Source organism: Malaclemys terrapin, chromosome 10, assembly GCF_027887155.1.
Source record: "Malaclemys terrapin pileata isolate rMalTer1 chromosome 10, rMalTer1.hap1, whole genome shotgun sequence".
Classification (NCBI taxonomy): domain Eukaryota; kingdom Metazoa; phylum Chordata; order Testudines; family Emydidae; genus Malaclemys; species Malaclemys terrapin.
The window spans coordinates 19,103,320-19,163,420 of NC_071514.1; the positions used below are offsets into that span (position 1 = coordinate 19,103,320).

General features: G+C 42.0%; 2 protein-coding genes across 3 annotated transcripts; one reads left to right on the forward strand and one right to left on the reverse strand.

Annotated features, from left to right (window-relative positions):
• Nucleotides 1–581: 581 nt before the first annotated feature.
• Nucleotides 582–37,162, forward strand: USP8 (ubiquitin specific peptidase 8). Of its 2 annotated transcripts, XM_054041687.1 has the most exons (20): nucleotides 582–691; nucleotides 12,995–13,170; nucleotides 14,027–14,171; nucleotides 14,894–14,979; nucleotides 17,175–17,322; nucleotides 18,512–18,569; nucleotides 19,972–20,131; nucleotides 20,576–20,738; nucleotides 23,678–23,822; nucleotides 24,009–24,238; nucleotides 25,952–26,530; nucleotides 28,344–28,418; nucleotides 29,146–29,226; nucleotides 29,770–30,032; nucleotides 31,623–31,835; nucleotides 32,473–32,683; nucleotides 34,401–34,637; nucleotides 35,190–35,332; nucleotides 35,752–35,884; nucleotides 36,237–37,162. In XM_054041687.1, exons 2-20 carry the CDS (start codon nucleotides 13,067–13,069, stop codon nucleotides 36,420–36,422), a joined length of 3,360 nt encoding a protein of 1,119 aa, XP_053897662.1. In that variant the 5' UTR covers nucleotides 582–691; nucleotides 12,995–13,066; the 3' UTR covers nucleotides 36,423–37,162. The 2 variants fall into 2 exon arrangements, with proteins under 2 accessions (XP_053897662.1, XP_053897663.1); XM_054041688.1 differs by lacking the exon at nucleotides 28,344–28,418 and having other exon boundaries at nucleotides 583–691.
• A 3,009-nt stretch (nucleotides 37,163–40,171) lies between these two features.
• Nucleotides 40,172–57,433, reverse strand: USP50 (ubiquitin specific peptidase 50). Its single transcript, XM_054043121.1, has 8 exons — nucleotides 57,381–57,433; nucleotides 53,967–53,999; nucleotides 52,424–52,624; nucleotides 50,611–50,806; nucleotides 48,461–48,667; nucleotides 43,623–43,765; nucleotides 42,369–42,501; nucleotides 40,172–40,445 (listed from the first exon to the last, which is right to left on the reverse strand). Exons 1-8 carry the CDS (start codon nucleotides 57,431–57,433, stop codon nucleotides 40,254–40,256), a joined length of 1,158 nt encoding a protein of 385 aa, XP_053899096.1. The 3' UTR covers nucleotides 40,172–40,253.
• Nucleotides 57,434–60,101: the final 2,668 nt, after the last annotated feature.

Below are 60,101 nucleotides of genomic sequence, written 5' to 3' on the forward strand. Positions count from 1 at the left end.
GGCAATTCCCCCTGGAAGGGGGTTTGATTGCTGAAAAACCGGACATGTCCGGGAAAACCCGGACATATGGTAACCCTAACACTGCAAAATGACAAGGTTTGGACTTGAGTCACAGTTGGACTCGGGCTCTGATTTAGGGTCCTTAGTGCTTCCTAAGCCAAGTTGGACTGTGTGCGGACAGAAGGGGGCTTTGTGCTCAAATCTGAGCCATGGCCAGCTTAGTGTGTAGTGTAAACACACACCACTGAGTCCGGAATCCTGAGTCCTAGTGCTCAGTTCTGACCAGGCACCTTCCTACAGCTGCTACAAGGCCCGGAACAGTGGACTAGACTCGCTCTGACAGCCTGACTCGCTCCGCCACAGCCTGGCGCAGAGCCCAGGCCTCCTGACTCCTGCTCTCTCCAGATCAGCGCACGCTCCTTCCCACACGGCCTAGGGTCGCAGCCCAGGGTCCTGACGCCGGTACCGGGCTGGTTCACCTGCCCCTAGCTTAGCCCGGGAGTGTCTCCCCGCCCCAGGGGGCCGTGCCCCGGCTAGGCTGCCCGAGAGCGCCCGCCCTCGCAGGGGGAGTGGGAGGAGCCCACTCGAGTTCCGCCTCAGCAGTTATGGCCGCGTAGAGTCTCCGCAGCGGTAGTGCTCGGACATGGGCCTGCCCCGGGCCGGCAGCTTGAGGCAGCGAGTCTCCTCGGCGGTGAGTACGGACCCGGCCGCCCGCCTGCCTGGGCCTAGCGGCCGGGCTCGAGGGCAGAAAGCGAGTGAGGGGCCCGGATGGGAGACGGCCTCTTCCTCCGGCCGTAGAGCCGCTCGGGCCAAGGTGCGGGCTCGGCAGTGAGCGCTGCAGGGCTCCCTTCTCAGCAGCCTGGCTCGGGGGCAGCCCATCGCGTACCCCGACTCCTGAGGCGATCCGAGGGCGGGGGCTGCCCAGGCCGGGCTGTGCAGGACAGTCGGGCGGGCTGGTGAGGGACAGGGGCTCGGTGCGGGCGCACGGGGGACAGCGGGGCTGGTCTGGGACCAGGAGGAGAGAATGGCTGGCGGCCCTTCAGGACAGGAGGGGGGGAGGGGTATTGGTTAGCGCAGGGGACTGGGATCGAGGCCTGTTCCTGACAGACAGTAACTTGCTTGTGTGACCTTGTCACTTAATCCTCTTCAGCCTCAGTTTACCAGTAGGTAAAATGGAAATGGCTCTAGGCACCTGAGCAGGAGGCTTAATATTTGTAAAGCACTGTAAGAGCTTCAGGTGAAGAGTACTGTGGAAACAGGTTATGATTTTATTTTGATAGTTTAACAAGCATTATGAATGTTTTATGCTGGGTGAAGTATGCAGATTCATAGTTTGGGGAGCTGCCATGGTGTGGTATCTATTTTGAAAGGTTTGGGTGCCCACAGCTATATGAAAAGGAAACTCTGGTTAAAAAACAAAAATTAAAGTAGCCTTGTATTACCACTTTAGTAATTAAAAACCAAAACAGCTTACAATAAGTGGTAGAAAGTTAGATTTTATTGATTGATTGATTTATGGCACCTCACACAATTTGATAAATATACAAGTTAGCCAGTTTCACTTTCTGGTTCTCTTATTTTTACAGTAACTTGTTTGGATTGAATTACTTTTCACTGAACTTCCCCCCCCCCCCCCTTTTTTTTTTTTTTAAGTCACTAACTTTTTTAGTAGTTTGGTTTTGTAAACTATTGTTGTGTACACAAATCTAATTTTCTGGCCTGAACTACCTGACAACATGTATTCATCTAGTAGTCAACTAAAGGGCTTCCTCAAAAGTGCTAGAGTGCTTTTGAACAGTTGATAGACATGAGCCCTGATCCTGCAATCTGAAATCTTTTCATGCGGATCAGTGGGACTCTGCACTGAAGGACCATATACCCATGTGTAATTCCATTGGAATCAGTCTGTGTGTCTCAGATTGCATGACTGTCCCTAAAACTGTAAAACGTTAATCTTGAAAATTTTAGGAGTAGATTCACAAATCTAATTCTAACAAAACAAGATCAAATATTTGCATGCAGAATGTAGGTAGTAAACTTCTTTTAAAATTGGGAGAAACCTGACTCCCACTTACTGAATTCTTGGACATTAAATATGTATTAAAAGATTAATTCTTCACTACCTACCAGAACATAGTGTGCAATACTTGGCATGTCAATCTAGGTCAAAAAGACAGCACAGAGGGAGTCATGTTGCAAGTAGCATATTCCATTATTTCCACTGGTTATTCTAGTCACTGCTTACTCATATCCTCTGTAAATACAATCATGTTAATTAGCTATGTAAAAGATCTTTTACACGTAGGTTATTTAGTCTAGAGCTTGGCGTTGGGGTGGGAGGAGTCCAGTTGAGTTCCGCCTCAGCAACTATGGCCACGTAGAGTCTCCTCAGCGGTACTGTTCGGACATGGGCCTGCCCTGGGTCAGCAGCGAGGCAGTGAGTCCCCTCGGCGGTGAGTACAGACCCTATCCTCCTAACTCTGTCAGTGCAGCATAGCTTCTGGGGGTGTTATGCTATACTAGGGGAATCTTGGAGGAGCTAGTCAGTCTAGCAGATGTTCTGACATCTGCCAAATGGAGACCAAGGTCCTCCTTGGATGTTGAGCATCACTTCCTGTCTCATTGAAAGGAACTTTTGGGGAACTTCAGTGAGGTGAACCTTGCCCAGTTATGCTTTAAATATTTCCATTAGTAATACCCAAGCAAATTTTCCTGAGATTTTGAGGTGAAGGGCCTGATCATGGGATGTATGAAGTACCTGTATCACCCATTGACATCCATTCCTTGGATCTCAGTACCTCTTGGGATCAAGATCTAGATTAACAATCCTCAGGTGTGGAATTGGAGTACAATGTAATGCTCCATCTCCAAATTAATAAGTAAATAAAATAAAATGACTTGTTGAGAGCCATTTTTACTGAAAGTTCTAAAAATTCACAATCAACCTAAAGAAGTAAACAAAAAACCTAAAAGTGGATTCAAATATTGCACTGGCTCCTGAGTTGTCCTGCTTTTCTTTGTGGTTTTGCAATCTTACATTCCTTTCTTTAAAAAGAAAAAAAAGTGTCTACTTTGTGGATGTGTGAAAAACCGAGACAAATGATTCTAAGTCCTTTGGGTTGTGGAGGGGAGCAAGAGAATAAAGAGGCAGAAGAGGAAAGGCGCATGTACCCACCTTCATAAGAGCAGAGGGACTCCATGCACTCAGGTCTCTGCTATGTTGTGATCTAACAGCCATTCTGCCCAGCATGCTCTCCTCCCAACCTGGTGGGAAATTTCACTTAGCATTTAATATCTGTCTAAAAATGTAACATCTGTTTGAAAAATCAAGTAAAAATGCTTTTATTAGCAAATTGCTTTTGAACTGCACTGCCCACCACTAGGCGAATTGGCACTAGTACAGCAGAAATGGCCAAGACAGCAGAGCTTCTGGGGGTGTTGTGCTACAATAGGGGAATCTTGGAGGAGCTAGTCAGTCTAGCAGATGTTCTGACATTTGCCAAATGGAGACCAAGGTCCTCCTTGGATGTTGAGCATCACTTCCTGTCTCATTGAAAGGAACTTTTGGGGAACATCAGTGAGGTGAACTTTGTAGAGTTTCTAGAGGGTGTCTCAGCCATGCTTGGCCTTTACCATTAGAGCCAAGGATAGAATGTGACCTTTTAGTTTTAGTGGACTGGTTAAATCAAAATTTAGTTTCCTGGTCATAACAGATTAAATGCTATTTACAAAATGAAGTGAAAACAGTATTCTATGAAAATGTTTGTTTACAAAAAAGTCCCACGCATTTCTTTGTTAACTAGCCCCCTAGTTTTTGTAGTATTCAGATGCAGTAATATGGAAATTTGACAGCAGCTCAGGTAAATGTTTAAAAAAAGGGAGTGTTACTTGCATTAAATATTAAAATAAGATCAATACAGCTCCTGTATATATTATTATTTTGAATTCAGTTTTACTCTGCCCCTAAATTTTCAATATGCTGCAGTAACAACAACACAGAACTGCGTTGTCAAAGTTGAAAGAGGGAAGTTTTAGCAAGTAGAGGCCCAATCCTAAAAGAGATGTTCACATGTTTAACTTTACTACTGGGAATAATCCCTTTGAAATCATTGGGAACTACTCATGGTAGTAACAGTAGGCACATGTGTAAATCTTTGCAGGAGTGGGGCCTAAGTAGGCTCTTGGCACTTGGGATGACATTGGAGGGGGCTTAGGATAAACAAACACTAATTGGTTATCTTGTTAAGATGACAAGCAATTAAATAGTTAATATGGACATTTGTTTTTCTTCAGTATTAACACTTATAATGAGTAGAGTAGTTTACAGCTCTTAGATCTATTGTTTTATACTGTCTGTAGACTCAGGAAGACACTGATTTAAGTCTTGTCTACATTCAGACCGTTTTGCTGATTTAACTATATCAGCGTAGTTAAATCAGCAAAAGCCTTCTAGTGTTGATGCAGATTATTGGTATTAGAGTGCTTATACTGCTGTCACTTATACTTTTATCATATCTCTTTTGACAAATAAAAGTCACACCCCTTACAGACATAACTATGCCTGCAAAACTTTAGAGTGGTAGTAGTGTTGATGTAATATTCTTAGACTTCTATGAGACGTTTGACTTGGTACTGCATGACATTTTAAATAAAATTCTAGAATATAAAATTAACATAGCACACATTAAATGAATTAAAAACTGGCTAATTGATAGGTCTCACTGTAACTGTAAACAGGGAATAGTCATTGAGTGGGGTGTTTCCAGAGAGGTCCTGCAGGGATTTAACATTTTAATCAATACTCTGGAAGAAAACATAAAATCATCACTAATAAAGTATTCAAATGACACAACTTGGGGACGTGGTAAATAATGAAGAGGACTGGTGGTTGGTTCAGAGCAATTTGGATTGCTTGGTAAACTGGGTGCAAGCAAACAATATGTATTTTAACATGGCTAAATGTAAATGTATACATCTAGGAACAAAGAATGTAGGCCATACTTACAGGATGGTGGACTATCCCAGAAAGCAGTGATTCTGAAAAAGATTTGGGAGTTAAGGTGGATAATCAGTTGAACATGAGTTCACAGCGTGATGCTGTGGCCAAAAAAGGTGCTAATGCAATCCTGGGATGCATAAACGGGAATCTCGAGTAGGAGTAGAGAGGTTATTTTACATCTGTATTTGGCACTGGTGCGACCACTGCTGGAGTCCAGTTCTGGTGCCCACAATTTTAGAAGGATGTTGGTAAGTCAGAGGGTTCAGAAAAGAGCCACTGGAATAAGTAGAGAATTAGAGAATGTGTTTTATAGTGATAAACTAATAGGTTGAGCTCCTTGAGTCTAACAAAGAGAAGGTTAAGGGGTGACTTGACTACAGAATACAGTAAAAACTACGTTATCCGGCCCTGTACCAACTCCCTCCCAGAGCCTGCACTCCGCACCCCCTCCCATGCCCCAACCCCATGCCCTCAATCTCACTCCCTCTTAGTTAACTGGCATTTTTCACTTACCGGCACCCTCTAGTCCCCCAACATGTCAGATGAACAAAGCTTGTACTGTATAAGTATCTACGTAGGGAACAAATATTTAATAATGAGCTCTTCAATCTAGCAGAGAAAGGTATTACATGATCCTATGGCTGGAAGTTGAAGCTAGACAAATTCAGACTGATAATAAGACACACATTTTTAATGGGGAGTGTAATTAACACTGGAACAATTTAGCAAGGGTCATGGTGGATTCTCCATCACCAACAATTTTTAAATCAAGATTGGATGTTTTTCTGAAAGATATACTCTAGGAATTATTTTTGGGAAGCTTTATGGCCTGTGTCATATAGGTGGTCAGACTAGATAATCACAGTGGCCCCTTCTGGCCTTAGAGTCTATGCTGCTAATGTATACTGGCTCTTACACTCAGTTAAAAAAATTGTGTTTTTTTTGCAACTATAATATCTGGAAACAATTTTCTTAGTGAATGCTTAGACTCTGGAGATCAGTTATGCAGCAAGTGGTGTATTCTGCGGCAAACTGTCTTTAGACAGGGACCTATGTAATTCCACAAAGGAATTTTGTAATGGGTTATTCAGTTCTTCCCCTGTAGGCTATTAACGCAAATCTAGGATGGGTTGAAGCAGCAGCGTGGCACGAGTACCACTAGTGTTTTAATTGAAGTGGAGGTGGTGAGCTAGGAGTGATTGAGTGAAAGAGTGGGGAAGACACTGAGGGGAAATATTTTAAGAGTATGAGACTGAAGGAGAGAAAAATTTTAGGAGAGGAGGTAGCATGGCTTGTCATGTTTCCACTCCTGAATGCCAAGCTGAATGCTCTTGTAACTGATCATAAATCAATTTTTCCCTCTGAGGGGATAGTAGCACCTTACCTAGTAACAGTAGTTAGGTAAGACAAGCTTCCGTAGCCAGCCCAATGGAGGGAACGGAGCCAGTGAGACTTGTCAGCAGTCTGAATTAAATGGTTGACTTTGGGAGCACAGGGTGTGGTAGTGGTTCAGTTTGTCTAAAGAACTGCTGCCAGTCAAAGCACCAGAGGAATAAATTGCAAACTCTAAACTGTACTGACATATTCCTCATAGGTATGTAATCACAGGTGACTCTTTTGCAGGAGTGTCTTTCTTGTCACTTAGCTTTTTCTTGAACCAAAATAAAATTAGAATTCCTTTCTCCAGTAAAGAGCCAATGACTGTTTTTAATCCCTGAAAAGAAGTGTTAAATTTAGGGCTGTTAAGCGATTAAAACAATTAATCATGCAATTAATCGCACTGTTAAACAATAGAATACCATTTATTTAAATATTTTTGGATGTTTTCTACATTTTCAAATATATTGATTTCAATTACAACACAGAATACAAAGTGTACAGTGCTCACTTTATATTTTTGATTACAAGTATTTGCAGTGTAAAAAAAAGAAGAAATAGTATTTTTCAATTCACCTAATACAAGTACTGTAGTGCAATCTCTATCTTGTAAGTTGAACTTACAAATGTAGAATTATGTACAAAAAAAATTGCATTAAAAAATAAAACGTAAAATTTTAGATTCAGCAAGTCCACTGAATACTACTACTTGTTCAGCCAAACAAGTTTGTTTACATTTGCAGGAGATAATGCTACCCACTTCCTGTTTACAATGTCACCTGAAAGTGAGAACAGGCATTCACATGGCATTGTTGTAGCTGGCGTCACTAAATATTTACGTGCCAGATGCACTAAAGATTCATATGTCCCTTCATGCATCAGCCACCATTCCAGAGGACATGCCTCCATACTGATGATGGGTTCTGCTCAATAATAATCCAAAGCAGTGCGAACCGACACATGTTCATTTTCATTATCTGAGTCAGATGCCACCAGCAGAAGGTAGTGGTTTTCTTTTTTGGTGGTTCGAGTTCTGTAGTTTCTGCATCGGAGTGTTGCTCTTTTAAGACTTCTGAAAGCATGCGCCACATCTCGTCCCACTCAGATTTTGGAAGGCATTTCAGATTCTTAAACCTTGGGTCGAGTGCTGTGGCTATCTTTAGAAATCTCACATTAATACCTTCTTTGCATTTTGTCAAATCTGCAGTGAAAGTGTTCTTAAAATGAACAAGATGTGCTGGGTCATCATCTGAGACTGCTATGACATGAAATATGGCAGAATGCGGGTAAAACTGAGCAAGGGATGTACAATTCTCCCCCAAGGAGTTCAGTCACAAATTTAATTAACATTTTTTTAACAAGCGTCATCAGCATGGAAGCATGTCCCCTGGAATGGTGGCTGAAGCATGAAGGGGCATACAAATGTTTAGCATATCTGGCATGTAAATACCTTGCAATGCCAGCTACAAAAGTGCCATGCAAATACCTGTTCTCACTTTCTGGTGACATTGTAAATAAGAAGATGGCAGCATTATCTCCTGTAAATGTAAACAAACTTGTTTCTCTTAGTGATTGGCTGAACAAGAAGTAGGACTGAGTGGACTTGTAGGCTCTAAAGTTTTACATAGTTTTGTTTTTGAGTGCAGTTATGTAACAAAAAAATCTACATTTGTAAATTGTACTTTCACGATAGATTGCACTACAGTACTTGTATGAGGTGAATTGAAAAATACTATCTTTTGTAATACAAATATATCCTTTGATTTCAGTTATAACACAGAATACAATATATATGAAAATGTAGACAAATATTTAATAAATTTCAATTGTTTAACAATGTGATTAAAACGGCGATTAATTTTTGAGTTAGTCGCGTGAGTTAACTGCGAATAATCGACAGCCCTAGTTAAATTCTGTATTGTAAACCGCACCTGATATTTTTTTTTTATTTTTTTTTTATTTAAGTCAACAGATGCTAGGAAATCCAGAGCTCAGGTTGCTACTCTCTCCCTAATACACTTTTTGTGTATGGGCGTTGCAGGAAGACAATAATATCACACATTTTTCAGAGCCTACTGCGGTAACTAAATGCAACAGTGAGTTAAGGAGAGAAAGAATACTAACTTCGAATCTCTTTGGTTTTGTCTATATAATGACAAAGCCTAAACAGAACATTGTTAAGCAATCTTAGTATGGAGTACAAAACATTTGTTTCTTGTGAAATAGGCATATGACCTGTCAAGCATTGATTTTTCTTTGTGCTTTGACTTTATCTGAAATTGACATTTCTGTATTTGATTACAGCTTCAGTTTGCATAAAACTGTATTATGGCCAAATGTATGTGTGAACTCGCGTTGTCAATTGATGTTAATACCAATCTAACAATATTATCTCTGCTGCAAAAACTGTAGGAAGAGCACAAACATTTTTGTTTTTAAGAGTCTTATAAGTTGTTGCTGTTACTTGTGGCTTTTTTGTTTAAATAGGTCTTATTTCCAGCCCATCTCTACCCAAGAAGGCTATTGCTCCATTTGGAAATGTTCATTATTCCTCCATTTTGGAGTTGGTCTCCAGGAGCAACAAAGAAAAATAAAAACAAAATGAACCTTGGAACTGATTTAGGTCCGATAAAACTATAGCTCAGTGCTATTCAGCCCAACACAACAAAGTCAGTAACAAATTATGTCACCATAGCTTTTTCATGTCACCTTTAGCTCTTCGTCTGTTTTGGAGGTAGGGTGAAGAGAGTCAGTGACCCACTGTATAAGTGTCTCACCACTTCCGATGACTTTTATTCACCTCATTCAAACTCCTACTGCACTAGCAATGTAGATTCATGTTTATTTAGAATTCTGATTCTTAAGGAAAACACAAATTCATGGAGAAACTCAAGCCACGTTTTATAAAATAGTCTAGATTGGGAGTTTTCAAGCTTTCATAGTGGGCCACCCTCTTTCCCACTCAATTGCATGGACCACTTCCCTTCCCACTGGCAATCAAATAATATTTCTATATTAAGAAGAGCAATTTTAGAAAACGAAGGTATTTTAGCTTCTTTTAATATGCTTTAGCAGCTTAAAAAAAGGGGGGCCCCAGAGTCAGCACTCTGTGACTGGTCAGCTCTCTGGAGACCACCATAGAATAAGTCTTTGACCACCAGTAATCCACAGACTATAGTTTGGGAACCATTGATCTGGAAAATTATGAAGGTGCCAGTCACCGTTACATACTTAGGGTTGAGTATTGCACTTATTGCAAGATTAAGTTAGAAATTACAGTAGAAATCTTAGATGATTTATGAAATCCACAGTAAAGCCAAATGTTTATCATGATTATGTCTGATACCAAAAAGTGTAATAAGTAATCTGTTGATTTCTTTTCAAAAAGGAAAATTACAGTACTCCTACATCCTTTCCTTATTAATTTTATGTTTAGTGCAGTAGCATCTGGAGCACCAGTCTTAAACCAGTGCCCCATGTACAGATAGAATCAAAGCCATTAATTGTTTGGCAACTAATTTACTCTTAGAAACATCTTGAAAAAAAGATAAAGGGAGTGAAGAAACATTTCTGATAGGAAAAGAAAACTAAATCTAGCACTGTGGTGTACATGGCATGATCTTGAGGCTCATAACCATAGCAGAAGAATAGTAAAATCTGGGAAGACATTTGCTTCACTACTGAGAAATTGTACAAATGAATAAGTGGCTGGACTGCTACTCACCTTATTTTCTCATAAAAAACTCTTTAGAGTAATTGTGGACCAGATAGAACTCTATATTTATGTAGATTAGATCCCAAATAGAAATTCTAATGTCAATTATTGGAAGATTTTATTAACATCTTTCCCATTTTACAAATAATTGTCTATTTTCCATATTGTTGTTTTCTAGACTAAGGTTGTTTTCATACCAGTGTCAGAATTCACACTTAGTTATAATACTTGTAAGACAGTTTATAATACTCAATTACCTGCTACTGCTAAGAGTTTCAGAGAACATAAAAGTTATGTAACATATTGAACCTTGAAGGTATATTTAGAAAGGACTTAAAGCTTCAGGGAAATGAAGTCTTTATTTACAGTCTTTAGAAAAAAACAGAAGCCAGCTAAGGCTGTCCTCTGAAGATGGATTGAACAAGTAATGTGAAAATCGTATTAAAAAGAGAATGAAATCTTCTCACGTAACTGCAGCATTACCCAAAATTTGCTCCACCCTGTGCAGAAAAGGCTGTTACCTTGCAAGAAGTACTTTTGTGTGTGTGTGGTATCCAAACCTATCACATTCTTTCAAAGCAATATTTTAAAAGTATTGAATATCTCTGCATATGCCTTTTAGGGGAAGGTTCTTATTTCTGTATTTCACTTAAACTAAACATTTGATGGATTCTTAAATTTTGATGCCTTCAAATCAAAACTGGATGCCTTTGGGAAGTTATGCTTTAGCCAAACACAAATTATACTTAGTCAAACACAAATTGTTCAAAACAAGGGTAATTGGGTGAAGTTTTATAGCCTCTACAGGCTATAGACTAGGTGATTTAATGATCCTTTCTGGCTTTAAACCCTATGAATTTTTGTTGTCGTTAGTGAAATGTGCTCGTTTGAGAATCTGAAGGCATCTGAAGTATTCCATTTATCCACATCTGAGAATGAGGGGGTAGTTCATTCTCCTTTCCCATTCAATCTTAAGATCACTGCTAAGACTTACAATTGGGGCTTTTAATGTTGTTAGTTTTCTGATATAAGCATCTGACTACTAGGAAATGGGCTGAGACCATCAACTAATTTCACATAGGCCATGAAACAGCCAGATGTGGTAACTACCATAGAACTCTTTATATCACATGATCAGAACAATGAAGTAATTTCTGTTTATCACCAAGAGAAGTCAGGCTTTTAACGGACTTATTACTCAATTTTGATAGTAGCCATTCCTAAATTATGGCTGTAAGTTTGAAGAGATCAGTACCAAAGCTTCTTCCTGATGTCGTACCTTGAGGTGTTAAGGTACGTCCTTAACTATATTAAAGATGAATTTAAGCATTGCGTCAGATGACTGTCAGATTATCAAATCAGGAAATAAAAGCAAAAATGTGAAATTACCTCAAAATGATAATACTTAGCACAGAGCAATTTAGGAGATTTGTTTATTCCTTATACAGGGCTAACTAGTTTTTTTTTCTTGATAGTTAATTTTTATGCCCAGACCAGTATAAGGGCAAGTTTTTAAGATTGGGCGCTTCTGAACCAGTATTCTCTGTGGTTAAATTAGCAAGTCAAGTTCCCCCCTCCCCAGCCCCCTTCTTCTTTTTGAGTAAAGAAAAGATACTTTTTTTTTTTAAAAGGGTGTCGATCCGTATTTTCTCTTTCCATGAAAATTGAACAGTCTGATTTAATTCACAATAAAACAAATCATATTTACTGTAAAATACTAATACCGGATAAGGTGGACATGTGCAAGATGCCCAGCTGTTACGGTGATGGCTGCCTGGAGGAATCTTCCATATGAAAAACATAAAAGCAATTATGTCTAAGCTAGTTATTAATACCTAGAGAGGTGTGGCAAAGATGTTGCAAATTTATGGATTATTGCAGCTTGCCTTCTCTTGGGGTGAGCTCTCTCTGCTACCTGTGTATTACCAGTCACTTTTCTTGGGCAATGTCTGTGTGCAGAGGTCAGCCATAAGCAAGTCATAAATCAATTATCCTTTTAAGATTATGAATACATAAAAGGTCAATTTCTTTCTGATATACTTATTGGCTTTACATTAAAGTGAATCTTTGCAGGATAAAAGGTTTTTCTCCTCCTACATTTCAGAATTATTTTCTCTCTCCTCCTTTTGTGCCATGGAGACATTAGATTGCTCCCATTCCCAATTATTTTCCTAGAATTATATTTTAATAACTCCCCCCATCATTTTTTGAGGGATTTATTTATATTCATCCAAAAATTCAAATAAATCTGTCTGGCATTGGTAGCACATAAGACTAGTAACAGGACTCTGAGGCAATTAACATTTAAATGGTTATATCCTAAACTTCTATGGTAATGTTCCTCCTCTTCTGGAAGAGTATTAAAGCTCAGGGCAATACCAGACAAATTAACAAATCTCGTATTACAGATACAAAATGTAAAAGTATGATAGCTTCCTGCAGTACATGACAATTTGTTTTTTAAATTAAGAAAAAGCTTTTCTATGTAATTAGTAATTTGGTATTAATATTTTATTAGGTTACACTTAACACTATTAAAATAATATAGGTAAGTGTTAAAAAATAGCAGTGCCACAATTTCATCAATTCTTTCCAATTCTGTAATTGACAGATTAGGCATTACACTTCTGTTTCATAAAATCAAAGTATGCCCAATGATTCAATTAAGTTAAAAACTGTGCTTTTACATTTCATTAGGTTTTCTTTATTGCATAATTTCCAGAGAGTTCTATTACTAATAAGCTCTTCATTTGAAGTTGAGCAAATCTGTATGTTAAATGCAATAAATCTATATGATTAATTAGCTTAACTCCTTATGCTTCATGTTAAAAACCTATATTTTAAAAATCATTTGAAGACATTAACAGAATGTGTTCAATACTATCCTCTTTTTCTATTTTCAGAAAAACATCAATATTGGAGACATTTAAACAGCCATATTATCCTTGAAGGGACGTAAGTAACTATACATTAACATGCCTGCTGTGGCTTCTGTACCTAAGGAACTGTACCTCTGTACTTCACTGAAAGATCTTAACAAGAAAACAGAAATAAAAGCCGAGAAGACCAGTACAAAAAAGTATGTGAATTTCCTTGTTTAATTGGTTTTGTATTAATTGTTCAAATTCCACAGCTAAATAACAAGTGATGCAGTGTTTAATACTCTTATATACGGATGGTGATAATGTGGACCAGTTTTCTAAGTAAGCATTAACTCATTAAGTAGCAATGCTGCACTTCTGGCCAAATTCCAGCTCAGGTTGTGTACATAAATTCCCTCTTGAGTTTCAATTCAATAGCATAGCTTCCCTCAGTCATGTATAGTGTTGCTGTGGATTGTCAAACTAAATATGGAGAGATCATCCAAGAGATAATGTTTCAACAGTGAAGTGAACTGTGAAAGATTTTAAAGTGCATTAGGATTCTTCGAAACAACAAGCTATATTAATGCAAGTTATTAACATCAGTTGAAAAATTCAGCCATCACATGGGAATAGAAACAGCCTAACTTTGGAATTTGTAGACTGAATCTTCATGCACTTCATTGTATGTTTTCATAGGACTAGTGCTTTAAAAGAACCAATCCACTCTGCATTCTAGAGAGAAGTGGTTCTGAAAAGTCCCTCTGTAGATGGGTTCTTGTTTGAAATGTTTTAAACTGCCATTTAATTTATTACTGAGTAATTTCTTTTCAGTACTTTAATTAGCAAGCTAATAAACAATAGCAGAGAGAAATATAATTCAGGGGGGAAAAGGTAGCTGTGATTTATTTTAACTGTAAAGCTTGGATAGTGATGCCAAAGGGATGTTTAAACTACATGGGCACAGAATGTGAACATTTAAGTCAAGAATTCATTACAAAACGAACTGTTCTTTTGAAAACTAGGCCAACAATTGTGGGTTTTTTTAATCTACCCTTTCCCTCCAATTTCAAGTTATGTGCAGAGTGCCCTTAAGATCTTCAAGGCAGCGGAGGAATGCAGGTTGGACAGAGATGAAGAAAAGGCCTACGTCCTATATATGAAATATGTGACTGTATATAATCTTATTAAAAAAAGACCCGATTTCAAGCAACAACAGGTATATATCTTTCTGACTGCATTTTTTATATTGGTAGAAGTAACAGAAGTACTTCGAATCAGTTGAGCTTTATATCTGAAGATTTATGGGGCAGTTGAAAGAATTACATGTGTGCGCACTACTGAAACAGTAATTTCAGTAAAGGAATTATATTTATTTAAATAAACTTTTGTAGTTTGTGTTGGTAAGTGAGGCAGTCCATTATTGTAAGCCTCCTTTATTACTTTCTAGTACAGTACACTTTGCTAATTACATTGGCATATCATCTACTGGACATTAAATAGTATGAGCCCCTTTGCGGTCTTCCCTGTTAAAGTCCGTTTCTGGTACAAAACTAAATTGCGTATTATTTATTTCTTTAATTAAGATAACCTTAGTTAAAAAGTGGATAAAATGTTTTTTTACTCTCCCAACCTTGTGACCAGAGCTTGCCAACATTATAAAAATTAAATATTAACATACATATGAATATTTGCCTTGTTTATAAATAGTGTGGTATTTTTCTTAAAATATTTAAGAGCATCTCACTTTATTTACAGAGTAACTATGGCAATAATATAAAATTAGTTTTAGATTATTTTTCCCTTCAGTAGGTAAATTTTAGTGCGCTGTAAACTAGGTGCTAAATGTTGTTCTTGGTAGTGTCTGCAGAAGTATTCTATCCTGTATGCGCATTGGACAGTATTAACTGTATGCTGGGGTGGTGGTTCTTGTTGTTTTAGGATTACTTTCATTCTATACTGGGACCTACAAACATAAAAAAAGCTATTGAAGAAGCTGAAAGACTCTCAGAGAGTCTGAAACTGAGGTATGTGCAACATTTTTTACAAAGCAATATGTAAATATATCTGAAATTTGCACATCTGGTGCTGTAGTTTTGCCTTTGTTTAGACATTGTTTGCAGTAGTTGCTGATACCTGTAATCCAGAAAGATTAAACTTTCCGATTGAGCCTTTTATTCAAACTGGATTTCATTTGCCATCATTCATCCCAGTCACTTCAAACCCATGTGCTTGGATCTACCTTCAGTGTCTCTTTAACTTTTAAGTTTCTCTCTAACTTAATACCATCAACAAATGTCAGCTGTTGTTTTTCCATTAATGTATACACAAATCAGAGGCTCCAATGAAAACCTCTAGATAATTGCTGTTAGTCACTCTATTAAAAGTCCTTCCCTAGTATTCTTTCCTGTCACGTGATCATATTAAGGCCAAGTGGATGCCACAAGCAGTTTTCCAGTATAGATATACCAGTATATTATACTGGGAAAGTGCTCCTAGTGTGGATGCAGTTTTTAGCAGGAAAACTGCACTTTTGCTCAAAGGCAGTGTTTTTGAAAGCTGCTTTTTTGGTAGCTTATGGATTGTCTCAAAGGAACAACGTTTGGGGGTTGCTACAGTGACTAAATTATTTCAAGTGTATTGTGCAAATATGTACTTGAGCAATTCAAATATGTATTGACATGTTTAAAGATAACTTAAAAAGAAAAAGATGGCTCCCATACGGTCACAGAAGCTACTTCACAATAAGTATATGAACCAATTTACTTTACTATTTTTCTGGCATAATTTTTTTTCTAGAGAGTAGTTAATTACCAAATTTAAAACTCTGGGAGGTTCTGGTAGTAAAACACCATTTGCCTTGAAGTAAGAGAATCCCAATATGGATAATCCAATTTGCACATCATAGAAGCAGTAGAAAAATTTGACTTAATTCACTTTGTAAGAATTGTATTCATATTTTGAAGTGGTGGCTAGACATTCAGGATTGCTGAGATTCAATAAAGCACTTAAACACATGCTTAAGTCTCACTTGAAGTTAAGGGGGCTGAAGCGTGTGCTTATGTGCTGCCTCAAATAGGGATGCTTCCTGAATCAGTGCTTGTGTCACTAACTAGAAAGTTACATAGAAACATCAGATTCCAAACTTGCAGCCTCATCCCTATGGAATGTCCATTATACTGATAGTGAACCAGGATGTGACAAGTACATTTCACATCAGTGATGTAGTTTACTAATTGAATGTCCCTGATTTGACTTGGGACAGTTCAGTGGTTGAATTGATGACTTTCAAGAAGTCCTAATTAGCTAACATCTCATTAAGGTAAATGGTCATTCATATGACCACTTCTTTACAATATTAGAGCTATCTTTACAATGAGAGGTAAAAAAACTTCATATTTAAAAAAATAGGTTAGGCCAAATGTCAAAAAACAAAAACAAAAAAAAACCAGGCACCTAAATAACTGACCTGTTTGTTTTTTTTTTCAGAAGTCCTGAGTACCCAGTAACTCTTACTGATTTTATTGGAACTCCAGTGTTTGAATTCTTTAGTGATGGCTACTGGGTGCTCAAAACTGTTGGAAAAAAATCAGTCCATTTATTTAGGTACCTGATGCACATAATTAGTTGTGATTTTCTGATGCAATCAGTCTTAAAAATATACTGAATAAAGACTAGGCTGAAGACTTATCTGGCTGAGAAAATAGAGAAAACTATAGGCTCAGTTATTCTTACAGTAATTAGCTATTAGTGATACTGTTACTTATTAGATGCCAGACTAGATTTTCTTAGCAAAAATGTGCCCAGGGAGAATGACTAATACATTTGGGTGTCAACATTACTTAAATCTTATATGTAAATCTTTACATGTAGTTCTGCATTTGTACAAATGCAGAAGAGGGTGGGAAATTTAACATTTTCGGTGATGCCAGAACAGAAGTATTTTACATAAACAGCTGAGGTTGAGGGAAAGAAATTGTAAGCCTCGAGAAGGGCAGAGGACATCAGTTGGTCCCAAAAAACAAGGTTAGTTATGAAATGCAAGAAGCACAGAGAGGAATACTATCAAGCAGCTACTGAGGAAAATAGGAAGAATTTGGGAAGTCAGGAATTAAGTGTTGTGAGACCTCAACATTTAAATGTTTGGGGGCGGAGGGGAATTGCACAAAGTTACTGAAGCACAGGTTAAAAACGTTTTTGAAAATGGACTTTTTCCTACTAGATATGAGGAAGCTGAAGTTCGGAAAAAGCTTGAAGAAAGAGAGAGACAAGAAGAGCAGCAGAAAAAGCAAGAAGTAAAAGATGATGGAAAGGCTTTAGCCAAACACACTTCAGAAAATGCAGTAGATTCCAAAGGAAAAAACCAAAGGGTAATGGAGGGGAATATTTACAGACATGATAGTAAATCTGTAAATGCATGATGTTTAAATGAGCTCTTCATTAAATCAACTCTTAATATGAGGCCACTTATTTTATTGAAGAAACTGAGTTAACTAGTAACATTGCACCCATGATTAGATTGTTTACCTTGTAGAAAGTTAAACATTATCATTTAAAGATAACCATTTTAAGTTTACTTCTACCATTTTTGGTAAGAGGCTTTATATTTTTATGGCATAATATGAAACTTTTGAAAGATATGAATTTTTATTAAACATAATTTTGTCATAGACCTTTGTGGATATATTTGATACCTGCGGAACCCCACAAAACTCTTAAAGCTCAACAGAATAGACCTCAATTCTTCCGTAAAGCTCAATTTTTTTCCTTAAATTAAAAATTGTTGTTCATTAGTGTATAACACTTGTGCCTTCATATACTTTGAAGTTTAGTGGTAACAAAATTGAGCAAGTTCAAGTGAAAGCTGTGTTCCGTCCTTTAAGTCCTCTTAAAGGCAGGCTACTGGCTCTCCACCTGGCTGATGATGACACCATCAAATGGCTGGGCACATTGCGCATGTGCAGAGAGAGAGTCAGTCCTCTTATGTCTGGATAAATGCATGAGTGGACATTGTTTCTGCTGCTCTGTCTAGATATTACAAGCTTTCATGATGAATTCCTTTGCTTTATCATTTTACGTCCGATTGTTATTTAAACACAGTGAATGGAATTGTATCCCTAGCTTTGTGCGTGGAAATGATCCTCCATGCTGCAGATCTTATGCTTCTTGTTTGAGAGGGTGCTGGCAATCTATGGACAAATTTCAGTTGGGCCTGGAATCGGTGATTCGAGTGGGCAAAAGTAGTGTCCCAGGGAGTCATGCATCATTTCTCTCCCCTGCCTTCTTCCCCCAAAAATCACCCAGCAGCAACTCCACCTAACAAGCATTGCGCTCCTAGGCTGTGTTACATCTTCCACAGCTCCCCTCTGTTATGGGCAACTGCCCTCCTATCTTCTTTCTTGGGACTTCTGGACATCTGACAGCAGATTTTTGTAGAGATTTCCCTCTAGTGGGTCCCTTCCTGTTGTATTCATGTTTTGCGAGTCAGGGTCACTTACTGAACTTGTTACTTTATATTAGAAAATAAAAACAGCAACTTAACACTTTTTTACAATACAGATCAATGGTGAGAAGAAGGGTTCAGTGGAAAGAAAAGATCAAGTTGACAGATTGAGTGGTAAGTGATGCAATGTTTCACAGAAAAAGTCTTCATTGTTTAACAGGAAAAAAAGCTTCATACAATTTAGTTAAACAGTGAGTAACTAACCATTGGAACAATTTACATAGAGGCATCATGGATTTTCCATCATTGGCCATTTTTAAATTGTGATTGGATATTTTTCTAAAACATCGTCTCCAGAAATTATTTTTGGGAAGTTTTATGGCCTGTTTTATGCAGACTAGACAAGAGGTTCTCAAACTGGGGGAATTTCTTTGGGAGGAGGTGGGGGGCGGCCTGAGAAACGTTAAGAGAGCAGCGGCTACTGTCCGAGTACCCAGCTCTGAAGGCAGCGCCACCGCCACAGCAGAGAAGTAAGGGTGGCATGGTATAGTATTACCACTCTTACTTCTGTGCTGCTGGCAGCAGCGCTGCCTTCCGAGCCGGCCAGCAGCCGCCACTCTCCACTTTTCCTTCATAGCTGGGTGGCCATAGATGTACTTGTGTAGCAGAAGCAAGGAGAGAGGGACATAAACAACCACAGACACAAGAAGGAGGGCACGGTCTAATAGGTTTGAGAACCACTGGACTAGATGGATTCTCTGATAGCTTCCTTCACTTCCCCCCCGTTATGATTTCCTCTCTTTAAAATCAAAATTAGTGCACCATCTTAATTTAGCATTGTACTTGTTAATTATGACACTTTAGTATATCAGTTGAGCCTTCCCAGTCTGCTTTTTTGTTAAAATTACATTTGAGACTGAGGTTTTTTATGACGACTTTGCTCACTTCCCCATGACTTTCATAAAAGTTGTCCTCAATTTATGTGTCATCAGGTGATTTGGTAGTGGTTGCTTTTAGGAATTACTGAATTTTAATCATTACACAATATTTCAAATGTAAACTGAACTAACCGTGGCATGGTCAAACAGGACCAAAAAAAAAAGTCACCAGCTACAACTGGTATGAAATATTCAAGGCATATTTCTCAGAGACTTTTGTAAGAAAATTTTGATTTAAATAAAGGACCCTTTTCCCCAGGCTCCATTTCTACACTGTACAAATGTGAAATTCTTCTCCTGAATTCTCCTTCAACCTATAAACCAGAGCAGACTAGTGTGACAATACTGATCATTTTAAGCTGATGGTTTTTAAATATTGTATAAAATCAAAGAACAGCTACTGACTGTTACAGTGAAAGCCAAGAGCTGTAGATATTCATATCAGATGTCCCACCTTCATGATTTTGTGGGCAGAATTTCACATGGGAGATGAGCCTTAATGTTCAAATTCAGTTTTTCCTGAAACTATATTATTCCGTGGTCTTATTTATTTGCAAACAAGAGTCTTGACCTTTCCCATGAGATATTACCACAAATGATTTCTGTTTCTCTTTGTAATATATTTTTGCATATAATAGTTCCTGTATCTCAAGGAGCAATCACTGCTGAGAAACTGTTTCCAATGATGATGGACAAAAACATCGAATTGCTCATAATGGATGCTCGAAGCTTGAAAGATTATCAGGAATCCTGTATTCCAAATTCCATCAGTGTTCCAGAAGAGGCTATCAGTCCTGGGTATGGAATAACCTTTGTGTGGTAGAATCTTGTGACTATGCACTGATATTAATGAACTCTAACCATTTGGTGGAAGAGAAATATATTTTATTATATATATATATATTTATATATTCTCTGGTTTACTTACTATATTCCATTTTAGACTGACTGAAAACCATTTCCTTATACAAGAGTTATGAACAACTTGTTAAAGTGAAGTAAGGTTGTGCTTTCAGTTGCAGAAAGTAACTAGCATGAGTGAATGAATGAGTTGTGAACATTTGGCCAGTTTAAGCTTCTAGGTGCACTAATATCAGAACAGATCTAGGTTCATTGTTTCTTTTGATATATGTATTGCATATAATCGTACCTTTATCATCTATATACAATCTAAAAAATGTTTTTAGGCATTCTTGGACAAAATGTCATGTTTGTACTCAAACACATTTTCCTATATTCCAGAGTCACTGCTAATTGGATTGAAGCTAAACTCCCAGATAGTTCTAAAGATCCATGGAAGAAGAGGGGACATGTTGATTATGTTGTACTGCTTGACTGGTTTAGTTCTGCAAGAGACTTGCAGCTAGGAACAACTCTTCGGAGCCTGAAAGATGCACTTTTTAAGGTACACAAGTTTGGCATTTTATTTGTCTAACTTTATTATCCTGGTTGATGAGAAGTGGTTTTTTAAGTAACTGTAATTCTAAAATGCAGGAAAAACAGATAAAACATTCTTAGCATCTCTTCCTATGGTTTTCAACGAGACTGTGTGGTTTTGATACCACAAATGTGTGTCTCACATTTTTCGCTTGCTTCCTCTTTCTGGTTGAAGACAACATAGCTAACTGTGTGGGGAGGGTAAGTGTAATAAATGTTGTGAACTATCTCTTTAAAAATTCTTATCTGCCTGACCTACAGATCATTTGGGGAAGTGGCTATCCTTGTATTAGTACATGGGTGGGCAAACCTTTTGGCCCAAGGGCCACATCTGGGAATAGAAATTGTATGGCAGGACATGAATGCTCACAAAATTGGGGTTGGGGTACAGGAGGGGGTGAGGGCTCTGGTTGGGGGTGTGGGCTGGATTGGGGTTGGGGATTGAGGTGCAGGAGGGTGCTCTGGGCTGGGATTGAGGGGTTCAGAGGGTGGGAGAAGGATAAGGGATGGGGCAGGGGGTTGGGGCGCGGGGGAGGCTCAGGGGTGCAGGCTCCAGATGGCGCTTACCTCAAGTGGCTCCCAGAAGCAGCAGCATGTCCCCTCTCCAGCTCCTATGCAGAGGCGCGGCCAGGCAGCTCTGCGCACTGCCCCGTCCACGGGCACCGCCCCCACAGATCCCATTGGCTGCGGTTCCCAGCCAATAGGAGCTGCAGGGGCAGCGTGCAGAGCAGAGCCCCCTCGCTGCCTCTACGTGTAGGAGCCGGAGTGGTGACATGCCACTGCTTCCGGGAGCCACGTGGAGCGGCCCCCGACCCTGCATCCCAACTGGAGTGCCAGAGCACCGAAGTGGGGCAAGCCCCAGACCCTGCTCCCCAGCAGGAGCTTGAGGGCTGAATTAAAACGGCTGGCGGGCCAGATTCGGCCCCCGGGCCGTAGTTTGCTCACCCCTGTATTAGTATGTCAAGGACATGTTCAGTCAGTCTCTCTCCTCTCTCTTGCTAACTCGTAATACATCATTCTTTGGAGCTCTGGGAAGTGGTCCACTACCAAATGTCTAATGAGGCAATCCGTGGCTGCCAAAGTGGAAGCAAATCTCTGTGAGCCAGAAGCCTCCAAGATTGGAGGAGTTGGGAGAAAGTGAGAAGCCCCCCCATCAACACTCTTGGCCATCTTCTCTGGTTCTATTTACTGGGGGAGCACAGATTAGATTGGCTTGAGTTTCAGCTACAGTAAGAGTTTAGAAATTGAACAGTTCTATTTTAAAATGGTTCAATGGTGAAAGATAAACTTGATAGAATTTACATACTACAATTTTAAGTGTTTCCCCTCTCTGCTTTCTTGAAATAGATTGCGATTGTAAAAGGACTCTTGTGCACACAACACTTTCTGTCACCTAAAGCTGCTCAGTTAGAAGGACTGAGAATTAGTGCCGGCATAGCTTGTTTTCTATATGTATTGCTACACACGTTTTGTGAACCCCACAAAGCTCTCTGGTCATACTAGTGAGCTCAGGACAGAATGGCAGGCTCAAGTCTGAAATTCTGGGCTTTTGTTTTGTTGATGGCAGATTTTTAAAATGTTAAAGCTGATACACCTATTCACAGAACAAAGTTAACCCATGAGGCATTAGCAAGCATATGCTTACTATAAATGGTATACTTTCAGAATTCAAGGGTTGCTGCTAATACTAGTAAGTATTTATATTATGATGGTGCCTAAAGGCTCCAGTTGGGATTAGAGCCCCGTTGTGCTGGGTGCTGTACAAAGATAGGAGAGAGAATCTTTTCCCTAAAGGGTTTGTGTTAGGGGGCTTATTCCTTCACCCTCTCACTTCCCTGGTCCTTCTCGCATGAACAGGGAGCAACAATACCCAAGTCCAAAGGCACAAACAATTCGATGTTTATTGGGGTGAACTTCCAGCAAGCATGATTCCAGTTTCCTTCCTCAGTGTCCCCCTTCCCAACTCTGACACCACAGAGCCATCCCTGTTCCCATTCCCCCCTTAGCAAAACATAATTTCAATTTCCCCACCCCTAGCCCCCATTCCCCCCCTTATTTCCTGACTGACTGCAGACTATATAGTAAAACTTAAGTTCTGCTTATCTATACCTTAACCAATTATTTGACTAAAATTTAACTAACCAATTCAAACATACTGTAACATGGTTATTTAACCAATTATATTCCACCACCTTAATTGGTTTACACCCAACAAAATTAATTATACAGCAGACAAACAATTACAGAACCAGACCGAGACCATGCAAATAAACATACAAAACAATACAGAAGTGAGGATTTTACAACTACATCTATAAGACATAAGGGTTTTACAACTGCATCTATACAGACACAAGGGTTTTCCAGCTGTGTCTATTAATAAGTAAGTTCTTACCAGACAGAAAACTATCAAACTAAATTTCCTTTTACATGTTCTAGGCTTTTCCCTTTATCTGGAGGTGATAAATCGGATCACCTCCCTAACAGCCCCAGATTCCAAACTAGCCACATTAAAATAAGGCAATGTGAGGATGTGACCGTTCACTTATGGCTGCCTCTGCTGCTTAGCCAAAGACCTTACTTAGCCTAAGAACAGAGCCTCAGACTGTCCCTTACACATGCAAAGAGTAATTTTGATTCTTTCTTACCTCTATAACTAGCTAAGTGATAAAAATACACCTAAATTCTTAAAATATAAGCCTTTGCAGACAGGCCTGAATATCTATATCCTAACAGTTTGCAATCTAAATAATAATGATTTTACTGATTTATTGTTCAGATTGACAAATCACTTGTCTGCTAAAATGTAACAGCCAGGCATGTAAGTTTTTTCAGCATAATTTGAGTTGTAATTTAAAGGCTCTGTTGCTACATTCAGAATGTCTGTCTCATTTTAACTTTTTCCAGTGGGAAAGTAAAACTATACTGCGGAGTGAGCCTTTAGTCTTAGAAGGAGGTTATGAGACCTGGCTTCTTTGCTATCCCCAACACACAACAAATGCTAAAGTAACTCCACCCCCACGTGGCAAGAGTGAAGCTGTGTCTGTCTCTTGTAAGTATAAGGAAGACATTTTAAATACATTTAAAAGAATAAATAAGCAATCTAAGATTATATACAGTAATTTAAATATATATTAAATTTAAGTCTGCTCCTGCTTTTGCTTTAGATTAGGATGCTAATTACATACATAATCTGTTTTTGTTTTTAAAAAAGCACTATATATTTCTGTGGTTTCAGTGGATTTTACTTATCCCTCTCTGGAAGAGCCAGCTCCTCCTCCACCACCTGTTGTCCACATAAAGCCCACTCCAGTAGAAGTGACTGAGAATGATGAAATGGGAAGTAATCAAGAGGGGAGGACAGGATCACATAACACACCAACTCCAAGTGCACCAGTTGCTGCTACCCCTCAAACTGATGGTTCACATGTAGTCCACCCAGTATATGCGGTGATAAATATCCCACAGGTAAGATATGTTCTTTCTTGTTTAAGCTTTTATTTAAAAGAAAACTTCTATGTAGCTCTGTATTGTCCATGTTAATTATATTTTATTAAAAAGAGACCTGTAAATGGGAAAAGTCTAGTTTTACTGTTTCCTCAGAGCTTTCTGCATTTGATTGAGCATTGTTGACTTAATACAATTAAATTCCCAATTACTCTGATCAAATAGCATGTGGTGAACTTTAGCATTTTGGTTCACATCAGGGCATGGCTTACCTCTTAGTTATCTCAAACCTCAGTTTCCCAGTTGCCATGCCTCTGGAGTCTGTCTTCCCAGGCTATTAAGGTGCCTTAGTAGTCTGAAGCAAGAATGTTCCCCATATGGACAATCAAAAATAAAAAGCACTGATTTGCTCGTCTCACTGCAGGGGGCTCACAAGGTTCTTCGCTTTCCTGTTGCCACAACCCTTTCTCCTGGTTCTGTACTTTCTCCTCTTTTGGCAGGAGCTTACAGCAGTCCTGTTCCCCCTTCATCACAGGAGCATTAGCTTCTTTCTCCTGGCACTGTAGTTGAGGCATAAGGGGAAACTGGGTCTTCCCTCTAATTTAGACTTCAACCCAGGAACCCTAAACCATGAAATGGCTCTCACTTTTTCTTTTCCCTAGGCTACTTTGCTCATAGCCTCAAGGGTCCTCCCTAGGCAGCCATGAAAAGACTCCTCAGACACTCTGTTCTTCCTTTAGTCTCTCCCTGGTCTGAGCCACATGCAGCTCTTAAATATCTGCTCCCCCACTCAGTCACATGCTCTGTCACATGGTCAGAAGAAAGGGAAAAATATGCCCAAGTCAGAGCTGGGGCTTAACCACCTTAAAGGTCCAGCTCACCTTGTGACAATTTGAGAACTAGCGTTGAGTTCTAATAATAATCAGTTTTAACCCTACTTACCTTCAAAGTGCTGTACAAACTGTTGATACTCACCTAATATCCTAGTTTTATTAATGGGTAAACTGAAACACGCACGGTGTGTGATTTGCCTGAGGCTACTCAAGACTCTTAACACTGAGTTCTCAGTTCTAGTCCTGTTCCCCAACTACTAAACAACATTGCCTTCTGGTTTCTGGTGGAATATGCAGGTCAAGAAGAATTATGCAAAACCATTTAAAAATCAAATGGATGATCAAACAAAATGGATGACACAACAGTCTGCTTGCTTCCATCATGTTTGTTTTATCTGGCAGAAGTAGACTTTTTTTAAGTTGTCTTTCAGTATTGCCCTTTCACATATCTTTCCTTAAACAATTTTTTTTTTTTACATTGAAGAAACATTATTATTTTGATTTCTATTCAGGGCTTTCTACTGAAAGCTTCATTATTATAAATCTATAGCATAGCAGCCAAGATGTACTCCTCACTTTTAACAAATCTAAGGTGGGTTCCCCCACCCTTGAAAATGTCTCCTTCAGCCCTCAAGGAATGTTAATAAAGACCAGGAGTAACTGAAGTCTGCACAGAACTTTGATGGAACATCTTTCACTAATAGGTTCCATAAATGGAAGTTTTGAAAAGCAAGATGGCTAAAACAATGTGGTAGGCTTTACTCGTACAAGTCCAAAGGCAGTTTAGTTAAAGAAGGTAGTGTTGCTAGAGGATCCTAGTTCTATGTGATATTAGGGACTGTAACAAATGTTTCTAGTTGACATTTTATTCTCATTTTATACTTTGTTTTTATTATTTCAGATTGATCGTACTAAAAAGCCTTCAGCAAAATTTCTTGATGATGATAATAGTCCAAAATCTGAAGGTACAACTCTTGACAAACATCCAGTTCAGAATGGAAGAATGATTCCAGATCGTTCCACAAAGCCACCGTTTGAAGCAAAGACCATGCTGCCAGAAGAAGAGAAAAGCCGCATACACGCAGAAACAGCTTCCATGTTGGAGAAGAGCAAACGGGAAAAAGAATTGCGGGAAAGACAACAAGAGAAACAAAGAGAGATTCTCAAATTGGAGAAGCAGAAACAGGAAGAAAAGGAGCACCGAGAAAAGCTACAGCAAGCAAAAGAAGAGAGAGAAAGGAGACAGGAGGAAGATCAGGCAATTAGGGAACAAAAGGAAAAGGAAGAACAAGAGAGAGCATGCAAAGAAGTATTAGAAGCAAAAAGACAAAATAAAACTGAACATGAAAACACTGCTGCAAAAAAACCTGAGCTTGATAAAGTATCCGCGGAAGAAAGAGAAAAGGGGACTCGAACACCAGAAATGCAGAGGCGTGCGTTAGGAGATACATCTGTGACAGGGGTGTCAGTCTCAAGCAAGGTTAGTAAACGAGCAGTTCAACAGCCACAAAATGAAAATAGAGTTATCATTTGGCACAGTTTTGTCAGTGTGTATCAGATTGCTTACATTGGGAAAATGCCAGTGCTGAGGGATTTAACTGCAAGTAACTGGGTTTTGTTTGGGACCTGACATTTTTAATTTAAAACTAGAGGAAAAACGCAAAACAAACCCCAAAGGGGCAGATCCTCATTCCCACTTTGTGCTATTTGAGCAACATAAAATGGCCAGATTCTGCCCAGAGCTGGGCAGCAGGGAATGCCCTTTGGGGCTGGGGAAATCCCTGCTGATATAGAGCCAATAGAACTGACTCATGTTCTGTCTATCCTTTCATCCCCAGCATAGGCGGCATTTCAGAGGCATGGTGGCACTCTACTCTCTTATACCAATCCTCTATTTACTGCTGTAACTTGTGCTGGGGAAGGACAGAATCACAGCCATAATTGGTTCCCAAATGCCCCAGGTTAGACAGAACTCTTGCAGGGGCGGATAAAGGTCATAGTATTGTTAACAAGTGTGGGAAGGACAAGTAGTCTACTACTCCCATCCAGTGTTCTGTTTGAGAGCAGGGCTCCCCACTCCCTCTTCTGGCATCATATCGCCTTCCTTTATCCCACTAAAGCCTAAGAAAAGTGAACAAGATCAGTCACATTTACCCTCCTGTGGTCATAAAATAGAATCAGCTAATCGGAAGATCTGAAGGAATAGGTTGGGCTTCACCGCAGGTTAATAGCCACATTTACAGCTTGAAAATGCACCATAAAAAGATGTTGAAATTTTCTCTAATCTTCAGATTAGGGGGGAGTGGAATTCATGCCTAACATCAGTGATATGAATGCAAAGGAAGTCTTTAATCACTCAGAAGCTCCATAAACTCAGATGAACAAATCTAGTGTCTTTTAATTTTGACATACATTTTGCGCAGCTCTAATAACAGTGGGATGTTAGAAGTAAACATTTCTACTTTTATATAGAAATATAAAACCCCCTACTTTTAAACTTTCTATATCATATTAAATGTAAGCAATTAGTCCATCAGATCCCTTTTTGTTTATCCTTTTTTTTCTTTATCAATATTGTGAAGGTGTGCTTGCAGCTCCATAATTAGACTTGCGCCATGGTTTTGTCTTAGATGGGACAAGAAGCAATGGGCTTAAATTGCAACAAGGGATGTTTAGGTTAGACATTAGGAAAAACTTCTTAATTGTCAGGGTAGTTCAGCAATGGAACAGATTGCCTGGGGAGGTTGTGGGATCTCCGTCACTGGAGGTTTTTTAAGAACAGGTTAGACAAACACCTGTCAGGAATGGTCTAGTTCATTGATCGGCAACCTTTGGCAGGCAGCCCGTTAGGGAAAGCTGCTGGCGGGCCGGGCCGGTTTGTTTACCTGCAGTGTCCGCAGGTTCGGCCGATCGCAGCTCCCACTGGCCGCTGTTTGCCGTCCCAGGCCAATGGGGGCTGCGGAAAGCAGCGCAGGCCGAGGGATGTGCTGGCCGCTGACCTATTGAGGTTCTGTCCAGTCCTACATTTCTATGATTCTCTATTTCATGCTTTGTATGGAATATATCATAATTATATGACAGGAGTGAATGTGGGGGTTCCAGGGTGCTGATTTGAGGTACAGAGTGCCACAGTATGTATCTGTTGTAGTCACTGAAACAAACTGAGGTTTACCCTTCAATCTTTTGCTATAGTGTAATTTAGGGAACACTTCCTATAGCGAAATGCCACTCACTCACTGACACTCAGTAATTCCATATGAAAATTGAAAGTCTCTTTTCAAAATCTTTTACAGCACACTGGGGTTAAAGGTCAACCAGAAAGTGGAGCTCAAAGAGAGGATACTGAACAAGATACTGAAAGACTTAAAGTAAATACAGAGTGTTGTATGTAGCTGAAAGAAACCCAGAGCAGATGTCATTGTTGTAATTTTATCTCATGTTAAATTCCACCTCATTTATTTTTAAGATCTTCTCTTTAGGAGGAATCTGTGCTGTGTTCTGCAGCTGTTTGTGTTACTTTACATACATTTTTCATTTTTTCCTGTAAAAAGCAAAACATATTTAACACTTTCAAGTGAAAGTACTTTTTATTTCCTATGGGATTAACAAGTGTTTCATGACTTATTTTGTTATCACACTGTTTTCCTTTTTTTCCTTTTTGTGGTGGAGTTTTTTTTTTGTTTGTTTGTTTTTTCGGGGGTTTTTGGGGGGAGTGGGAGAGTCATTCATAAATATTTAGTGAGAACACACAAACACACAGATACCTAAAGTGATTTTGATAATAAAGGAATTGGAGAATCAAATTGTTTTATATGGGCAATTAGATGGATTTGCATTATTTTGGTGTGTGACAATTAATGTCATTCATTTGGATCAATTAATGCTAAATAATAGAAACATATTATCAGTTTTCTGCCTTAGACAAAAAAAAAAATCCAAATTTCTACTTAGAACACTAGTGGTTCTTATTGAATTGTTCTATGTGTAACCTTTTAGCTACATGGAGAATTTACAGAATACTAAAGACAAACTAGACATGCTGCTCTGCATAACAATAACTTCATGTGCCTTTATATTTTAATTGTATTGTATTAGTCCCAGCGGGAGCCGTTGATGAGAGCACGAAGTGAGGAAATGGGGAGGATAGTACCAGGATTGCCTGCAGGCTGGGCAAAGGTAATTATAATTTCCAAAAATCTAGACACCCCAGGGCCGCCCAGAGGATTCAGGGGGCCTGGGGCAAAGCAATTTCGGGGGCCCCTTCCATAAAAAAAAGTTGCAATACCATAGAATACTATATTCTCGTGTGGGGCCCGGGGCAAATTGTCCCACTTGTTTCCTCCCTCCCTCCCCCCGGGCGGCCCTGAGTCACCCACCTGAATGTGGTAATGGCTTTTATTTGCACATTCATTATAAAATAGTTTTGGGTTGACTCCCCCCCCGCCCCCCCTTTTAAATTTCTACGTGATTGTTCTTATTTTCTAAACTTTAAGATTATTGTTAATGAAATGAGTGGAGCTTTGTCAGCAATATTTAATGCATCCTTTGGGAAGAATGATGCTATTCACTAGATATTGAGATCAAGTCACATTACTGTAGTCTGCAATCTCTTCATATTAGAATTATTCTGGCCAGTAGTTTTAGTAGTTTAATATATTAATCAACTAGTCTATTGAGGGATTTTACTCCGTTTTTAAACTTTAATTTTTATCACCCAAGTTTCTGGATCCAATCACTGGAACATTTCGTTATTACCACTCGCCAACAAATACTGTTCAGCTGTATCCCCCGGAAATGGCTCCTTCATCCACCCTTCCATCCACTCCACCAACTCATAAAGCCAAGCCACAGGTGACTGCTGAACGGGACAGAGAACACTCCAAATTGAAGCGATCCTACTCTTCACCAGACATAACCCAAGCCATTCAGGAAGAAGAGAAGAAAAAAATTCCTGTAACTCCTGCAATCAGTCGTGAAAATAAGTATGTCTGATAAATTAAGTCAAAACATCACAGCTAGTACAATATTATAGGGTCTCGAGTTTGCCCACCTGAATTCTATTAACTCTTTCCCATTGGTTTGCATGGAATGTTTCTGATAGATTGAAACTACATAGCTGCAGAGCTCAAAGCAGAACACCGTATACAGTGATCCCCATTGCATTGTGATTTCTCCTTGTTTACCAACAATAACATATAGAGATTTTAGACACCATTATGTGGGGAGCGTTGGTAAATGCTGACTTTTAAATGGCAGCCGTTTGTCTGCGTGCTGTCAGGCCTTAGGCTGCTGTTTATTGTGAAATGGGAAGATTTTCCATTTCTAAATTATAGTAGGTTTAATGCCTTGACCCAACCGTTTGGAAACATTGATCTAGTCTATACCTGTGCATCACTGCAGGCCAGTATTTATAAATTGCTAGAGAATCTCCCATGATTCCCTTGTCTAGTCTTGAATACCTTAAATGATGGCATTTTATGGCTTCCTCAGGGAGGATATTTTATTTCTTAGTGAGGAGGGTGGGTCTGTTGATATTCTATGTGCTTTGAGCATACAGATCTGCATCTCTGGCCAAGGACTGGTATCTCTTCAGAGCTAGTCAGTACCATGTGGTTGGAGAAGTCTGTTTAATGATATGAGGCACACTGTTTAACTCAGGGGTGGCCAAACTTTTTGGGCCGAGGGCCACATCTGGGTGAGGAAATTGTATGGAGGGCCGGGGTGGGGGGTTGGGGTGTGGGAGGGGGTGCAATGTGCAGGAAGGGGCTCAGGGCAAGGGATTAGGGCAGAGGAGGGGTGTGGGGTATATGAGGGGGCTCAGGGAAGGGGGTTGGGGTACAGGAGGGGTGTGGACTGCGGGAAGGGACTCAGGGTAGGGGGTTGGGGTGCAGGAGGTGTGTGGGGTGCGGCAGGGGGCTCAGGGCAGGGAGTTGGGGCGCAGGAGGGCTTCGGGCTCCAGCCCGGCGCCGCTTAGCTAAAGCGGCACCGGAATGGCAGCGGTGCTCACCGGGGCCAAGGCAGGCTCCCTACATGCCTGCCCTGCCCTGCCCTGTCCCGGCCCCGCACCGCTCCAGGAAGCACTGCGGCCCCTGGGGGAGGGCGGGTGGAGGGCTTAGCATGCGCTGCCCTTGCCGTGCTTCCAGGTACCTCCCCCAAAGCTCCCCTTGGCAGCGGTTCCCCGTTCCCGGCCAATGGGCGCTGCGGGGGCGGTGCCTGGAGGCAAACGCAATGCACGGAGCCCTCCCCCAGCCCGGGGGCCGCAGGGACGTGGTGCCAGCCACTTTTGAGAGCAGCGTGGCGCCCACAGCGCCACGGGGGGCAATCCCGCAGGCCGGATCCAAAGCCCTGAGGGGCCGGATCCGGCCTGTGGGCCATAGTTTGCCCACCCCTGGTTTAACTGCAAGGGCTAAAACTCACTGGCTTCTCAGAGCTCCCAATTTATTCTGACCTACAATATGAGGGAAGGATAGGGTGCCCGCATGACAGAACAGAGCATTATGATAGGCCATAAGGCAAGCGTAGTAATAAGAATAGAAAACTCCAGTTTGCTAACAACAGTTTCTTCCTTACAGACCAGTATGTTACACTAAAGCTGAAATCTCAAGGCTCTCTGCACCACAGATTCGTAATCTTAACCCTGTGTTTGGGGGATCGGGACCAGCTCTCACGGGGCTTCGTAATTTAGGGAACACTTGCTATATGAACTCTATATTACAGTGTCTCTGCAATGCACCACTTCTGGCTGATTATTTCAATAGAAATTTGTATCAGGATGACATTAACAGGTAATAAATATTCTTCTTCTATCTTGGATTATTTTAATTAATCCATGACCGAATTCCAAATGTGTATTTACCACTGTTACTATTTTTCATTCAAAACATAGAAAATGGGGCCATTATATTTTTAAAGTCTCAGTCATATTAAAAGTAACAAATGTTATAAATTTGTGAGGGTTTTTCAAACATTTGGATATGTGAGTATGCGCTTTGCCAGGAACTTTCTATTGCACCCACCATCTCGGTGCCTGGGTGTATTGCAGATATTAAAAAGAGCAAGTCTTGCTAACAGTTGGTACAAATCAGAGAAATGGAAAATCACTGCATCTACCTCCAATGAACCCTCTGGCTGTGAGCAGCAAAATGTCAAAGTAAATAAAAGTTTTAACTGCTTCAGGCTGGTGTACTTAAACTGTATCACATAAGCCTTTCAGTAAGACCCCAGTCCAGCAAACATTTGTCTGTGTGCATGTAAAGTTAAACATATGCATGAGGGTTTGCAGGATCAAGACATAAGTGATTGTCTAATCTTGGGAAAATTTACTTCATCTTCACACAATCTTGGATTAAAAAAAGGAAATTAATATTTAGTCCTGTTTTAATGGCTTAATATAATATTTAGTATTTCTATTTAACTGTGTAGGTTAAATCTCTTGGGGCATAAAGGCGAAGTGGCAGAAGAGTTTGGCATCATAATGAAAGCATTGTGGACAGGACAATACCGATATATCAGTCCAAAAGATTTTAAAATTACAATTGGGAAGATCAATGACCAGTTTTCAGGATACAGTCAGCAAGACTCCCAAGAATTGCTCCTGTTCTTAATGGACGGACTGCATGAAGACCTAAATAAAGTAAGTAATCCCCTGCTAATAAATCACACATCTCAGTCAGATTGTAGAACGGAAATATAAAATGTTTAGTGGCAGAAGTTTTGTGCTATTATGAAGATGGAAATAAGTAGTACACCTCTACCTCGATATAACACGACCCGATATAACACAAATTCGGATATAACACGGTAAAGCAGTCCTCCGTGGGATCAAAGCAAGTTCGATATAATGCGGTTTCACCTATAACGCAGTAAGATTTTTTGGCTCCCTTTATATCGAGGTAGAGGTGTACAATGTAAGGACTCGATTGAAAAATTTCTATGTTTGCAATTGCATACCTGCTTTATGCACACAGGGCTCAAATTCTCTGCTGTGCTGAGTTTACACTTGACTCGGGTGGTTGGGTGTTTTGTTTTGTTTTTTTTCAAAGCCGCCTTTCCCATCCCCTGATCTTGGGCTGCCCGAGCTGTATCCAGACAGTGTGTGCCCTGCCCCGGGCCCACCTCCTGTATAGAGAAGATGGGACAGGTGGTGTAGAGTCAGCTACGCTAGCTTTGCACTACCAAGAACTTCCTTGTATCAGGGGAATCCTGAGCTGCCCTGTTAGGGGTAGCTTTTTGGCTACCTTCGGACAAAGTAGCTGGAGGAGGAGCCAAGAATTGAGAGGTTAAATGAGTAATTAGACACACGAATGGCCATTTAGATACAAGTGGCAATTTGCACATTGTTACCCAGGGGTAGCATGAGCCCATTTTAATTTTAAGAAGAGTGTTTCCATGATTTAAAAATGGTGATCTCTCCAAGAGCCTTATTTGATTAAAGTGAAGTCCTTTCTCACACTTAAAAAGGATATTGTTTAAGATAATTATGGATCTTTTTTTTTATACTTTTTCCTTACACTTGTTTTTTCCTGAGTTAAATGTATAATAAAGCCAGCAATACAGTAGTATGTATTCAGATGTTTCTTCAGTCTGTCTTTTTTACTTATTTTTACAACCTATTTTATGGCCCATTAGGAAGTAAGTAAATTGCAGCATAATACCTGTTCCTTTGTGTGTCTAGTGATGTTTATACATTCTCCATATCATGATCATAAGTTAAACTACTTTACCTCATCTTATTATTTTAAATGAATATCCCTGTTTTCAGAATTTTTTTGTTGCATTTAAATCTGTCTCCCACACCCGACCCCACCCACGCAGATATTGGAGGCATAGGTTACCAGAAAGGGAGACATTTTCATGCAATAATTATTGGCTTTTGGGGGAAAATGATGATTTGTTGCTCCTAATTGGATTCCATCACAGTTGATATTCACAATGGGGATGGTATAAATCTTTTTAAAGTAGATAAACCAGAATGTTTCAAATATATTATCTGTACGGCAAATTATTTGTGCAAGAAGCCTTCAGTAAACTCCTGAAATACAGGTTAACTATCTAAATCAACTTCCATTTTATGCACTTGTGCTAATATTGAAGCATGTGCTGCCATTGGTTATGGGGTGTTCTACAGGTGGCAGTAAAATGAAGGGTGAAATCCCAACAATAAGTGTTTATCCTGGTGCTAAAGAGAACAATACAGAAATATGACCAGATACCAATTATATATAGCTTGTTGGCATGCTTAAAAATTTTTGCATAGTCTATAAAACCTTATCATACAGCTTCCCATCTTTGTACTTACATATAAAGTGATGCTATATGGTGATAAGATATTTTAATTTTATAATATCCAGGCTGACAATCGGAAGAGGTATAAGGAAGAAAATAATGATCATCTTGATGACTTCAAAGCAGCAGAACTAGCCTGGCACAAACACAAGCAGCTCAATGAATCTATTATTGTGGCACTTTTTCAAGGCCAGTTCAAATCTACAGTGCAATGTCTTACGTGTCACAAAAAGTCCCGAACGTTTGAGGCTTTCATGTATTTGTCATTGCCACTTGCATCCACTAGTAAATGTACACTACAGGTAAGATAGTAATAGAGAGGGAATGTGTGCTTTTACTGCAATAAAATAATTACGCTTTAGGTTTCTTGTATGGTGCTACTTCTGCTTCAACCTTTTTGGTTGGGGTATGTCACTCTAGCCAGTGTAACTTGCTCTAGGATGAACCATGGTATATATGGTTGTCTTTTTCTTTCAATTTTTTTTATTTGGGGAGGATTTTAAAAAAATCAATTTTACGTCTATGACTACACTGACAGATGTAGGTGCCTTTTGTGCTACTGTAGTTTAAACAGCTTTTTTGAAGTAACTAAACTCTTGATTGCAGGTCATAGTAGGATACTTGCTTTTTTTATTATTATTAACAAAGCAGTAGCTACATTTAGAAACATAACTACTACCTATGTGGAGTAAAAGTTATTTTTGTGAATAGATTCATGAACTAAAGTTTCCTAATTATTCTTATGAAACATGATGCACATGTAGCTCCTGTACAATAGCAGACAGGTATTTGAGCTACATCTTTATTTTTATATACACCAGGCTTTTAAGTGTGTTTTCTATGTTTTGTCCTAGGAATGCCTTAGATTATTCTCCAAAGAGGAGAAACTTACAGATAACAACAGATTTTACTGTAGCCATTGCAAAACACGAAGGGATTCTTTGAAAAAATTAGAGATTTGGAAATTGCCACCCGTTCTTCTGGTGCACTTGAAACGGTAAGACAATAAGTTGTGAACATGTATCTATAAATGCAGTTAACTTGGCCTTAATGGAGACTTTAGGGGTAGTAAAGCCACAGACTTTTTAAAAATACAGAATGTTATACAGACAACCTGAGCCTATGGATACCAATAATTTACATCTAGTTTTCATCTGCTTCCTATTTTCTTAGGCCCCCATTCTGGAAACGCTCATATGAGTTGTCACATGTGTGTGTAACTTTACCTACTGAACTCAATGGAAGTATGTGCAGTATTGCAGCCTTAAATTGTAAGGTATCCCTGACACTCTGCTTAGCTGTGAAACTTACTGTTTAGTCTTATTTAGCTCAGACCCCAGTTAAAATTAGTGAGTAAGAAACAATTATAAACATGGAATCAATTTGGGACATCTCTTGAACCATTGCTCTCTCTAGATTCTCCTATGATGGAAGGTGGAAGCAAAAGCTACAAACATCTGTAGATTTCCCTTTGGAAAGTCTTGACCTGTCACAGTATGTTATTGGGCCAAAGAGTAATTTGAAGAGATACAACCTATTTTCAGTATCGGTAAGTAACCACAGCCAACTTTAAAACTTAGCGGTAAATCCATCTTGTTTAAAAAACGTTTATCTGTATGTCCAGTATTACAAGGTCACTTTGAGTCACGTGGGTTTCTATGCCTCCTGCCTGGATACAAATTAAACTGTAGAAAAAAGGAAGGAGAGCGAGTCTGATATTTACTGCAATGGGATTTCATGTTGGTCAAGGTATGGCATTCAAGTTTATTATTCTAGCTAAGGGCAGAAGTGGTAGCAAAGCACAGATTGGTTAAATCGTGAATCAGGCTATAAGAAAGGCTCTTGCCAAAAAGTAGTAGTATTGTTTTAATCTCTCTCCACCTTTTTTTTTCTCCCCCCAGAATCATTATGGAGGGTTGGATGGAGGGCACTACACCGCTTATTGCAGAAATGCTACAAAACAGCGCTGGTATAAGTTTGATGATCATGAAGTATCTGAGATCTCGGGATCCTCTGTGAAGTCCTCAGCTGCATATATTCTCTTTTACACTTCGATTGAACTGCGAGGAGCAGATATAGCCACATAAAGTGTTTTGAGTGAAGAAAATTGGTTCTTTATAAATGCACAACACAGGTATTGAAATGCATATTAATATGCAAAACCGTGACAAATATATAGCCACTTAATAAGGTTGCAGCAGCTTCTCTGCAACAGGGTCTTTCTGGTCAGTGCTATTGCTTAAGTCAGAAGACTGATTGATAATGCTTTTGGTAATAGCAACTTCTATGAAACCATAACAACAAGCATACTTAAGTTATAGCTTATTTCAGAATTATATTTTTAGTCTGCTCCAAAATTAAATTCTAGCTTTATTAGCAAGTAAATGTCCTAAAAAATCCCACCGCGTATCTTGATTTGTTTTCTTTTCTATCACTGTTATGGCCTTTTCACATTTCTAACCTTACGTTTGATTCTACTGTGAATACTCTAGAATGATGGAAACAGTTAGGAATGTAAGTGTACATATTGATTGCATACTTGCACATCAGAGCTATGTATATAATAAAATGTGGTCCTTTTGTGAAAATCTCTAGAACTCAGAGGATTGCTTTTATTTGCCAGTTCTAAATAACTGCAATACTTTAATTCTTATAGGTATAGAAAAAGCAGAGCTGTATTTTTGTTAGCCTTTGTGAATATTTCTGCATTTAAAATTACTTCTAAAGAAATGAGATTCTTTAATTTTTTAATACAAGATTTCATGTACACATGCATTAAGAATATTAACAAAGAAATTATTTAAAATACACTAACCTATTAAATGTTTGTTCGGGGGATTTGTTTTTTCTTGGACATCTACGAAATTTGATTATCAGTGGCAACATTTTGTACTCTTCCACGGAGTCCAGGCGCTCCACCTGGAAGGACAACCATCTGCTCAGAGTGAATTAGTTTAGGAGCCATTTTTGGTTCAATTCTACACATTTCCATTATCTGGCAACAGTTCATAGTTTCCACTCCTGATTTGCATTGGTCCTTGGAAGTGAGTCCTCTGTAGTGAGCTTTTAATCAATATATGTCACTCTGGTTTGTTTAAGAGCAGGTTTGACTCTTGTCCAAAAGTTAGGGATCGGTAGCACTTGAACTATCCCAGAAGCTAACACAGCAGCATAGTACTAGGGAATACCACTCTCTTAAAGTAACTTACCTGTTGATGGGGTTGTAAACACTTCCAAAGAGTACGGGATAAACTGGTGCCCTGGTCAACATTGCCACCATTTTTACTGAGAAAGGCAATGACTTAAGGCTGTTGGAGAGCAAACAGTTGAGTGAACCAGGGAAACACAATTTTACAGATGCTAAACTACTGTCTACACTGTGTTTGGCAAGCTGAACTCTGCATTCCACAGGTGCATACGTGAGGTTAGTCATGAAAAAATGTTAAGGCAATGTTAACGTTCAATCAAGCACGCAAAACCCAGGCAATACAGAATTAAGGTTGAAAACTGACTTAATTGCGCCTTCAGCCTTGATACAACTTCATAACGTATCCATGTTAAACCTGCATAAGATATCACAAAGGGTTCTTTTACTGAATCCAGCCTAGGAGACCTTCAGCCAGCATTAGCAAGGAGTGATTGCCCTAAGGAAAGGCAGTTAATGTTTTTCATGTTTACTCCAGCCAGGCTAATTAAGCTTTAATTGCTTGTTTCTCCTGTTTGATGCTGTTCTGACTTTGACAGGGCACAAGCACACACATGGCATGAGCACAATCTATCCTGCCCTAGTGCTGAGAGTGCCTCCAAGTACTTAACTTTGCAACATTTAAAGAATAAATCCTCCTCCTAAGCTCTTAGCAGAATAAGCAAAGACTTTGAGGCAAACCGGGACCAAGAGCAGAGAGAAGGGCTTTGTCAGATGCTACTCTAGTCATGCTTCTGCATCTCACTTGACACAAAGAGGATGCTGGATGCCACCCTGTCACAGGCACTACTGTGCTCTTTAATTTTGTACAATGCTGAGATATTACACTGATGATGGGCTGTGTGGACTCCATATCTCCTGCTGCAACTTCAGTTATTCCAGCACCATGAAATACCCTTCATTTCATGCCTTCCCACCCGCTCCAGCCGATCTTTCCACCTCGCAAGGTACAAGCATTAATGGAATATGAATTCAGTGAAAATTACCTCTGATTCCCTCTATATGAAATAGTGAGAATGCTAGGGGACCATGGCAATCTGTACCCCAAAAAAGCAGCTATGCTATTGTGGGACTTCCAGGCAAAGTTGTATTGTGTTTAATGGCACATTCTCAATAACAGATGCCTCTGTCAAACACACATCTTGCTCCCATTGTATTAGTCTGCAAGTGTTGGTATTTCACTTGACATGACCACAGGGAGACTGAAATCTTCTATATCATGACAATGTCTGCCATATTTAACTTCTGTGCTATTAAACCTCTCAATAAGCATATTAATAGTAATAATAATAATAAATATTCAAAGGGTCATAGTCAGACTTCATCATTTACAACCAGTGATGAATTGGGAAGTTCAGAGCACTGCGACCATCTAAATCTCTCTAGCCACAGCTCCAGAAAGACAACACAGCATGTGTTCACGTGTGGCAGGCTTCCTTCACACCTACAGCGGCTAGAAACAATTTTAAAACAAAGTTAAAATTTTGCACAAATCGGGGAGAGGGAGGCATATAGACCATGGATTCTGTGCCCCAACATTAACCACTGAGCCATTGGAATTGTCCAGCAAATGTACCAGTTAGCTGGAATTAGGTTATTTCAACATTTTTAGTTTGAATGTAGACTTGGAACACTTCATGCTGTTTTCCGGTCGGGGAAGCATGGAGACAGCAATAATAATCCTAGGCAAGAGGCCGTAGTAAAAACATTCTTGTCCGTTCGATGCGTGGTTTAGGCACTGGCTTCTGTGGGGTTATTTTTATTATTTTCCTTTTGATAAAGTGCAACTAGCTATATAAAAAAAGAATCTGTACCATCCCAGTACAACTCAGGTGCTTCTCCCCAGCCATCTGCTGCATTCATGCTTTTTATGCAGGACCCAGAGAGAAAAAAAAAAGCAGTCGGCGAGGGAGAGGGAAATAGCTTTTTCTTGGAGTGAGCCCACCTTGGAGTTCTGGTGCTCTGTGCCACTAATGGACAATTTTATGCTGCATAGGGGAAGGGACTAGGGAGTGAAGCAGCAGGGGACAAGTGAGGCCATGTGTGGACTCTTGTTCCTACAAACACAACTACAAAGAGGAAGTAGGGCGGGGGGTAGAGCAACGAGTGTCGGACGGGTGAGGCTATGTGAACTCTTTACTCAAGGGAGCCCCCTGTCTTTAAACATGGTCATTAATATCAGCACTGTCAACTGGCTGCTGTTTTTGCCCATAGGCTTTCATACTGAACCTGCTCCTAATGCTACGGGGTGGGCGGAGGATATATTTGGGAAACTGGGGCACCTGGAGAGTAGAGAAGAGGGAGGGGAGAGCTTAGCTGGAGGAAGCTATCATGTATTTGATTTGTCCATATAGATTGAAGGGTCTCTAAGCAAGCTCCGTATCTCCCCTATGTTTAGAATGCGTGCTGCCGTAGTGCAAACCAAAATAATAATAATGATGCTAAGAATATTAGTGAGAGGCTTTATAGAAATAACTTAATAGAGGGAAGTGATGGGCTTTGTAGAGGGACACTCCGCCGCTTATTACACTGAAAGTTGTGCTGCGGAAGTCAACGTTCAGATTTCTCCCTTGAAATCAATTCCTAAGCATAATCAGAAAGATCTCAATAGACAGTCAAGCAATGCAGATGCACTAGTTTAATGGCAAAACAGGACTTAGCTACCATGGTCAGTGAATTCTAATCATGGGACTGTTCTCACAGAGACGTTTTCCTAGTACTTATGGGGTTTGGTAGGTACAGAGAAGGCTTTACAGCTGTAGAATAGGAGATAAGCTGCAGCAGACTGCACGGAGGCTTGTGGAATCTCGCTGACCTGTGCGTCATCGAAGCTGTACCAGTTCTGGGAGAGCGTGTGCTTGCAGAATGCCGTATAATGGCCACCATCCAGATAACCAAAATGGTTCTACAACAACAAAGTTGAGAGGGAGAGAGATCACTTTCAATTTTAGCAAAGACTCAAAGCCAGGAATCTGGTGATCATTTTAATTTGCACTCAGCTATGATCATGATGGGGAAAAATAAGATTCCAGTTTCCCTTTACCCCAAAGAAACACTTGAAATAGGTAGAGCTCTGCAGCAGGAAGAGCAAGTAAATGCTGTCTGGACAATAATTACATTTTTTTTCATGTCGGGGGATCAAACTTACAGCCCAGCTAGCAGCTCTGACCTGGCAATCCATCTCCCAGCAAAACTCACATTGACCAGGCCCAGAAACTGCACCTTGTTTACCCACACTCAACAGCTGGAAGCACTTTCAATCAGAGTGAGGAAAAGAAAAAGGATCCTTGAATGAAGGGCATTTACTAAACAGCCTGCATCAAGTGTTGGACAAAAACGTGCAATTAGTTTGAAGGGATCACTGACCTGTTCTCTCTTTCAATGTTTGCCCTGTATTTATTTCATTAGCTTGACACAGGGTCTATCTACACAGGAATTGGCACGCTGAGGGGCACTGCATAATAATACAATAGTACCATGCCCGAGTAATAAAATAGGTTTGATATCACTGTACAAGTAGTACTAAATTGTGTTAATCATTGTACAGACCTGTAACACAATTATACACCAGTAACAGTTAAAGAACAAAAACAACGAGGAGTCCTTGTGGCACCTTAGAGGCTTTTGTGGGCTTGTTTTTGCCGATACAGACTAACATGGATACCACTCTGAAACCAGTTAAAGAGCAATTTGGCTCCATATACATCAGGGGTGGGCAAACTTTTTGGGACGAGGGCCACATCTGGGTGGGGAAATTGTATGCAGGGCCAGGGGGTTGGGGTGCAGGAGGGAGTGTGGTGTGCAGGAAGGGGCTCAGGGCAAGGGATTGGGTGGAGGAGGGGTGCGGAGTGTATGAGGGGGCTCAGGGAAGGGGGTTGGGGTGCAGGAGGGGGCTCCGATCAGGAGTGCAGACTGCGGGAGGGGGCTCAGGGCAGGGGTTGGAGTGCAGGAGGGGTGCGAGGTGCAGACTGCGGGAGGGGGCTTAGGGCAGGGAGTTGGGGGGCAGGGTGCAGGAGGCATTCGGGCTCCGGGGTGGCAGTGGCACACACCAGGACCAGGACAGGCTCCCTGCATGCCTGCCCTGGCCCCGCACCGCTCCAGGAAGCGCTGCGGCCCCTGGGAAAGTTGGGGGCGGAGGGCTCTGCATGTGCTGCCCTTGCCACGCCTCCAGGTACCTCCCCCAAAGCTCCCATTGCCCAGGGTTCCCCATTCCCGGCCAATGGGTGCTGTGGGGGGGAGGGTAGTGCCTGGAGGCAAAGGCAACGCACGTGGAGCCCTCTGCCCCCTGCCCGAGGGCCACTTCTGAGAACGGCACCAGGCCCGCAGCGCCACGGGAGGCAATCCCGTGGGCCGGATCCAAAGCCCTGACGGCCCGGATCCGGCCCGCAGTTTGCCCACCCCGATCTACACAGACAAAACCAAGCCAGGTTATAACAAGGTTGGGGACTAGCATGTTACATTCCATGATGCCCTGATACTCAAATTGTATCTGTGTACAGGCCTGTAACTATAATTCAATCCTGACAGCCAGATAATTTTCAGTCGCGGTACCCTGCTATCTTCCACTAGCCAATGAAAAATGTGTTAATTTTAGCAGTAATGGGTTAGTTGAGGAGGCATCTCCTAACTCTGAAATGCCAGCTGTGTATAAGTCAGTGATGGTTGTATCTGTACCATTTTTTTTTTTTTTTCCTGTTCTGTAAACTTTGGGTGCTGAGGCAGAGATGACTGTTGCCTGCTTAGGACCAAGATCAATCACTGATTTAATTCAAACAAACATTCATAGTATTACCAATAAAGCTAGGCTATAACTTTGCATCCAACTTACCACCACAGCACACAAGTTGTATTTTGGATTCTTCCGAAAGAGTGGATAAATATAAGGCGAAAGATCCAAGTTGCTTAGTGGATAGTAGATGTTAGTCCCCAGTTTCCTTTTGTAGCTGCCTTGATAGTCAAACCTGAAAATAAAACATTTTGAGACAGTATTTTCCACTACAAATGCTTTCAGTTATTGTAATGCTGCATTTGCTTACCTTCACATGGGCCTGCACAGTTCTTTGAAACGGAAAGTGCTCTCTTAACGCTAAGTATTATTGTAAATTACTGCCCCGAACAAAGATTAAATAAACAGACTGCAAGAGACATTTTGCAGTAAGAACAAGCAGGTCCTTGCTTTGTGTTGGGAGTGAAAGGAAGGCCCCAATGAGTGCACGGTCAATCTGTCACAAGATGCATGCTCAACAGGGGGCGCTAAATCCCTCTTTAGCACTAAAGCTGATTCTGGCCATCGCAGCACTAACCATGCCAGATAATACTAGCTGAGGAGCTAGTGAGAAGAACGGAAGGAGTAAGATGGATACATGGAAGGAGTAGGAAACGATCACTTTTAAAAAAGAATTGATACATGATCAAATTTAACAAGAAGTGCTGGGCACTGAAGTAAGCCAACTGTGAAGTTGTAGTGCCTACTTGCAGATTCCTGGATTTCCTCACCCGCTTCCACTGTTGAGGGCAAAATGGCTACAGAACACATCATTTTAAAATCTTGGGCTCAAATGCAATTGTAGATCTCTCAGCTTTGTAAAGGGATGGGTAGAGGAATAATGCCCTGTCTGCATTGTTGATGTGGCAGAACACTATTCTCTGTTTTTGTCCATCACAGTCGTTAGTAGCTCTGTAAGTAGCTAACAGGACTAGCATCATCTGTACTGTAAAATTCCATTTATTAGTGTGATCCACTTTTACAACAAACACCCTTCTTTCTTAATTTATTCCACAATTCTATCACTTTCCCCTCTATGACCAACCCCTCCCCTTTCAGAATTGCCTCTATTGCAGAGGGAGAAGCGGTACAAAAATGCACTGAGAGTGCAAATTGATGGCTTGGATAAAGTAACACATTCTCTGGGTTGATCAGGAGTCTGACTCACATGCTTTTCCTGTTTTGTAACTATCCAGGTACTGTATGTGCAAAAAAACTACGTGCACTGATTTTCCTTTGCCTCTGAATGCAAGTGACAGTCCTACATCCCATGTAAATCAGAGGAGACGTAGCTGTCCTACCAGATGCAGGCTGTACCTCTTTAAGTGAAAAATAACCATCTTTGGCGCCTTGCCTATGTTGGCCTTTACTGCAGCATCTTGCTTAGTTCCACAGAAGGAGCAGTGAATTTGATTGTTCCATGTCAGTGTGTCTTGTTGAAAGAAACATTCAAGACAGTCCTGTGAAAGGAAAACATGTTTGGTAAAACAAACACCATACCTCTGTGTAGAGAGGTGAATTTCTGACCACTAAGCTGGTTTAGGGAGGGTGTCTCAATAAGCCTGTGTACGGAAGTCAACTTGTGCAAGTCAACTTGTGCAGTGTTGTTTGTACACCACAGAGGAAACTGTGCCACATGATTCAGTGAGGTTGTGACATGATGAGTGTACAGGGCCATAACTAGGGCGGGGCAAGCGGGACAGCCGCCCATGAAGCAGAGCCACCAAGGGTGCAAAAATGGGGTGGCCCACAGGATCGGGCCCAGCAGCATCCGGTCGGAGCCCAGGGCCCCCTCTCCCCGTAGGACTGCAGGCCCAGTGACCCCTGACGGAGCAGGCTCCCAGCACTAGGCCCCTGGTGGGGCAGGTGCTGAGTGCTGATTGGCTCCCACTGAGCATGCTCATTGCTCAGTAACATCTGCTGAAGCTGCTGCCCTCACTGGGGATTTAAAAGGTTAAAGGGGGCAAATTGGGGGGGGCAGTGGGCAGGCTCTGAGCAAGGGGTGGAAACTGACTGTGCGGGGAAGGGGGTCAAACAGCTGGAGGCAGGGGCAGGAGAGGGACCAAGGAGCCAGGGGTGAGGCACTGCCAGATGGCGGTAGAGGGCAAAGCCCCAGCACAGAGAGGGGCAGAAAGGGTAACAGTTATCCTAATGGGATGAGCCACCTGCCCTGTTTGCAAAAATATTGGTGGGGAGGGGGAGGGGACAGCAAAGGGACTTCCATGCTTAGGAGGAAGTGTTCAGAGAGGAAAATGAAGAAGTCCTGGGCTGCTTGTAATTTACAGTTGGGGGACGCAACAGTAGAAACAAAGAAAGTTAACATTGCCCAAGTAAAACAGGCCTTTTTAGTCAACACTCAGTAGGGGTAAAACACGCCCTGCTCCCGCCTTTAGCTGTTTTTCTGCTACTGTGACTGACCCTGACTTGTTGCTGCCCAGCCTGATTCAGACTTTATTACAGAGAACAGAATAAGGGGCCTCCCTCTGATCCACTTGTCACAATGCTCCATTCCCTGGCCAGCAATTGCACTCACACATCGGGGAATTGACACCTTCAGGGCAGACTGGCCCAGGATGCTGAACAGACCTTGGCTCTTTCTTTTAAAAGGCCTCTAATTTGGGGCTAGGGACAATTTTCAGTTGCCCAGACAGGTAAAAACACAGGCCATTTACGGTACAGAGGAAGAGACCAATAGGGAAATGTGCATTGGGTGCAGATCTGGAGTGGGGCTGCTGGTGAGATATGCACTGGCAAAGAAACATGTCAGCTGTGACCTGTGCTTGTAGCATTCTGGACTGTGACCCAGCTAGTCTGTTCTTGACTCCCTTCTCTACGAGACCAGGGCCATCACTTCGCTGTATGTCCATCTAGCCACCATAACCATGGCATTGGCATTGTCTCACACTAAAGCACAGCGTAATCTGATTTCAGAGTCACCACAGCCCTACTTTATTCTGTCTCCACACTTAGGCCTTGTCTACACCGCAAAGTTTTGTTGGCAAAAGGCAGCTTGTGGAGGCCTAAACACTGCAATGCCACTTTCGGCAACAAAACTCCACTGTTTTGCCGACAAAATAAAACCACCTCTATGAGAGGTGTAGAGCGTTTTGAGGCAAAGTTAAAGAGACAAAGCATCAGTGTAAATGCTGCCGTTCGTTATATCAACAGAACTGGCCTCCCCCAGTATCCCACAATGCCCACCGTGACCACTCTGCTCATTGTTTTGAACTCAGCTGCCCTGCAGGCATGCGTCCCCTCCCTTTTCAGAGCTCCGGGAAGCTTTGACATTTTGCAGGCTGGAGAGCTCACAGAGTTGCTGAGGAGGCTGTGGGAGAACTGGGAGGGAATCACAGAACCATTAATGTGGAATGCAGGTAGGCAGAGCGGGCTGCTGCTGCACGGGCGGGTTAGGGGGTGGAGATACTGCGTAAGCTGCTGTCTGAATTTAAAGAGACAGCATGCCGTGCCGATGCACACTTCCCCAACATACATTCTGTCTCTCTCACATATACACCACCCCCAAAGCCTCTCACACACTTCTGCAACACAGTCTCTCCCCCCACCCCACACACACCCTCTGTCACACACTCTCCCCGTCCCCTGCACACACACATTGCAGTTGAAAAGTGGCTGGCAATCTACTAGGACAAGGGTGGGGCAAACTACGGCCCAAGGGCTGCATCCAGCCCTCCAGACATTTTAAATCAACCCTCGAGCTCCTGCTGGGGAGCGGGCTCCGGGGCTTGCCCCGTTCCGGCTCTCCAGCCAGGGAGCGGGGTTGGGGGCTTGCCCTGCTCCCAGAAGCAGTGGCATGTCCCACCTCTGGCTCCTACACGTAGGGGCAGCCAAGGGGCTCCGCACACTGCCTCCGCCCCAAGCGCTGCCCCCGCAGCTCCCATTGGCCGGGAACGAAGGCCAATGGGAGCTGCCGGGGCGACCCCTGTGGACAGGGCAGGATGCAGAGATGCCTGGCCTGCCTCCGCGTAGCAGCCGGAGGGGGACATGCCGCTGCTTCTGGGAGCTGCTTGGGGTAAGCGTCACCCAGAGCCTTCACCCCTGACCCCTTCCCACATCCCAACCCCCTGCCCCACCCCTGATCCCCCTCCTGCCCTCTGAACCTGCACACCCAGCTGGAACCCTCACCCCCTCCCACACCCCAACCCCCAATTTCGTGAGCATTCATGGCCCACCATACAATTTCCATACCTAGATGTGGCCCTTGGGCCAAAAAGTTTGCCCTCCCCTGTACTAGGATGCCCCTGGAACGATGCACTTGAGAAACTGCATCATGGGATGTTGTACCTGCCCCATGAGGCATTGCAAACCTTTCCCAAAGCATCCTGCAGCCAGTTGCACAGTGGGATAACTACCCACAGTGCACTGCTCTCTGTGTCGATGCAAGAGCTGCTAGTGCGGATGCGCTCTGCCAACACAAGGAACATAGTGTGGACATGCACCAGCAGTTTATTTAAAGCGTCTTAATTAAACATTTGTCAACAAAACTCTGCAGTGTAGTAGACAAAGCCCTACGTGTGCGTTCCCTCACCTGGCCAGAAGTCAAATGTCATACAACCACAGAGTTAGAAGGGACCACAAGGGTCATCTAGTCTAATCCCCTGCCAAGATGCAGGATGTGTCATGCCTCTTATGAACTATGACAGCATAGCTTCCCCAACTAAGGCTGGGTCTACACTACCTGCCTGAATCGGCGGGTAGAAATCGATCCCTGAATCGACGCTCTTACTCCACCAGCAGAGGTGGGAGTAAGCGCCGTCGACGGGAAGCCGCAGAGGTCGATTTTGCCGCTGTCCCTACAGCGGGGTAAGTCGGCTGCGATACGTCAAATTCAGCTACGCTATTCGCGTAGCTGAATTTGCGTATCTTAAATCGACCCCCCCCATAGTGTAGATGTAGCCTGAATGATACTTCCCACACTGGCCTTATACAAACAAGCCATGCTGCTATCATCCTTCACCTTTAAAGGGGATAATCACCATTTGCTTGGCAGGATTCAGCGGGAGAAATGATCAGGTATAAGCCAATCATAATATTATACCAGGAAGCAATAATCAATACTCTTAGAAAAATACAATCACAATGCAAAAGGTAAAAGACAGAAATCTTACAAACCCCCACCCATCCTCCATAGCTGTTTTCCTTATATAAAGGCCAGAAAAAGGATGGCTTCTGCTTATACAGAGTCAGATGCTATCGTGGTAATTCAATCGCTAGATAATCCACCTCCATGGTAAATTCATTCTTTGTTTACTTTTGAGTCCCTTTTATTCTCCATTGAGAGAGGTGGCTGTTTATTCTAGCCACAGTCTCACTGTGGAATGGAAAACCATCAGTATCACTTTTTTTTTTATATATAAACAGAAATGCAATTTTATGTCTTTCTGAATATGTTTTATGCCATTAAGTCATTGCAGTATCCATATTTAAGGTACAGTTATTTTCAGTCCATTTTATTTTCAGTATCTATCGAGTTTACTTCTTAAAGGTTGTATAGAAGGATACTACAGAGATGTTAAAGACTTGTGTGAAAATTAATGTGGCACCTAAAAGAATCAGGCAGTAGCTTTTATTGTCTACGTATTGATAATAAATGCATTATCATTACTCTACAATATCCTAACTCATATCATCTAAAAAAACCAGTAGGGGGCATAAATATGCTAGGGTGCCAAAATGCCTTGCTACAGCTCTTAGACTACAAAGCAGCTAAAATTTAATGTGTTTTTCTCTAAGGAAGCATTTTGATAAGTGAGAATTTGAAAGAAAATGCCTCACAGTTGCTTTCTATACAATACAAAATAAAATAGCCATGTCTCTGGCCATCCCTCACTCCACAGCAATCCAGGGGCATTTCCAAACAACACAAGCTACACTATTAACAGCCAAAAGGACAATGTAAGTCTGATCTAGCATCTCCTCTAGCCCTAGGGCCAAATTCTCTACTGAATAGTCTCTAAGGTGCCACAAGTACTCCTGTTCTTCTTTTTACTGAAAAGAATGTAACCCTTTTAGATGATGCCCTGGAACTGGCGGGCGTTGGGAACGTATTTCCGTAAGATGGTCTATTAACATAAACCTTCCACCACTATACTGAACAGAGACTACCAAAAGCTGGGAGGGGCTCTTAGAAACCCTACCTGTAGAGAGCAGGCACTCTCAGAAGGAATGGGAAGAGAGAGAACTGTAAAGACCTCGTTCTTATCGGTGGTGGTCTGACATGCCAGGCATGTAATGTCATAACTGAGCTGCCCCTCAAATAGCTGGGTGATGATTGATGTTTCACTGCCAGTTCCCCTATCTTCCCTAGAAGTGGATGTGTTCCCATAGCATCTCCTTTTGCATGACTGTAAGGAGAAAAATAAAACAAAAACTAACAAACTACTGACACCAACCCTTACAAAAACATTCTAAACATGCTTTGTACCGGTTGCCAAGGAAGCACAGGTGGCAGTAAAAACATATTATTTATAATAATCCATTATTTATTCTGCTTCTTTATAAGACATTGCATTCCATATTTATAAGTAGGGCCCTAGTTGAATAGTGATTCATGAATAAAAGCATCACCGTCGAGTTCACTCTGACTCATGGGGAGAGATTAGTTAAATTGTGAGAATTCCATTAACAAATTCCAATGTTTTCAAGAGTTTTAGCATGAAGTTGTCTGAAAAGCCAAACCAGAAGTTTATTAGTCATATGTTTAAAAAAATCTTCAGTCATTCACACAGGAAGCAGAAGCTAGATCAGTCACACAAACACAAATAATGAAAGTTGAGGTCAACAGTTTGGGAAGAGCTTATCAACAGAAAATTATTCTTCAGAACTTCTAGCAAATACTTACAGATGAGAAAATACCTTCCTGGAATGAGGACTGGTTTGTAAAGGATGAGCTAATCAAGAAAGGGGGAATATTTGTAATGAATACTATTTGAAATGTATGGTTCAACCAGCTCCATTTATCAGCACCTCCAGCCATCAGCCCATCGCCGTTTGAAGCCTTTATTAGACCAAGTCGTAAGCAAGTGCTTAACATTGTACACTGAGTAGCTCCACTGACATCAATAGGGCTACTCATGATGCGTAGAGTTGAGCAAATGCCTAAGTCTTTGCAGGGTCAAGGCCTTGTTAAGATCTCTTTAGCTACAGCCATGCATTGTTTTCTTTTGTAAAAATTTCTAACACTTCCCCGGTCTCATGTGCCAAACACCCTGCCCCTCTCTCTTCCTTCCAATAGTGCTTCCCTGGGAGGCATATTCTTTTATTTTCTCTGCATGAAGGAACCACTCTCTATTTGCTTCTCACAATAGGGTCCAGCATGGAGCACTCCCTTGTTCCACCACCTTCAGGATTCTCAACCCCAGAGCAAACAATGAAGGTGCCAATTCTAAACTGGAGCTCTAGGGCTGAGCTAACTGAACTCACCCCCCTGCCCGAGCCTCACATAGCAGGGATCGAATCCTGAGACTGTCAAAGTTTTCCTGAACTGCAGTAACACTTGACGTCGCCATGGACTTTCTAGCTTCTAACTTGCTGTCCGAGCTAAGTAATCACAGTGCTGAGATGTCTAACCTGGAATTGTAAATGGGGCAAGAAAAATCATCTGATTTCCCCTCTACGATCATTCTAAAGCAGAGCTTTGGTACACAGATAACTTCTGTGAGAGCACTTGGTGCATTTACAAATCAGACTGCCTGGCAATTGGCTACATAAGTTAGCATTTTGTATTAATGATGATTTAAAATGATGTATAGAACCCTGTTACTATGCAGCACTTTATATATCCACAGTAAGCCATGCCCCCTATCGCAAAGGGCACAGAACCAAAGGGAGATGAGAAACCACTGGACAGTGCTCAGAGCAGATGGGTTGGAGGGACTTATTGCTGGTAGGAAGGATTTGAAGGAAGAGAGAAGCAGAGGTGGATCTGGGCAGACAAGATTCTTGGCACAGGGAGGAAGCATGATAGGGAAGAGTATAGAAATTAGAGGGTGAGAAGGAGGAAATGACAGCAGAGGTGTAGATGGGGGATTAGGTAGGGCCTTGGTGATGTAGATACGGAGCTTGAATGGGATGTGGTAACAGGAAGCTAATGAAGGGGTTAAAGGTTGCACTGTGTAATAGTTGGAGAAAATGGAGAGGATGATGATTTTACAGCATCATTTTGTACAGTATGGAGGGAGAAAAGAGACAATTATTGTATTACATGCTATGCAGTAATGAACTGCAGAGAGGAGACAGATGTGCACTGACACTTCGCAGCCCCAGAAGACCATAGCTGCAGTCTTACCTTCTTAAGCGCCTCATGTAATTCGTTCAGTACGTATATCAGAAACTCCTGGGCATCCTGCTGAGTCTTCTTGGTAAAAGCCGGGCATAAGTCGCCGATGACTGAACGAAACACCTCTGGTGAGATGCACTCAAACTCTCCCAGCCACATATCGGCCATCAAATAGGCAAAGGCAGTAGCAACCTCACCGTTTTCCCTGAAGTAGCATAAAAGGGGCTTTAGTTGGAGTACAAAGATGTGGTGGCGGTGCTTAAAATGTGAACACAAAAGCCAAGCTGAATGGGCAGAAGAAACATTGTGAGGAGGCCATAACCACAGTGCAGACTCTGTTTGTTGAAGGGTCACACTCACAATAGGCTATTTCAGTCTGTAGTCTAGGAGTACTCTTGGATTCCTCGCTGATGCGAAGCTCTCACTTAGCAGCATCCACGAGTAATTCTTTCTATCATCTGGTTCACTAGGAGACTCCATCCTTTGCTGGCGAATGACCTAACCTCAGTTATTCATGCCTTGGTCCCTTCTCAGTTGGACTACAGCAATGCCACATACCTGGGCATGAAATCTTCAGCACTCAGGAAACTCCGGTTAGTACAGAACGCTGCAGCCAGTCTCCTCATTAACACTTCAGACCTGCCCTCAGCTCTCTACACTGGTTTTCCATAGAATAGCAAATCAAAGACAAGGTCTCGATCCTTATCTTTGCAGTGCTCCATGGCCTGGCCCCAGGATATCTGAAAGATGGTCTTAAGCTCTGGGACCAAGACCCTGGTCAACAACTTCACTCTTTTGGCACGACAGAACTCTCCACGGGAAGGGACAGCTCATTTGTGCTGGAGACCGAACTTTCTCAGGGGCCAGTCTAAGACTGTGGAACAAACTCCCCCAGGAACTAAGAATTATTATAAACCTCACCACCTTCCAAAGCTCCAAGTGTAAGTTGCATTGCTTTGACCGCAGTAGCACGTATATTCATACCAAACTAACCAACCAAAACTAACTGCCTCCAATAAATACATAAGTAAATAAATAAACAGAATGCAATGCACTGCACATGCTTCACCCCAGTGGAGGGGATGAGAGAACAAATGGGTGACACGTTAGTCACATTGCTTATTGCACCACAGAAAGGCACTCAGCCCCTACAATGAGTGTGGTATAAAAGCCCACATAGGACAGAAAAGAGGGAATTCAGAGAGAAGCCAGAAGGTGAACATTGGCTAGGAAAGTATCAAGGGGTAGCCGTGTTGTTTTTGTAGATACAGACTAACAAGGAGTCTGGTGGCACCTTAAAGACTAACAGATTTATTTGGGCATAAGCTTTTGTGGGTAAACACCTCACTTCTTCAGATGCATAGTGCTGAAGACTATGCATCTGAAGAAGTGAGGTTTTTACCCACGAAAGCTTATGCCCAAATAAATCTGTTAGTCTTTAAGGTGCCACCAGACTCCTTGTTGTATTGGCTAGGAAAAGCAAGTTAGGCAGAGGCAGAGATGGTGTGTGGGGCCTGGGAAGTCAGAGCAAAGTGTGCTGCTTTTGGGGTTTCCTTGTCCAGAAGAGTATTTCTGTGCTTTCTAATGCCAGGCTCCAATTGAAACTTCATTTCTTTTGGAAAAACTTCAAATATTGAGACAGAAAAATACATCCCAAATATTTTGCTTGTAAGCGGCTTGGCACCTGCACAGTCTTTTTGTTCTGTGTTTGTACAGCGCCTGGCACAATGGGGTCCTGGTCCATGACTGGGACTCCTATGAGCTACTGCAATACAAATAATGAATAGTAATAAGAAAACAGAGAGCAAATAAATCAACTTACTTGTGTAGGGCAGTTACATACTTCCCTGAGAGAAAATACTCCACCAATGGGGATATACTGCAGAGGCACTGCAAAACTGCATTCATGTAGCAAGTGTTCCCCAAGTTACGCAGGCCAGTGAGGCCTTGGTACAGTTGGCTTGTCTCATTGTTGGATTCCTCACTAGAATCCTTTGAATGCTCCAGGTGCACAGTTTCAGAGCTGCATTTCCAACAAGAACAAAATCCAAAATTGTATTTTTGTCACCTAAAATGCAACAGTCTCTTTATTATCACATTCAAATCAGCCTTATCTCAAAGAAAGCCATTTCCTGCTGTGTCAAGGTCTCTTTTGCAAGAATACTCAGTCATAGTCATAACTGTGGTTTATTTATTGAATCTAATAATAGCACCATACGTCCACTGATCACACGCAAAATAAAACTGGCAAATTCAGAGCAAGTCGAGTAGTTGCTACCAAATGTATTGGACAGATCAGCACTGAACATTGTGCATATTGTTATATCTGCAAAATTAACACAAGTTGGGGATCAAGGCTATGCCTAAGTTGTCTCTGTCTTCTTGGAAGGTTAAATTGGGATGTTAGTGACCCAACATCAGCTTGAAAGGGATTCAGATAATTCGTTTGCAATTATGTTTTACTTGCCATTACTCTCAACCTTGCACACCCTCTACTCCTGGAGCTCCCACTGACTTTACTAGGAGTTTGCAGGAGACTTGAAGGATCAAGCTCACTGTTTGTAGCACCCTGCTAGAATTTTGGAAATACATTTTTTCATATCAATTTTTCCCTTCTGCTTTGGCAGGTGGATAGACATTTCCCCATGTGATTCCCATGAAGCTTGGCATTGGGCATTTTAGGGTTTGTTTTTTGTTGTTTTATTTTTTTGGTTACTTCTTTGTTGGGGCACCAGTGTTACTAATGACAAGTCCTATTGGATGAGGGATCAATCACCCGCTGGACAGTACTGACTGCACCTTTCAGGATTGGGCATAGAGGGTGGCAGCAGGGCCTGCCTCTACCATCTATCTGCTCCACATCTCTCCCACCAGGTCATCCTATCCCCTGCCTTCCACATTCAGTGCCCAGGGTCATGTTTCTTCCTGCCTCTGATTACTTGTCTCTATCCCTGTTCCCTGCCCAGTTTCACATGTGTCTCTAGTCTCTGAGCACAACTAGCACTGTGAGTTGGGTTGGATATGGCTGATCAGGGCTAGCGGGTAGTAACTTGAGTGGAGAGAGCAAACCCATCTTTAATGAGGGATGTGCTGACAGGGACCTAACAACATCCAGGGCAGCTCAATGTTGGTGGAACAGGACTACAGTTATTTCCATTTCAACCCAGCTAGACACACATGGCACTTGTGTCAGTTCAGCAGAGGTGGGGAAGTCCAGCCCTCCTCCTCAGCCAAATGCCAGTGGGATGCCGCAGCCAAACCTTATTTCCGTCCCTTCCCACACAGTCAAAATGGAGGACTCATTCGCTAGAACACTCAGTCAGTTCACACAAAAGGTAGAATAGAAGCACTCAGACATTACCAACCTGGGAGGGCGTGTGGGTCGCGATAGGAAGTGCCTAGATCGGATGTAAGGAAACACAGGTCAGCATCAAATACTTGCAGGTGTCAAATCCTGTAAAAATGTAGGGACCATGTTTGGCCTGCTCTATAATTGAGGAGAGGAGATGCTGGAGAATCACATTAGAGCCAAGAATGTCTGATTTGAGGGGTACTTCCACAGAAGAGAAAAACGTGGCCCATCTGCTTTCAGAGAGAAATTGAGGCCCTTCTGGTTAAAGTCCTAGATTCTAAGGCCAGTAGGGACCAGTGTGTTAATCTAGTCTGGCTTCCTATATCACACAGGCCATTGAGCTTCCCCAGAATAATTCCTACAGCAGATCTTTTGGAAACACATCCAATCTTGATTGAAAACTCACCAGTGGTGGAGAATCTACCACAATCCTTCGCAATAAAACCAACAGCAAGCGCAGCAACTGGTGTTGAGAATGCAGCAGATGAAGGAGACTAAGATGGTGACTAGGGTTGCCAACTTTCTAATAGTACAGAACCGAACACCCCTGACCCTTCCCCACCCCTGAGGCCCCGCCCCTACCCCACTCCTTCTACGAGGCTCCGCCCCCATTCGCTCCATCCCTCCTCCCTCCGTCGCTCACTCTCCCCCACCCTCATTCACTTTCACCGGGCTGAAGCAGGGGTTGGGTTTTGAGAGGGGAGGGAGGGCTCTCATTGGGGGTGTGGGCTCTGGGGTGAGGCCAGGGATGAGAGGTTTGGGGTGTGGGAAAGGGCTCTGTGCTGGGACGGGAGATTGGAGTGCGGGGGACGGGGTATGGGCTCTGGGCTGGGGGTGCAGACTCCAGATGGGGCCAGAAATTAGGGGTTCAGAGTGTGGGAGAGGGATACGGGCTGGGGCACAGGGTTGGGGTGTAGGGTGGTGAGGGCGAGGGCTGGGGGTACAGGCTCTGGGTGGTTCCCAGGGATGAATGGTTTGGGGTGCAGGAGGGGCCTCAGGCCGGGGCCAAGGGGTTCAGAGTGCAGGAGGGGTTGCGAGCTCTGGGGTGGGGCCAGGGATGAGGGGTTTGGGGTATAGGAGCAGGCTCAGGGCTGGGATAGGGGGTTGGAGTGGGGGGGTTGTGGGGTGCAGTCTCCGGGAGGGAGTTGCAGTGCAGGAGGGGACTCCAGGCTGGAGCAGGAGGTTGGGGTGTGTGTGTGGGGGGGGTGAGGGCTTCGGGGTAGGGCCGGGGATGAGGGGTTTGGGGTGCAGGTGGGGGCTGGGGCAGGAGGTATTGGGGGGTGCAGGCTCCAGGAGGGAGTTTGGGTGCAGGAGAGGACTCTAGGCTGGGGCAGGGTTTCAGGGTCCCGGCAGTGCTTACTGCGGCACCCAGGAAGGGGTCGCCAGGTCCCTACAGTGCAGCCCAGAGGCACATTGGCGGCCAGTGAGGCTCCGCCCGCTGCCCTCCTGTCTGCAGGCGCCGCCCCCGCAGCTCCCTTTGGTTGCAGTTCCCAGGCAATGGGAGCTGCTTAGCTAGCACTGGGGGCGGAGGCAGTGCGCGGAGCCTCCCTGGCCCCCATGCGCCTGGGGGCTGCAGGGTCCCTGCTGTGCCGCCCACCAGACTTTTAATGGCTGATAACCGGATGCCTCGCAATCCTTAGTGATGACAGAATAATCTTAAAGTTGATCATTAAAAATGCTATGGGGTGAAGGGGATCAGTGCTGTGCCCCCCACCCCACCCCACTGAGGGCTAGAGGTGAAGTCTCACACTTTCACGGCTGGCTAACCAGGGAAAAGTCGTCCAAGCCAGTTAGCAGTAAGCTGCCCCTCGGCGGATCTATATACTTCGCTGGGCCCAGCTCTCACCTCCCGCTAGCTCCTCACACAACTGATTCTGAATCAAAGCGTTAGAACACATAGCAAGAAAGAGCCTGAACAGCCCCCCTACCTCCACCCCAAGAAAGCTCTGAAAGCAGATTGCAATCTCACCATGAATAGCAAACAGGGTATCCTAGGGATCTACTCCGTGCCATGCTATGGAGAGCTAACAGGGGACCATCGATGGAGGTCTTGTTGGGCTAATATCAGAGGGGGACGATCATTCTCCTGGCTCACCTTTCTGTGCAGCCCTGCAAGGGGCTGAGCCCCCTCAACTCCCGTTGACTTTAACGGGAGTGGCGGGTGCTTCATAGCTCACAGGAGACCTCAGCAGCACCTTGTGTGGTTAGCCCTGAGGGATAAAGAGCCTAATGTGTTTCCCACAGGCTTGGTTTGTTTTGTCACCTGGGACGGCTCCTGCATGCTTCTTCCATGTCCATTCATGACATCTGCCTCCAAGGCTCCTAGAGACCATTTTTCAGGAGAGTGGATGGGTTCCCCTCTCTCCTGCTCTGTGGCAGGGCCCTTTCCTCCACAGTATGGACCCTCTGTTGATTCTCTGCATTTTCCAGGCGTGAGCCCAGAGCTTTGTTTTTGTTAATGAATGAATGTTAGTCTTATAGTTTTACCGTAGGATACTCTCTGTGTTACTCCTACAGACAAGTCCAGCAGCAGCAGCATTGCTCAGGGTTTCCCTTCCATATTAGTCTGGTTCACAGTCAAAAGTTCCCACAATACTGTGGCAATCCTCTATCTGTTTTCCCTAGGATGCCTGCACGGAGACCTATGCAAGGTCAGAGAAGTGCAAGAACGATAGCACATCTCCCTGGTGCCTCCTCTCACTTCCTCTCCATTTGGGAATGGTGCTACTTTAGCAGGGTTGGATAGAGGGGAACAACAAAGGAGTTTGGGAGCTTGTTTCCCTTGCTTTTGTTCTGGTAACTCTATCCCCTTGCTCCTCTCCTCCCCCCACCTCCCAGCCAGTCCCATTAAACAGTAACATACTAAAATGTGGGGTCTTGCACTGACTCCATTTTATGTAATTCACTTGCTCTTTGAAGCCACATATGATGGAAAACCACCACTAGCTGGGACTGGTCATACTGAACTTTCCTACATACATATTTATTTCTAATACTATAGAATGTGTATTCTATCTTGTTACCTTAGCAATGTGGCACATGCACATTTGTTTTTTCCTCAAAACCTCCTCAAGCACACCAATACTCACAAACTGCTCTCGCATTTTTAAAAAATTCAATAACAAAGGACAGGTTTCAGAGTAGCAGCCGTGTTAGTCTGTATCCGCAAAAAGAACAGGAGTATTTGTGGCACCTTAGAGACTAACAAATTTATTAGAGCATAAGCTTTCGTGGACTACAGCCCACTTCTTCGGATGGTATGCAAATACTCCTGTTCTAATAACAAATGAGAAAATTGTTACCATTTTCTAATCAGCTCTGCCCATCGCCCCAGCTCCTTTTAAAATGCTCAGATGAATTCCATCTGCTCTATTCAATGACAGTTCATCATTTCCTTCACAGATTAGGTTATAAAATGCAGACTCACAGGGCATAAAATATATTGAAATCATCAGGTGTCGATGTTGATGGGGAAGCCATCTCTTGGCTTGCAAAAGAGCTTGTTACTTCCACTGGCTTTGGGAAGCTACCTCTTACCCTCTTCTCTTCATTTCACCACCTCTTTTCTTTCCCTTTTCATACAGTCATTCCCTTATTTCATAGCATTTCTAGTACAATTGCGCAAAAGTATGTACTTCCCCTAGAGTTCTCATTGTACTTACCCTACAATTCCAGTTTGGATTCTTCTGGCATCATAAGACAACATTCTACCTTGTTGCTATGTGATCCTGCTGAGTTCCCATGAGTTCTAGTTAAGGTCAGAAAAATGACTATATTGCACGTTTGTTCACATGTATCTTCCAGTTCAGAGCTGCCGGTGGGTGGGTTGGGGTGTGTGTTTCAATCTTGTTCTCACAGAGATGAATAGTAAAACTCCCCTTGGCTTTAATGTATGTAAGACCCAGCCCTGGTTTGTTAGCCCAAACTTTTCCATCCTGACAAAACTACCCACTGCATTCTGATTGAAGAATTGTGCTGGTTGTTGTAAGTAAGAGGAAAAACAGAGCTTGGTTTTCAAACACCATTTTAGAGGATCTCTGAGGGTTAAGAAAAAATAACTGGTTTTTAAAACTGTTTATTAAAGTCACAATAAAACGTTAACATAGTACATCCTGCAGGACCAGGTTAACATTCAAGAACCTGGCTAAAGAGTCTGGCTTGCTGGCTGGGGAGCCTCCTCCTCCGAGTAAACCACAAAGAGTGACACGCAGACTAAACTTTGGGATGTTCAAAATTCAATTTAGATATGAATTTTGTAAATGAGCTGTAATTTTGTAATGGACAGAATCAAAACCTTCAGATGTTGGAAATCTAGATCCAAATTTTGCAAGTTAAGCCATCGTCTTCAATAGATATATGTAGTTGTAAATAAACACACACACACACACTTTGTTTACACTTATTTTTTAAAAAATATTTCAAAAAGACAAACTAACATTGACTTCCTTCATCTGTAAAAACTGTTCTGTTCAAATGTGCAAAAATGGAGGGTTGATTGAAGTAAAATGCATTCATCCCCCGAGGCAGAGATTTTGTGAACTCACCTAGAGATCCTTTCCTAGAAGACTGGGACAGCTGCAGAGAATACAGAAGACAAACATTGATGCAAACAATGTGGACGAGAAGCCAAAAGGCCTGCAGGTAAATGAATGGAGAGGCATCTTTTCCTTTGGATAATGGAAATACTGCAGGCATTGTCCAGTCCTTCAGCTGATCTGCAGCTGAAGAATGTTCATACATTCTATAGTTATCCCTGTGTAGATTACATCCTGGAGATGATACATACCCAGAGTTATGAGGGTCTTCCCAATAGACAGTTAACAGCAATCTTATATCACAGGCAGAACATTCCTCTCTTATTACCTTAATGGAAGCAGAACTCTCCAACTTCACAACATATCTCTTATAGTAATAAGATGTAAGAAGTTTGAGTAGGACATAAATCAGGGGGATATTTTCCCCCATAGTAAGTAAATATGTAACAGAATAAATACAGATATTTCATATATACCCAGTTTCCAGATCGAGAGTCAGGTGCAAGTCACTATAGGACTGTTTACCACTCATCTGCACTGGGCATTTTTTGACACACAGGGTCTATGCACAAGTGTAGACCTTCTGGAAATTCCTTGTAAGCCTGGCTTGCAGTAGGTGGATTTCTTGAAACACGTTTACATCAGCATCTTTCAGATGGTGCAGAATGTCCTGATAGCAGACCCTGGAAAACTTTTCCACTCTAGCTTGGAAAGACGCAAGAACCATAGCCTTTTGTGGACTTTCTTGGAAGTCTTCAGACAAGGCACATTGAAGAATAATGTCAATTCAAGCAAGAAGTTCCTTTCATTCAACTGCCTTCCAAATTACTGGGCCCTTTTTATGTGAGCATTACTATTAATCTTCTTCCTAACTTTATCCAGTATTAAAATCATCTACCAGTAGTAAGTAGTACTCTCTCTTCATTAGCTTCTGATGAGAGTTAGGCCCGGGTTTTACATTAAAATGTTCTACTTCCCTGAAAGCTGCTGCTTTCACTTTATTGGTCTTAAAAGTAATGAACTTGGCATAGAAATTCCTTAAGTCAGGCATCATTTCGACACCTTGACACTCCTCAGGGACCCACTGCACCTCCTGGATTGTTACAAATGCAGTGTCCATATTAGGACCAGCATAGTTTTATTGCCTGTGAACCAGGTCCCAACCTTTCAGCAGTGTCAGAAAAGTTACTGCACATTTATACTAACTGTAAACCTCAGTAGCAGCTGTTCATTGAAAGAATCATGTGCATCCGTTGACTCCCACCTATACAAATAATGACTAAGCTAGTTTAGACTAACGTGATCCGGAGTACAACACCTTACACACCACAGGATCAAAGCAGGAGCCCTAGAACTCATCAACAAAAGAGCAAATCCAAACAAGGGGAAAAAAACCCTTCATAATGAGTAAAGAAGAAAGAAAGAGAAGAAAAGAAAAGAAATAATGGAGATATCCTATCTCCTAGAACTGGAAGGGACCTTGAAAGGTCATTGAGTCCAGCCCCCTGCCTTCACTAGCAGGACCAAGTACTGATTTTGCCTCAGATCCCTAAGTGGCCCCCTCAAGCATTGAACTCACAACCCTGGGTTTAGCAGGCCAAGGCTCAAACCAC

What these genes read in the sequence shown, in the direction of transcription:
- USP8 (XM_054041687.1), top strand. Translation starts at nt 13,067, where the DNA reads ATGCCTGCTGTGGCTTCTGTACCTAAGGAACTGTACCTCTGTACTTCA. An exon ending in CCAAAGGAAAAAACCAAAGG is followed by an intron (nt 17,323 to 18,511) that starts GTAATGGAGGGG and finishes TTTACAATACAG; the next exon opens with ATCAATGGTGAGAAGAAGGG. An exon ending in TGCATGAAGACCTAAATAAA is followed by an intron (nt 32,684 to 34,400) that starts GTAAGTAATCCC and finishes TATAATATCCAG; the next exon opens with GCTGACAATCGGAAGAGGTA.
- USP50 (XM_054043121.1), bottom strand. Translation starts at nt 57,433, where the DNA reads ATGGCTTCCCCATCAACATCGACACCTGATGATTTCAATATATTTTAT. An exon ending in TACATGAGGCGCTTAAGAAG is followed by an intron (nt 48,668 to 50,610) that starts GTAAGACTGCAG and finishes TTCTCCTTACAG; the next exon opens with TCATGCAAAAGGAGATGCTA. An exon ending in AGAGTGCCTGCTCTCTACAG is followed by an intron (nt 43,766 to 48,460) that starts GTAGGGTTTCTA and finishes TTCCTTTCACAG; the next exon opens with GACTGTCTTGAATGTTTCTT.